We start from the raw sequence: 72,089 nt of genomic DNA, 5'->3' as shown, positions 1-72,089 counted from the left end.
AAGTATAGGAAACGTTGATCCAATTGACTTGTTTATAATAATTTAGGAAAGTAGAATATTTGATGTTTCGGCAGGAAAAGCTAACATGTGATAAAAAGAATATTACATTGATGACTATCCACATTGAGTTTATTAAACTCGTTGAATAAAATTGATAAAATGTTCGGCAGTGCCTCGCATTTTATCAGTTTATTCAACTCATTTAATAAATTCAATATTAAAAGACACTCATGTTATATACTCTATATGTTTGATTTTGCAAATAAATGTTCTTTCTCCTAATAGTTTAAATTGAAAATTGGTCTAAATCTGTCGCAAGAGATGCAGCCTCCGATACACTTCTTACATTTTTGTAAGGTGATTAATCAAAATCACCTTCTCTATGTAACCGCGCAGACTTTAATCAGGAATAGACCTTCTCACAACTGTTTCGTATCTATCCGCTGTGCAATGTAGTTCAATGCGGAATAATTTATTACCTCTGACGTCATTATCGTCACAGACTGGAAAATTTGGCCTACTCTATCACCACCTTTGAGGCAGCCTTGGACTTAGTCACAAACTTACAAGTAGTCATGCCCAGTAAAGAATAGTTCAGTATACTTTCAATATATACCAATGACGCAGTAATTTACTACGAACAACTATCGGGTGCATGCCTTTACTTAACATCTTTACTGGGGGTTCGAATGCATAACTGTATATATCAACAAATCGTAGTATCATATTGATGATATGGTTAGCCGAATCAAATCCTATATGCATTGGGTTTCTAACTATCAAAGCGCTGTTAGCGCTTGTGCCATTTTTTTTGGAATGGATTCTTTTCATAGACGTACTAACATAAATTACCTCCCATCAGTACTGTACTATCAGTACTTTGATTTTATCTGTTTGTACAAATTTGATTGTTATATTTTCTGGTCCTTTGGGATCATAGAGTCCATTCAATATCTGTGTTATAGAGTTCCTCATAAGTCGGTGCTAGGGGACGTGAGAGGTGATGCACTCCCCATTACCTCTCATGAACAGATTCAGTCAAACCGGGTCTGCTAATATTCTGCTTGGCTGCATTCTATGCTTCCAAAGGATCTTCTTACAGATTTTGTTATCTCCAAAGTAAAAAGTTAATTTGCAGAAATATTAAAACAAAAGGTTTTAAAAATCATACTTAGTCAGGAACGTATGGATATCTTTTTCACCGTTTTCATCCAGAAATGAGTGAATAAGCTGATATTAACGCCCATAATGCCCTCGTTCAAAATGTAGCGGCCACACTTTTTGTTCTGAGCATCACATATATCTATTTCTTATTAAATCCTATTTTCAATAATTGCTTTTTTTTCATATACATGTATTGCCAAAGGTTTCAATATCAATTAACATTGTAGAAAATATTACTGAATTCGTCATTTATGATTACCTACCTTTATGGCTCAAACTGCAATATTGAAATAGGTGCCACTTTGACCAAGTAATTATGCATAACATCTAAATGGACAGCTGCTTTTTAAATTATCTGTTTTTCACATAAAATTAAAAGCCTTATGACACTTTAAACTTTAAGAATGTGGAAAATGGTTGCACTCAAGTTGCTAAGTAAACACAAAACAGATCAAAACCACAAACTGAGTAACATCAAGTTTCATCCAATAACGACCGTCAATGTGTGTTTATAAAGCTATACAGGCAACAAATGAGCGATACAGTATACATGTATAAACGCTGAATACGCCACATTTCAAGTTAGGCGATCCCGCTGTGTCTCCAATCGCCGTTGTCAGAAAAATGTTCACATTATTTAGTAAAACTTATTTAGTAAATAATTTTTTGATATGTTTAAAAAGTTCAAAGAAATGCACAAAAAAAATGAACCTAAGTGGCCGAGTGGTTAAGGTCATTGACTTCGGAATAGTTATGGATCAGAAATCTTGCTTGGGGTGTAGACTTTTTTTCATATGAGGAAGCCATCCAGCTGACTTATGGAAGGACGATGGTTCTGCCCAGATGCCCGCCCGTGCCTGAAATAAAGGGATCTTCCTTAACCATTTAAAAACTCGTTTGCCAGCATATGACCTATATATGTGCCTATGTGACGTTACAAAAATAAAAAAGATACATTAATCAAGTGCTTATAGCTTGCATTTTCAATGATTTATACAAAATAAATGATTGTGTTCTTTAAAATTGCGTACAGGAAGACAAAACACTATTTGTTAACCGACTAATTGGAGTAATTTCAAATGTGACAGTGATACATTTTTCTAGTAAATCTATATTATATATTTCACTCACTACCTTTTATTTAGAAAGATGAATACATCTATATTTATGAGATTGAACACCTTCCCATCATTAAAAAAGTACATTTTCAATGATATTTGACAAGTAAACTTTCATAGATTAATTTCAAAGTTATTTTGTTTTCCTTTTGGGCCTCAAATGTTCTCTTGAATCGCAACAGATTTTGAAAATTATTTTCTTCTCCATTTCACATTTTTCATCTAAAAAAGTAATTCTGAACATAACTAGTGATTTTGTATAGATAAATATGGTCACGCCAAACGATTTTGTCTTCATTTCCATTAACGATTTAGTATGCATGTAGTCGTGAATATCTTTATCATACATTGCTGTTTTCCCCAAGTTCACGAAAGCTCATACAAATGAGGTTTGCAGTTGTAAAATGTTTAGAACGACGAGGCAGAAATCGCACGACGCACCGATTACGACACCGTTTCCGGTAAGTTGCACGGTTTCGGATAATCGGACAATCGGCGCGTTTATATTTAACGCTTGGTCAAAATTAATCGAAATGATAGGATGTACGTTTCGGACGGCATGATAACTTTTAACTATCATTGTCCCGTTACGTCAATGCTTATTCTGATTATTTCTGTAAGGAAATCCACAATGAAAACGTACGCAAGATAAAATTTTCACGAGGCAGAAATCGCACGGCTCACCGTTTCCGGTAAAGTTGCATGGTTTTGGATATTAGGACAATCTATCTATCTATTCCTATCTCTTTATACTGCCTCACACCTCTCACGAGTATTATGGGCAGGGCTGTGTGTCGGTAATTAGTACAGAATAAAAGAATAAAAACTGAAAGACAGTTCTTTCATCAATAGTAAGAATGTGAAAGTTACGGATGTTGTTAAAATGTTAAAAAGGATAGAGTAAAAGGATAAAAACAATTGCAGTTTACTTAGTATCTGAGCTGGGCCACTGCCTGCTTGAAGGACTCAAGGTCAGGCATGGTTGCAATATTTGGTGGTAACCCATTCCACAAGACTGCAGTGTGGGGGAAAAAGGAGTATTTCAAGTAATCTGAATTGACTTGGACCGGACGAAGACTCAAGGGATGCATGTGCCTAGTAAACCTGGTAGGGGCCTGTTAGTTATTGGGGAGGGAGATGGCTACAAGGCCATGGTATATCTTATAGAACATGACAAGCTTAGAGTCTAGACGTCTGTTCTCAAGCGTGCGCCAGTCAAGAGTATTTTGCATTTGTGTTACGCTGGAATAACGGGAATAATCATTCTTGACCCATCTGATTGTACGTCGCTGGACCATTTCCAGCTTGTGAATGTTGACCTGTGTATGTGGTGACCATGCACATGAGGCATATTCAAGCTGCGGTCTGACCAATGTTTTGTATGCTAGAGTTTTGATGCTTTCATGTTTTGTTTTGATGTTACGTTTGATGAAACCTAGTTTTCTGTTTGCATTTGTTGTGATTCTGGAGATATGTGTGTTCCAAGATCGTGACTGATGTCGACTCCAAGGTATTTGGCATCTTTAACTGTGGACAATGTTTGGCCATGAAGTTTATAGGACAATCGCTGTGTTTATTTTTATTGATTGATCAAATGACTCCAAATAATAGGATGTAAGTTTCGGGACAGCGTGATAACTTTTGACTGTCACAGTCCCTTCACGTCCAAGCTTATTGTGCGTATTTATGTAAGGAAACCCCCAATATTGTTTGAAACGATTTCTGGTACATGTACATATGAATGTATTTGTAAAGATAACAGGTCTGATAATGAATTTATGTTGACATTAAAGCATAAAATTGTCTCGCTGGTATTTCTGAACGTATGTTTTGTGTTTTGTTTCTGTCATTTCAGTGTCATCGGCTGAAAACGGTGTCAAGGTAGATACCTCCTCGCACCTTTTTACATCATATTTCCAAAGATTTTAGTCTCTTATTTAAAATTATGCGTTACATTTAACCCATTTGACGTTTCTTTATGAATATTTATTTGTAATCTGTTGGAGTCTGACCAGTATTTTATGACTATTTTGGATTCTAATGGTTTTTATTTTTCGGCATGAAGATCACAAACAAGTATCATAAAGGGGTAATATTTCAAAATGAAAATGTGAAAAATCTAATTCGGTGACCATCCTTTTTCTTGTTATGTTTTAAAAGTAAACATTATATTCTGCTATTCTTGCAAGTTTAATCAAATTCCTTTATGCCGATTTGGAAATATTAACTGCTGAATGAAATATACAATATTTCATAATTATGATGCTTTTTTGACTTAGAAAACAACAACAACAACACACAAGTGTGATGAAACTATTTCTTAAATGCATTAAAATTTCTTTTTGTTTTGAAGGGAAATAATCATGTCTTATGAGATTTGACTATCAGTTATACTTAATGAATCATTTATTTGATTCCTTGATGTTATATGCAATGGCAGACACGCTCTAGATTTCAGGATACACTTGTACCCTGGTCATGCATTATAATATGAAATAAAATGAAAACGAAGTCGATGACCCCCATATTTCTTTTTATTTTTAAGTTACTTATAGAATGAACTAACAATATATGAAATATGAACATAATCTGTTACTGGGGAAAAATGGTGAAATTCTAGCATACGCCTTTACAAATACGCCAACGTTCCATTTTGTATCACTAAATGGTGCGATAACGTGCGTGTTTATTATTTTGGTAGGTATTTAAAACCACCAGAAAAGTGTGTAGGTAGTTGGTAGTTGATCTCTGCCAAGATAGATCTATACATAGTAATATCTTAGAGCAAATCAAGCGTTTTTTTTTTTCAAATTTGAATTAGCACGAACTGACAACCAGCTGTCCTGGTCGTTGCGGGGACAGATCTACACATTATAAAGGTCTTGAATATTGATGTTTTAAATTAAACATTTTATTGAATGCTGTTTAGTTGAATTGGTCGCTAAATTGAAACAGGAATTTTTTTTTTATCTAATAGCAGGCAGTTGGTTATTCAGCCGGTCTGGCAACTCGCTGTCCTGACCTGTATACATTTAAGGATGTAAAACAAATTATGCGTTAAATGGAATGATTTTATCCCTTTAAAAAGATACCTATTTTTCAAATTACGAATTACCGTAAGCAGTTGGATATTCGTGCAAAATGAAAACTGATAAACATATAGCTCCATATTGATATAAACGTTTCCAAGAGACTGAGTTTTATTTGGAGTTTGAATAGTAATCGAACTTGCACGGAGAACCGTTTAATAGAAATGTATATACATATAATAAGTATATTTTCCCCTTCATGACCGTGGTTCTTATAGAATACCTAGGGGTAGGGTATAACATGTACAGAGGCATTTTCTTTCTGGTCTGGCGCCAGTGGTCCTGACACATATAACGGATAAATATATAGATAACATCGTACTTATCACAGGAGAATGTCAATATGTTTATGATCAAAAGGAAGCAAAAAGTTTTAGTTGTGCATTATAAATAACATTATTATCCTCCTGTAGGAGGTGTGAATAAAATAAAGACTGGATATAAATTAGATAATAAGGAGTTTAGATTGTATGATACGCATGTGAAAGCACTGAATTCCTCTACACGCGCTGAAACAATTATTCAGTTAGAATCTAGAAAACAGGCGTTTTCACATGTAAAATATCGCCACAAAATATCACTAGTTCTCGCTTTTTAACCGACAATTTAAATGTTTTCAATACGAATGTTTCAAATAGATTGTCTTGGCAGCTAAGTCTTTGCTGTAAAACAAAGTCGTGTTTTGACGTTTTAAAAAATAAACTATCATAGCATAATATTGATATTGTCTCTGTAAAAAAGAATTGTTTAATCATTCAATTCGTTGCCCGACGGCACAAAATGAGATTTAATTAGATCAAGAAACAAAGCATTGCGTATAGCCGTTGTTTGGTAACAGCGTAAAAGATGTTTAAATTTCAAGTTTCGAATGAATAAAATATCTAGATCATTATACGGTCTAGAGTGAAGTTAATATCTGTCTTGAAACCTTTGTCGATCATGTTTCGTTCTGGCCATTAGGGAGTGATTTCGAGTAAGAAATACAGAGGGTTGACTTCACATGGCTAACTGACTAACATATGATAGTCTGTGTTTCATACTATGGCAAAATTATCAGTTATACTTACAAGTAAAAACGGAACTTCAAATGAAAGCATTTTCATTGTCGTTTGCATGTCTGAATCATACGGGGACAAACTACTCTAATTAATCTAATTCTCAATACAAATCAGCGCTATTTCTTTAATATATTTCTATTACGTAGTTGGTTATTCGAATGTTAAGCTATCAGCTACCATCTGCATACCAAGATTACTATCATTATTAAGACGGTCAAATATAAAAATAAACACATATATGTTTTTATAACATGAATTAAGAAACCCATAATCACAAAAGCACTTTTGTAAAGAATAACACATTCATTGAAATACAAAGTGAAAGTAGAATTCCTGAATACATTAAGCATACCCAGAGACACGCACAATAAATGGATTTTATTACAGTGTTTGTAATGGAACGTTTTTGGTTTTGTTTGGTAGATTTTAGTCTACACTGTGACTTTCTGCTTTTTATGGTAACAGAACATCCAAAGTGTCCTTCCGTGCTTTATTTTAGGCACGAGTGAACACTATGGTAGAACCACTGACCTTCCGGAAGTCAGTTTGATGGCTTCATCACATGAAAGAATTTTACACCCCAAACGAACACACAGCTGTCAAAGTGAAGGTATCTTAACTACTCGGCACGGAGAACCTTTTGATAGAAATGTATATATAACGGATGATTATATAGTAAACATCGTACTCTAATATCACAGAGAAATGTCAATATGTTTATGGTTAAGAGGAAGCAACAAGTTTAAGTTGTGCATTAAATAACATTATTTTCCTCTTGAAGAAGATGCGAATAAAATAAAGACTGGATATGAATTAGATATTTAGGATTTTACATTGTAAGATACGCATTTGGAACGCTGAAACAATTATTCAATTAGACTATAGAAAACATGCGTTGCATATCTTCACGAGTCGTGTAAAAATGTCGATTCACTTTTAATGGACAATTTGTTTTCAATACAAACTGTTTCAAATTGATTGACGGAGTAGCTAAGTCTTTTGCGGGAAACAAAGTCGTGATTTGACGATTTGCAAAAATAGACTAACATAGCATAATATTGATACTGTCTCTGTAAAAATGAATTGTTTTCTCATTTAATACGTTGCCTAACCTCACAAAATTAGATTTTGTTAGATCAAGAAACAAAGCATTGTGTAAAGCCGTTGTTTGGTAACAGCGTTTTCATGTTTCGAATAAATGAAAAATCTAGATCATTATAATTATGGTTTGGAATGAAGTTAATATTGGTCTTGAAACCTTTGTCGATCATTTTATTCTGACTATTAGGTAGTGATTTCGAGTAAGAAATACAGATGGATGACTTCACATGATTCACATATGATAGTCTGTATTTTCATTCTATGACAAAATTATGTAGTTGTTCTGAGAAGTTAAAAAAAGGAACTTCAAATTGTTATTGTCGTTTGCATGTCTGAATCGTACGGGGACAAACAATACTCTAATACTCATCTAATTCTAAGCACAGGTTGCTCTATTTCTTTAATATATTGCTATTATTACTATATAATATATTGCTATTATTAGTATATAATAATTTGATATTATTTCCGAAAGAACTCACGGTAGATGTTTCAATTTATTCCAGAGTCCAAGAGCACTCATCGGATTCTCCATCTACGTACCACAAATTAAGAGTAAAAAGCAAAACACAAACTGGAATGAAAAAACATAGGGTTATATTCAAGACTGCATTTTGTTAAAGGTTAAAATTAAAACCTTTTTTTCGAAGAATCATTGTATGATTCTTACTCAAGCTTCGGAAGATTTCAGATTTTATTCATCAAAACTGCTAATGTCACAACACTATTCATGTTTACCTTCTTTAAGAGTCGGCAATTCTTGAAATAACTATTTTTCATTTTGTCCACGAACTTGATGTGTTCACACATATTTTGCGTGGGAAAGTACAGAATTAATAGTATTAACTTTATAATTTCATTTACATGTTCATTCTGATTCTGACATGTAAACTGCACAGACATTGAGTTTCACTACGTTTTTAAAACCTCACTCAGAGTAGCCTGACTGAAATTTTTCACTTATTAATGAAACTCGCACTTAACGAAACTATGAAAAATATTGTAATGAAAGAACTGGCTTAATATTTTGTACCAGATAAGCGTACTGGTTACTAGTAGTTATTTGATACTTTTAATAAGTATTTACATTATCCTATTTTCAACGGTTTTATATACACTTTCAAAAATGAGGCAGGTTTCATATACAACTGTCGGAGTCATTTAAATGTAAAAGAACATTGGATACTTTAATACATCACTCGAACTGCTGGCATTATTTTTGTCACTGTAAAAGTCGAATGATGATTTATATTTTTATGAGGAAGGAGGGGTATATTGTTTTGCAGATGTCGGTCGGTCGGTCGATCTGTAGACCAATCCGTTTCCGGGTGATAACTCAAGAATGCTTTGGCCTAGGATCATGAAAGTTGATAGGGAGGTTGGTCTCAGCAGATGACCCCTATTGATTTTGGGATCAGTAAGTCAAAAGTCAAGGTCACAGTGACCCTGAACAGTAAAACGGTTTCCGGATGATAATTCAATAACTTTTAGGCCTAGGATCATCAAAGGTGATAGGAAAGTTTGACATGACCAGCAGATGACCCCTATTGATTTTGAGGTCAGTAGGTCAAAGGTCATGGTCACAGTGACCAGGAACAATTAAACGGTTTCCGGATGATAACTCAAGAATGCTTAGGCCTAAGTTGATAGAGAGGTTGGTCATAACCAGAAGATGACTCCTATTGATTTTGAGATCAGTAGGTCAAAGGTCAAGGTATCATTGACCCAGAACAGTTAAACGGTTTCTGGATAACAACACAAGAACGCTTGGGCCTAGGATCATGAAAGTTGATAGGGAGGTTGGTCATAATCAGCAGATGACCCCTATTCATTTTGAGGTCAGTAGGTCAAAGGTCAAGGAATAGTTAACTGTTTCCGGACGATAACTTGAGAACGCTTGGGTTTAGGATCATCAAACCTGTCAGGGAGGTTGATCATGATGAGCAGATGACCCCTATAGGTTTTGAGGTCAGTAGGTCAAGGTCACAGTGACCAGGAACAGTTAAACGGTTTCTGGATGATAACTCAAGAATGCTTGGGCCTAGGATCATGAAAGTTGATAGGGATATTAATCATGACAAGCAAATGACCCCTATTGATTTTGAGGTCAGTAGGTCAAAGGTCAAGGTCACATTGACCCAGAACAATAGAACTTTGTGTACAGTGACGAAATAAGTTTTGTTCCTTGTGCAATTACTGAATGCATCAAGGGGGCATTTCGTGTTCTACGAGCTCTTGTATCAAATTAATTTTATAACCAACACTACAACGTCAAGTATTATGAAAAACCTAATTTTAATCATATCTGAAAATTAAAAAGATATTACAAAGTAACAACGCGACATATGTATGTTTTCTAAGATGATAATGATGAAAATGATGCGGATAAAAATATCATAGATAGAATTTTTAAAAATCCCTCGAAACGTTTGAAACAAACATACACACCCAACAAAAATGTACACAGCATTTGAAAAACACACACACATGCATTCTTACTGAAAGAAAAAAGAGAACATACATAAAATAACTCATCTTGCATTTGGTTTATATTCATTACAAGCACGGGTCATTGTAACTCAAAATTTGCTATATCAAGTCATTTTTATACATAGGCATTTGAAAAGTAATATCTTAAATTCCTTTTTAAAAAAAGGTTACACAATTCAGCTTATCACATTTAAGTCATGTTTGAACAACAATAAATCATATCATGAAATAAAACCGTTGGATTTAGTATCTGTTGGTATTGTATGTAGCAATAAAACATGTTTTCCTAGTCCTTTCTTTGATGTTAACAAAGCAGGAAGAATACTGGCTTGTTGATCCTGTTTTATTTTTATATTTTTACATTATCTTTAATGTTTCAATTTGTTTTACTCTTTGTGTGTAGGCATGTTGTCACTGAAACAGTGGCATTGTCATATTTATCTAGCAAATTAATTGTGTTTGTATCTACAATGCCCTGATGTATCAATTTGTTTGTAATATATTTTATTTGTTATTGAATCGTTCAAAGGATAACGAATTATCATCTATTTATTGGAAGCAAGACGGCCCTGTCACTTATAAATAATGATTTAGAAACTAGGCATTTGCCTGCATTTGTTTCTTCCTATGACAAAATGAAATATACACATTTTTGCAACGGTCTGAAAACGGCGATGCAATATTTTCATTACATAACTAATTAATCATAATGCACATTCTAGATCGCCGAGACGAAAAAGTGGATATGAGCATACAGTATCCTAAAAATTTCAATTTACAAAAATGTAATGTATGTCTTACATTGAAAACGTACAATACATTGTGCTTAAATGCATGTATCAATTTTCTTAAATTAAAGAATGCTAATATATTGAAACATATAAAGCATCTGAATTCATTTATAATATGACGTTTTTATGACTTTCTAGTATTATTTATCTTAAGTTTTGTTAATTATTCCTTTTTCTTTTTAAATCTTTAGTGTTTTCTAAGATCTAAATCATAGAAAATTCAGATAGCTGAATTCAAAGATTTAGCAAAATGAATTTTTGACCTATACCTTATTTTTTTTATTTCTTTTTAGTTAAAATCCAAACCATCTGCTTTTGTGGAACAGGCCATGTGTTTAAAAAATATATGTTTACATACTCACCAGAATACCTCGCACCAGTGATTTCCGCCATTTTGTGTCTCGTGGGAGAACTTTGGCACCTCCATCTGTAGTTATCTCCCGTTATTCAAGTTGAAAAGAAAGAAATGACTCATGCAAACATGTCTGGAACATTTTGAAATTGGTATTCTACCATGATGCCAATAGTTTTCTTAAACATCGTATTGTCTTATTTCACTGGTTCTGTACTCGTGTGACGACCCTACTTTTCATGTCATTTCATATAAAAGACACATCATTAAAACACATTCCAGTTCCAATCAGTACACGAGTTTTATTTTACAGGTCTACCCTATTTCAGGTATTTGATCAAACTGTATTTAAAACTTTAATAAATAAGTATTTTTATTGAAATTTATGTAATATCCATTTCTTACTGAATTAAGAATTTTTCTCACATTTTGCGTTTCATAAAAAAGAAAGAAGTACACTTCTCACGCCTATTAGATTCCGAGAAGAGTGTGTGGAAACGAAAACAGCTGCCACCTCAGAACTCAGAGAAACAGAGTATGTACATGTAATTACACTGAATAGCTTAACATAAATCATCGTGAATACGAATAGGTAAACATCACCTCATGCATGTGTTGGAAATGTTGTTTTCTTGCAAGATTTTTTTAAAGCATTTAGATTTGTTACATATACTTAACAAATATGCGTATCAAGGAAAATATAATGTAAATTGAATGAAACTTCAGAACCAAATAAATAAAATGATACATTCTATATGCCACAAATAATCGAATTAGAATATTACGCAGATCGTGTTCCTCCTATATAAGCAAGGACGACAGCTTATAAAAAGTTCGTTCCTCTACCTCTATATGACCAACTGTCTTTGCTTGAAAAAATATCATTTTGTTTATTTGTGGATGCTAGAACACTTATATACAGTAAAACCCGTCTGTAAAGACCTCCCTTGGGAAATGAAAAGGGTGGTTTTCATCAACAGGTGGTAACTCAAGGCAGGTAAAGTAACTATTTTTTGGTTAAACGGGTAGAGGGAAAAGTGGCTTTTGTAAGCATGTGTTATGACTTTTATTAGGAGGTTGTCACAGCACAGGTTTGACTGTAATTGTAAATGAGAAGGAGCTACATATGTTCCATTCATGCCCGATGTCTCAACTATGTTTAAGGAGTGGGAGTTCGTTAAGGGGAGTTCATCACTTGTTAAGATGCAACTTATTTGATTGTATATACCATGTCCAGAATGGAATTACACGAGACTATTTCTAAAATACAGTATGTTCTTTTTGCCCAGTTTTCCTAGTGGAAACTACTAGGGCCCCTGCTTACTTGCGAAGCAATTAACCTTATCACAATAGCAGTAAAATTCCTTGCCCCTGTAGAGTTATGGGACCACAGGTCATCACATTAGTGATTTATTGTGGTGTATTTTTATCTAGATCATTTTGATCTGTACATGTATTGTTACAGCTTGAATCTATTACAAAAAGAAGTTGTTGTTTATAATTCAACATGGCGCAAATTTTTTTTCAAAAAGAAGTGGTTGTTTATAGTTCCAAAATTGTGGCAAATGAAAATTTCAAGTAAAATTATTATATATCTTATGCATTTTGTATTTTCTTATTAAGCATTTAGTTTGATATTCTATATCATCTGAAAATAATATTATAACAAACATTATCTTCATGAATTTCCATATTCTATTTCCTAATTAAACTGTATTACCAAGATCAAATGCATAGAGCATCGTGAGTTTTTTTTTTTAAAAATGCAAATAAACATTCATGTTATAAAAGCCATAATATGACAGAACCTTCGTTTTTAGCCAAAATCTTGAGCCGAGTCCCTTTGAGAAAGCAGTCTAGTGTTTCAGGTTCATTTATTGAAAAAGTATTAACAGAACTTGGCTAAAATGATCAATCTTAAAATTAAAGTTTGGTGATATTATGAACATTAGAACATGAGTTTTGGTTTTTAAACTAACTTAAAATGCCAATCAAGAAAAGAAAAAGAAAACAAGCCCGAGTCGGGAATCGAACCCGGGCAATAAATATTTTCTTGCAGTCTTGACCAATTTGATGCACTGGAATAGATACTTAATGGTTGTTAAATATAAAGTTTTATGACTAAGGCAGTTTACCTCCGATACCCAATTTCGCTTTATAACTTTGAATGGAAAAATCAGTGAAAACACCTAATTCTTATGTGTTTCCATAATTTATGATCTGAAAATAATTAAGTTTCAAAGCCGTCTGAAGAAATATATAGCAACTACAAAACTCTTATAAATTTTGTTGTCGTATGATTTGGAGGTCAGTGCTTTTAAAAACAATTCTTAGCTTATCCGAACCGAGGGGTCAGGTAGAGTTATTTGTATAGGTGGATTGCCCCGCATTCATGGTCTGTAGTCTATCGTCCAGAAGTTTCATAAACTTGGCTAGAATTACACTAAACTTGGTCTACAGCACTCTTGCAAGTCCTTTTTCAAGAGAATTCAAATGGGTCTACTTTACTCTTTTAGGGACAGTTACAGCTAAAAATAGGAAAACCTTTATACAACTTCTTCTAATGAACCTCTTCATTGATCTTTATCAAACTCTTTGAAATTTGTGCAAATTAGGGAACTCGGCGGCCTCTTGTGCATGCCGCTTGACCTAAAATAGAAATTCTTCTCAAAATTCACCAGATAGATCTGCATCAAGCTTGGTTTGAAGCATTGTTATAAGGTCTCCTGCAAAAATATTTCCAACGGTGGCACTCGCTTCAATTAAGGGGCTGCTAGAGCTAAAAATAGTATTATCTTTAAACTCCCTTATCGCTTGAACTGCTCGATGGATATTCATCAAACTTGCTATGTAGCGTCAATATAAGGTCTTCTCTGAAGTATTTTCAAAATAAGGATTTTGGTCCCTTTCAGTGGACACTAGAGTTAAAATTAGAAATACCTTGGATCAAATTCTCCTCAAGAACCACTGCGTGGAACTTCGTCAAACATGGGATGTGGCATTATTGTAAAGTTGGTAGGATCTTCTCCCAAATGGTGGCTCTTGGTCCCTTTTACGGGCCACTAGTAAATACTTTACACAAATGTTACCATTCATGATCTAACGTGTCATACACAATTAAGGTCAAACAGTAAAAGGCAGATGAGCGAATTCTGTTAAAATTAACTTGAATGAAATATCCTTATGATTCACATAATTTACGTGATTTACATGATTTTGAAGAAAAAAACAACATATATCTTTAACTTAGATGATGCTGTTTTGAAAGTTTTGATATTGAGATGTACCATTAAATATTTCTATATAAATCAATAATTGTTCAAGTGCTTCAACTTGCTCCGCCAAAGAGCAACATGATATACTGCATTTCTTACTAAGGAATTGACTGAGGAAAGTATGGAAATGCTATAAAATACAGTTTTATGCTTATTCAAAAACAATCACGTTAATTGTATACCATATAAAGATAGAGGTTTTATAAGGACCAAAGGTGGAGTGCAAGAGTATAACAGGCTATTCGATCATTCTGAGTTCGTGCAAATGAAGTTGAATGTACCATAAAACTTTATACCGTGCACTCAAAGTTTTTTTTTATCCATATAACCTTTTCTTTTTATCTTTTTACAGCTATAATTCCAGTTACTTAATGCTGACTTAAGATAAATTTATGATATTATGATTATTTTCAAAAACAGTGCTGTGTTCATAAAGAATAAAACAAAATCAAGAACTTCTAAATTCAAGTAATTTTCATGCATTTGGTTTAACATTCTGTACTCAGACAGACTGGAAAACAAATGTGTATCATTGTTGGAATCTTTCAACAAGTAATAATAAATTATAAAATCATGTATCTGGTCAGTCATATCCTATAGATAGGATAGCCATGCAGTGGTTTCTTAGATCATAGTTAGGTGAGGCATTGCCACTGATCATATCAATTTGCACCTTGTCTGAATAAACAGCTTTTGATTAACTAATGTCCATTAAATGGTTATAAAATTACATGCATGGATTAGGGGAAAGCAGTTAAATTCTCTGAGATCTGGGCAAAAAGTACAAACTGAATGTACATTCTATCATTTTTAAAACACAATTCTTATTTCAATGTGTAAGTGATATTAAGAGAAGCACAGACTATTTCCTGTTGTAATATAAAATGTTCATATACGGTTAAAAAAGAATTCATGGTAATATAAATTATCAAAATTTATAAGATAAGATAAGATACAATATGTTTATTTAATAAAATCTGGAAAGTAGACTATAATCTATTCACAGGTAGCTAAATATTTAAGAATTCCCTTTCATTTACATACTAACTTTTATAAGCATAAAAAAGTTTTAGTAAAATTTCATTAAAACTGTACAACCAAGTTAGTACACCATATATACATTTATACTTATTCAATGATATAAAAGATTTCTCCTACTTAAAATACTAAAACAGGTTTTGGCACAGGTTAAAGCTATCTCTGAATTTGTCAGCAAAAAGCTACTTTCTCCGTATCATGTAAAGGTGTGATTTATATTGATTCTGCAAGCTTCTAACAGTAAATCTGTATGAATAGTATTGTAACAAGGACAATGTAATAAAACATGAAGTTCATCCTCAACTGCAGTGGAACAACTAAAACAAACTCTGTCACTAACAGGAAGACCGTTGTATCTACCATTTTCTATATGTATTGGAGCAGTACCACTCCTAATCTTAGCAAGTGCACCTCGATATGATTTATTTAAAACAATCTCACAATACTGTTCTACTTAAAAATTATGTTTAAATGTACAATACAGTTTAAGCTTATTTCCACCAGCACCGTTACGAGCAGTATCACGATTTACATCACAATGCCATTGTTCTACAAATTCACTGAAAATGTTAGGTAAGATTACATTTAAAATATCACTTTTATTGGCAAAAGCATTAATGTCACAAAACCTATCACAGCTATGTTTTTTTCCATCTTTGACACACACTGAAGTTCCAATTTCTACATTTATTGCTACTTTTCTTATTTGACCAACTAAACACTTTTCTATTTAATCTTGTCTCATCCATATTTACTACTTTGCACCAATATAATATAATAGTTTTCCAACATAAACTTATTACTGGGTTCCACCCGATATCCTCACAGACCGCTGCATTTGGGGTATATCTACCAACATTTAAAAAATACTTGCCAGCTCTATTCTGAACTGCATTTATACATGTAAATGTTTCAGTACCCCATACAGATGATGCATACGTAATAACAGAACAAACAGTAGTTTTATATAGTTTGGTAAAAGCCTCATAAAGAGGTCCATCAAAAGCCTTTCTTTAGCAATCAGTAAGCCAAGAGCCCTTTTGTCTGATTGAGCAACTGTCTTTGCTGTAACTGAGTAATCTAAGAGCTCTGTAAGTACAGGACCAAGATATCTATATTGTGAAACAAAACCTATTGGTGTACCTCCAATTCTGAAGCAATATTTAGATATATTGATAATTGATAGATGGATTACGAAAGTGAACAATACTAGATTTCATAGGTTTAACAATCATAAAGTTGACTACACACCAACTATTCAACGCGTTCAGCATATTTTGCAGGTCATCCTCAGATGCAGCTATAAGAACAATATCATCTGCATACAAAAGAACAGATATATTTTCGCCATCTATATCAATCCCTCTATTAAGTGCATTAAGCTTTAAAGCTAGATCATTTACGTAAATATTGAAAAGAACGGGCGAAAGAGAACAGCCCTGTTTTAAGCCAGTGTTTACAGAGAACCAGTCAGTATTAAAGGAATTTAACTTAACAGAACACATAACATTTTGGTATAGCGATTTTACAGCCTTGACTAACTTAGTGTGAAATCCAAGTTTAGACAATTTTTTGAACAACAAGTCTCTATTAACAGTATCGTACGCTTTCTTAAAATCAATGAAGGCGCAACATGTGGACAATTTAATTTTTTTCCTAGTTTCAATTATATGTGTAAATGCATGTATCTGGTCTACAGTACTGCGACCTTTCCTGATACCATTTTGTCCTTCAAAAATAATATTGTTCACATCTGCCCAATCAGTAATTATTTTGTTTAACAAGGTACAACACACTTAATAAACAACAGGAGTTATTGAAATTCCTCTGTAGGATAACGGATTCTTTGGATCACTGGTAGAACACTTAGGAATTGGTTTTATTAACACTTTATTCCATATACTAGGTACAGTACCTGCTTGGAAACAAGTATTACACAACTTATGCAGAAAAGCCACAACTGCTTCATTTTTTAAAACCTCTCCCGGGATTTCGTCAATGCCAACTGATCTATTCTTTTTGACATCAAAAATGGCTTTTCTAACTTCACTTATGGAAAAATCTTGAGAAAAACTACTATCACCAGTATCATTTTGTATATTGGTGTTAACATCAATATCATCATTTTCAACTGATATTTGATTACGTGGCTGGTTTAACAATGAAATAAAATCTTGTTTCCATTTACTAAAAAACATAATCTTTATCAGTCGTAATATTCCCAGTTTCATCTTTAACCTCCATCGGAATTTCATTTTCTCTATTATCCCGTATTCCCACCCTCCCAATTGACTTCCAAAACTGTTGTGTATTACTTACATCACTGTCTAACAATTCATTTTGAATTTTTAACCAATAATTTCTTTTACATCTCTGGACAGAGGCTTTAAAATGTTTTCTTTTCCTGACAAAATCATGTTTAGAAATATGTTTATTTATAACTTCATATCTATAATTTAGATTTTAACTTGTGTTTAGACAAGAACCGTAATAATTGTCCCTAGCCGCGGGGCATGTCAGACAACCAGCCACTAATCCAATTACTTACCATAATATACAGAAATATGTCAGCATTCGGTCAAACGCGTTATTTGACTTTAATCTTGTACGACAATGTGACAGTGATTGAGATTTATCATGTACGGATATGAAATTGAGGTTTATCATGTACAGATATGAAATAATTACAATAATTGCAGCCGAATAATATGTTTTTATATTTGCACATTACTTTTAAGTGAAATATGTATTTACATATACAATATTTCAGTTTAACTATGAACATGTAGTAATATATGTTAATCAACTTTATGTTATGTTATGTTTTAATGCAATAAATAATTCTAGTACTTAGTGAAAATTAGTATTGAATGAATTAAAAAATTAAATATTTTTTATTTAAACGTGTAATTTAAAATAACATTTATATTTAATCTGACAAAGTAATGACATTAGACACGGAATTAGTTCGAAAACATGTCTATCTAATTCAGAGACTTGTACCAGGTTATCCGATGTCATCAGTACGGATCAGTACACGTGTACTATGAGGGGCAAAACTTTCCAAATTAGTAAAATCAGTGATATTCAAACGTTTAGGAAAGCAAGAAGACATACAATACCTTAAAAATAAACTAATTGAAAGAAAGATTAACTTTTCTAGTTTACTTCAATAACTTAATAAATGTTGTGAGAAGAGTATAAATATGAGAATGTATCATTCAAAAAGACAATGTAAATCTTAAAATCTGTCATTTCCTACAGAAATCAATGGGACTCGGGATCAAAATTAATTACTTAATTCAAACGCTTAGGGAAGCAAGAAGATCATAATTTATTTATTAAAAATTATATTGAAAGAAAATTTAAATATTGCAGATTACTTCAATAACTTAATAAATATTGTCAGGGAATGCTTTTGATGTCATTTGATGTGTTAAAGATTTTCCCCTTCTATATTTCAATAGGCGTAAATTGACCGATAATTGCTAATCGATAAACTCGATAAGCTGTTTTCAAGGGAGACAATTTCGCCAATAAGCCAGCAAAGTGGCTTAGATTTCTCGGTATGATAGTTAATTGCATTTTTGTTATACGGGAAAAAAAAGGACAAGGCAGCTAATTGGAATCCACCGAGTTCTTGTTGATCGGTATATGAAGATTTTAAAGATTTAGACATATGCGGGTAAGCAGTGAGGTGTAACAGAAGACAGAATTTGATTCTTAACAAAACATAAATTTACTTAAGGAGGTAGTATACCTTAACATTTTTAAGTGTGCATGCCAAATCTGAAGCTAACGCGATCATTTACGGCAACGTTCACGACAAACTAAATGTGTTTGTTGGAGAGGTCTATCGAGACCTCTCGATAGTGTTGGCTTTCAAACTAGGAGGATTTAGACTATTCTACTAATTTTACGTTAGATTTCACTTTCTATCGCAAATTACAGTGAGCCAGTCTAAAATGGCCAAATGCGCTTTCGCACAAGTAAGTTTTGAAATCCTCTAAGACGAAATTAATTGTTCATTTAAAATAAAGAAATACAGTGTAATACTATTGTTACAAATGTTGGGAACGGCTCAGTTATTAATTGCAAAATATAGAGATATATATTTACTATTCTATGTTCGTAGTATTCAAAGTTGCGAAAATGCAATTCGTTCAATTATTATAATAAATAAATTTATTGTTTAACTGGCGGTTCGTTTGCCCCGTTCGTTTGGACCACGGATGATCTGCCAGAATAAGAAGAGCTCTTCCGAGATGTTCGATTGTGCGTCTTCTGTTTTTAGAAGATCTTTTGTGTTTTCCATCAGATAGTCGGAAGAGGTTGCAGAGATGATAATCACGTGCCCAAAACAAGGCAGCAATTCGACATATAAAACTTATAAACTGAGTAATAAACTAGAACAAATAAAATGTTTAGAATTTCTTTTTCAAACAGCACATTAACAATACAAATCTCTGAAAAAAAAACATTTAAAAAAAGAATGATATATTTTTTTCACTTCCGGCAGACGTCCGTTCGATTGGGATTTTCACCGATTCTAAATTTTGTCGGCTCTTTTCCTTTTTTTTTTTTTAGCCAAAATGCATTTTTTTTCTATTTGCAGTTAAACATTACATCACTTATATTTCAAATTCTGCCGTAGTGATAGTGCATGTGTGAGAATTATTTGTTTGACACCAATAATATTTTGGCGATTTAATGTAAATAAACACTCACATAATACCTAACTATTATTAAAATCTCTGACTCTAATTATCCTTACCATGCTGGACACGATTGATTTTGCCTTTGCGACCAGTGTAGATCATGATTAACCTGCACATCCGTGCAGTCTGATCATGATCTGCACTGTTCGCTATTCGGTCAGTATCTTTTTGGTATACACCCCTTTTAATAGTTAATGGTACTATTCAAACTGAAAGAAAGTTCATTATAGAAGTTTAGCAGGGTAAGGGCAAAAATGTTCTGTTATAGCCTAAGTAAGACAGCTGCATAAAAGTTATTCACCAAGCCGTACATGTCAACACTTTGCATGCGTTTTAAGTGACGATATCATAAGAACAATGCAGATTAATTGATCAGGTATTGTTTGTTATAACAATTCAAGGTCTGATCGCGAAAGTATTGTATCTTTTTCTTATTTTACATACAGTTACACAGTTTCACGCTCAGCCCTCTGGTTACTGGTAAGTAAAGTTCTTGAGAGTTATTATGACTTCGTAAATGCAATACCAAAGCGTAGACTTCTGAAGTGTCAATTGATGCTAAGCTTTTAAGCTCTAGTATTGTATGTAAATTAAGAAAATGTCTAAAACATCTTTAAAGAGCACTGCTTCTGCTAAAATTCACAGAACCACAGAACACGCATGTTTTACATTTTTAAGATTTTGCTATCTTGGTTACATGTTACCATAAGAGTTACATTTTTCTGCCCGGTGCGCGTTTAACACTACCATAACAGCCGTCTTTCGACATCAATGTCATCAATATCCTGACAGTAACAGACCATATTTGAAAATTCATTGTTTTTCTTTAATTTGAAAAAGACAACCTTTTCATAGATATCATTTTAATCTATATATTAAGACTCTTACATCTCAAGAACATGATCATGAAATGAATGAAAAGCATAATTATCATTTATCATAAGCACAGTATATTCAAACGTGTCATTTTGTACTTTAATTTAGTCTCCTGATTTATAATCATATACAATTTCATTTTATAACAAATGTGATTTCATGGAAATCTTTGCCCTCTGTATATGAATATTAAAACGTAAGATATTATTATTCATTTATTTATATTCTTCTTACGAAAATGAATTTGAAAAGAAGTTGTGAAGTGAATAATTAGGGGCATTTAGAAATATTCAATTTGGCTGTCACTTTAAAATAAACACTAAAAGCAAAATACAAATGTTTGCACGTGACTGTACATAAATCATTAATATTAACCTGTTATCTTATAACGCAAATTCATATTTCATATCGATTACAAATAATCTTGGATCAACGAGGATTATTCGCACGATCCATTTAGAATGAAAATGTATGCAGACGGTGACAAGGCAATGTATGTTTATACTAGGAAAACGGCCTTAGTCGTTAATTTGTCTTTAGGTTGTCACTCCGAAAAGCCATCGCACGTAAGATAATGACTCGTACCTTCATTGTTTTTTTTTCTTCAAAGAAATATTCAAACGAAAGACAAAAATCTAGTCGTTCTTCCATTAAAACTAGAAGAGTACTATTAATCTTAGAGTTTTGTAAAATTTCTAAGTGTGTATGCAGTAAAAAATTGTTGTAAAACGTCACTTTGTAAGGAATGACCAGGTCCTGTATAAAATGTTAAAAAATAAGGAAAAATAGGTGATTTTGTCATTTTTTCATTCTGATCAAACGTGTTCATGTTCTGATTTTTTTTCTAGTTTAAGCTATGATTTAATGTTTTATGTAATAGAACTAGCATTTAAACTCGAGTGTAAACGATTTGTACGAGGGGGCGTAGCCCCCAAGTATAAATCGTTTACCCGAGTGCTTTAATGTTTTTTCTGTTTTGTATCATAGCCATCCATATATAGTAGTTGTAGGCGTTCCACATTGCCATATACAGCAGTTCAGTGAGTACTTAAAATCCTTGCTTTACAAATGTGTAAAGCCCAGGTAAAATAAACCAATGCTAGAGCAGAAAATCAATAAAATACACTTCGCTGTCTACTGTTCCAGACACGCTGGCATACTTTCCTATCCAACAGTGCGGTAACTAGCGTGCGGGTATTAAATACCTGCACACTTTTAGTTACCACACCCTGTACTCTGTGTATACGAATTACCTGCACCAAATTTGTTAAGAAAAAACACCGAGCTATGATACAATTGAAATTTTGGCTTCAATTTTGGAAGAATTTTCGAACGACCTCATTTTGTTATATTTTTTTTGTGAATGACGTCAGGTTGCGCGTGCAATCTCTCGGAATGGAGCGTCTTTGACATTATTACACCGATATTCTTTCTACGAAAATAAACGCCTGTTTTCATACAAAATGTATGGGAAATGTAAATATTAACAAATAAAGAAAATAGTTGAACGTTTTTTCAGTCATTAACTTATGCTTTTTGTTTATGTAAAAACGACCTGTATATCGCATTTTTTATGCTTTAATGACGGTGGTGGTGATGTGATGATATTGAATCCATTTATCATTACATGTTCACATGTGACTGTTTTCATTAAATGAATGATATTAACTAAAGTTTTGCATTTATTAATTTTACTACTGTTCGCAAGCAATACAGCAGGAGGGTCTTTCAAATTCAAAACTAATTTTAGTTTCTGCTAAGGAATATGTGAAACACACTCAACTCAATTGATAATGGTCAGTATTAAATTAATACCGAATGCATTAATAGCTTTTCATTCAATTACGTTTAAAGGCATGTGTTGCGAGTATAGATCTGTAAATATCCACCATGACTAAAGAGAAACATCAACTTAATAAACTTCAGGAATAAAAACAGGATTAACATAACGCCTTTTATATACAATCAGTTTGAAGTTGTTTATCGATATGCGTAGTATTCAATGAAGTTGTCTGCATTTGATAGAATGTTGAGTTGAATACTAATTTAAATTTTAGCAATAGTGCAATAAATAAATAACAGTTTTGCCAAAATAGGTAAATAGCTAACCGGATGTACCGTTTGCATTTGATAATATTTAGTAGTGATTTCAATATCAAGGACAGAAGGATATAAGATTTTTATTTATTTTAGTAATTTATTTAAAAAAAGAATGAAGTATAGCTATATTTCCACATGGATTATTCTGCTATATCTAGATCGGAGTTATTCACAGTTGAATCGTAAGTTGACCATAAATTAGGTAGAAAGTTGCTTCCTATTATTTAAAGCTGTATGAATATCATTAATCTATATAATATATTTACAAATCCAGGAGCAGTGCTTTTAGTAGAATCTTTAAAGTTTCTTTGAATTTTAGACCTCATTGAAGAGATATACATAAGCTTTAGTTAAATTTGTTTTAGTTTGGAAGATATTTTATGGCATCTCAATTATATGGTATGCAATGTAATTTTCAAGATACATAATCAAGACACTTTCCTTTCTGTTCTATAAGTCTACGTAATTTAAGAAAGTGCCTTCCCGTTTTATTATTTAAACAAAGAGTATATTTGCTTCAAGACTGCTGACCTTACTGATGTTCTTATGTTCTGTGCTCTGCAATAACATTGAGTATATCCGTGTATGTTTCGCAAGGTTGTCATATGATAATTATTTTCACGAGACCATTTTTGTGTTTTTAATAATAATTGCGTGTGTTAGGGTTGCACCTGTCGGGCTTCTTTTATCAATACCGCATGGCTTCTTTGATTTGATATGGATGGTATCCCGTGCGCAAGACAGCATGCTACTATATACTTAAATTCACTTCCCTTATTAATATTCAGTAGATGTTACGTTAGTTATTTAAGTTTTGTTTTGTTATTTAAGCCCCTTCCCCGCCGGTTAGCACAATGCATCATAAGGCTGAAGATCCGATGCAGTGGTGTACGTTCTCACTGACCATTCAGCTAGACACTAGAATGTACATGTATAGTCTACATTTCTCTAGGAAATTAAAAAAAATAGAAGAAGTGGAAACTCCTCTGATCGCTCAACACGACAAAAATGAAAATGTTGCAGGCTCGGTTTGATTGAGCCTGTTCATGGACGGTAGTGGAAATGCATGCTACCGTCCACGCCCTCTAGCCCCGGGTTGAGCAGATCATGCTACAAGTACAAATCAATTTAGAAACATCCGCAGATCTATTCATACGGCGGTGCACATGGAATCTTCAGTGAATTCCATGAAAAGCGGCGTATGGTCCCCAAGTAAAATTATAAGCTGCACCATTTTCAGTAACTATTTCTATGCAGAAATTTACAGTTTTTTATGGTGGCTGATTTCTGTCATTTAGTGTTGGCGTGTCGGCGGGGCAAAAACACGAAAACAAGACACATTTTACGCGTAAACACGACGGTTAGAGGGCGCCGACACGACAAATTTATCTGTCGAGTTTTCGTGTTGGTGGGTATGAATTTGTCGTGTTGGCGCCCTTTATTTGTCGTGATTTCGTGTTTTCGAAAGCACGATAAATACTTTATCTGTCGAGTTTTCGTATTTTCTCCCCGCCAACACGACAAATACACTACTTGTCGAGTTTTCGTGTTTTCGCCCCGCCGACACGAAAACCTGAAAACTCGAAAATTTAGGTATTTGTCGAGTTTTCGTGTTTTCATGTTGTCGTGTATTTGCCCCGCCGACACGACAACACGAAAACAAGACAAATACTTATCAGACATCTCTTATAAAACGCAGAGTTATTCTGAAACAAGTGGCAAAGGGTTTTAGAAGCGTTATTCTTTATTTTCGAACGAATGTATTCATATTCACTAAAACTGCATTAGGAGATCTGAGATTATAAAACAATACAATAATATGTCGGATGTCAGTTATAGTTTTAAGAATACAAAGTATATGTATAACTGTCCCGGTTCCAGAAATATTTCATTGGGGTGCGGTGAGCGGCAATAGTTAAAAAATGAAGGCGGCATCGGCGAGCCGAGTGGGGTTAGGTACGGAAGGGGGTAACCCCTCATGTTAGGTAGGCCAGGGCGTGTCCGCCTGGAAATGTTTGAAATATATGAATAAAATGGTGGCCCCTGCAGCATTTTCTGAGTCCAATCTTTGAGGTACGGGGGTTAACCCCCTACTGACAGTGGAATCACAGGGTCTTTCCCTTGTCATTTCTGAAATACAGGTATGAAATGGTGGTCCCTGCTGCATTTTTGCCCAATATTTGAGTTACGTGATGGGGTCATGCCCTCCTATTTAGGGAGTCAGATGGTATTCTCACGGACAGTTTTGAAAAATAGGAATGCGATGGTGGCCTCAGGTGCATTTTTGGGTCTAAATTGTGAGAAATATTATTTTTATATTCGACTTTTTCGGCGAACGCCGTCTAAATTCGTTTTTGTTACCTAGCCACGTGACTTCAGTTTGCAAATCAAACTACTTGATAACGCATTATAGATAATTTATCAAAATGGAAGATTTATGCAACACTCTGTCTGATTGGAGGAGAGTGTCAATTTCTTTCACTCTGTTGATTGTGCTACGCTGAGTGAAATGTAGACAAAGCGTTTATCCTAAACGACGCTGTTCACAGTTTTAAAGCTAACTTTGGCTCAGTATATTTAGCAAGAATATATATTTATATCTCAAAATGATAAGTAAGTTTAATAAATATGATAAAAACCTGTTCAAATACCAACATATATCAAATTAAAGAAAGAGCTGAATACGGTCTGCGTATCACATGAATAAGGGTGGTGTGATAAGAGTCTTTTATGTAGAGAAGTGCTTTTTAAAAGATTTTCCTTGTTACAATTGTCGTCTGTATATGAAAAGGTTTCTTGCTTTTGTGACTTATTCAGATTGCATATTAAAATGAGTACTTGTTTGCTTTGATATATTTGTTATTAATTATTTAACTGATTTATTATATATGAATATTTTTCTTTAGTATGGTATGCAAATATTGAACTCAGTTGAAATCTGTTTTATTATATATATGCTATATAATGACTGAATCTCATTACACTGAAATGAAGGTACGCTGCATACAGTTTATCTATGTGATATGACTACGGTCAAACTTTGCTTATGAAACAGAAATAATGAAATAATTACAATTGTATGTTTTGCTTGACCTTCACTTTTTTTTATATGTGTGACGTCATTGTCCAAAGATTCATGAATAGCGAATATGCATTTGTTAAAGCGGGATCAGTTGGCCTATTTTAGAAATAAATAAAAATAATAAATAAAAAATCCTTTAATTGATTTTTTCTCATGTATTCTAATCAAACTTGATTTGTAGCATCTTTATTAGGCCCGCAGCCAACTTTGTTCAGCTGGGACATTTGACCCCTTTTAGGGGCTGCTAGAGCTAAAACTAGAAATGCCTTTATACAGCGTCTCATGAACAGCTTGGTGGATCTTTGTCATACTTGGTCTGGAGCATCATTATAAGGTCCTCTTCCAAATTTATTTATATAGGAACTTGGGTCCTATTAGGGACCACTATAGCTAAAAGTAGATATGCCTTTCTTCGCATTAACCAATAAAATGTAATGGATTTTTATCAAACTCGATGTGTAACAATATCGTAAGGTCTCCTGCTATTTTGTTACAAATGGGAATAGGGACCAATTTAGCTAAATATATAAACACGTTTAATGACCTCTTCTCATGAACCGCTTCATGAATCTTCATCAAACTACTGCTGTAATTATTCGTCTAAGGATAAACGAAACAAAATTGCAACCCTACGAAACCTTTGCGAAAAATTAAAAGAGAACCATTTAAATTGATAAAGTGCGGTGTTTAGTTTTGCAATTTGAAAAATGTTAGATGAAAGATGAATGTTAGATGAAAAATTCATAAACTTCTTTCCTTACTACAATTCGCCGACCATCATTTTTAAAGATATTTCTTGTTTCGATATCTTTTTATGTAACAAAATGGTATTGGGTCGAAATAAACATAGAACATAGGTCTATTTTTATTCTTCAACTTGTATTTTCTAGCATGCAGTTATGTTATGTTCAGTTCAATAGTTTTTGTACGCTTGTCTAATGGAAGATAAGATATTTGTCGTGTCTTCGAGTTTTCGTGTTTTCGTGCCAACGAAAATCATTCTGATAGATAATAACATAGTTTAGAGATAGACCCTAAAATTTTCAATGATAGAAATACATAAAATAAAGTTTAGAAACTCATTTTCAAGTCCTTGATATAATCAAAATTTTTTTACAAATGTGTAAATTTTGATAGTTTTGTTAATATAATATGATAACAGCTGTTTTAATATCTAATTTAAAGTGATCCGCAAAGAATGACAACTCTTGTCTTAGGCCAGTACTTATAGTAGAGATATCTATTAGTTATCTTCCCTCGCAATAAAACAATTGAGTGGAAAACGAAAACGGTTTAAGACACAATATCATACCTCTTTTGCACAACAAAAACATTTTTGATTTATTCATGTGTTTGATTTATTTAATCACCCCTTTTTATACGCCCGTTTGAAAAACGGGACGTATTATGGGACCGCCCATGGCGGGCGGGCGGATGGGCGGCAGCCACAGACTTTGTCCGGAGCATATCTTCTTCATGCATGGAGGGATTTTGATGAAACTTGGCACAGTTGTTCACCATCATGAGACGGAGTGTCATGCGCATAAACCAGGTCCCTAAGTCTAAGGTCAAGGTCACACTTAGAGGTCAAAGGTCAAATTCAAGAATGACTTTGTCCGGAGCATATATTTTTCATGCATGGAGGGATTTTGATGAAACCTGGCACAATTTTTCACCATCATAAGCCAGAGTGTCATGCGCAAGAACCAGGTCCCTAGGTCTAAGGTCAAGGTCACACTTAGCGATCTAAGGTCAAATTCAAGAATGACTTTACCGGAGCATATCTTCTTTAAGCATGAAGGGAATATCATGTAACTTGGCACAATTGTTCACCATCATGAGACGGAGTGTCATACGCAAGAACCAGGTCCTTAGGTCTAAGGTCAAGGTCACACTTAGAGGTCAAAAGATACAAGAATGAAAACTTTGTCCGGAGCATTTCTTCTTCATGCATGGAGGGATTTTTATGTAACTTGGCACAATTGTACATCATCATGAGACGAAGTGTCATGCGCAGGTCCCTTCTTTAGAATTACTTACCTTTGTTTTACTATAAATAAATAGCTTATATTGTAACTTTTTCATTACTAGTCGTAGGGAAAAATTGAGACCACTTTTCTGTAGTACAACATGCATGTTACATCCAATTTTGAGGAGTATTTTGACCTATCTCTACATGGTAAGGATTTTTGTGTGGACTTACAACTTTTTTTTTGATTTTGTTTTTTAAGATTAACTTCCCTTAGTTGTTACTATAAATAACTTATATTGTAACATTTTTATAATTGACCGTAGGGACAAACCAAGACCTTTTTTATGTGGTACAACAAAGATGTTACTTTCAAATTTTAGGTGTATTTTAAGGTATCTCTACCTGGTAAGGAGTTTTTATGTGGATTTAGAAAAACAAAAGAATTACAATAATTACTAAACAACCGCAAAATTAAAATTCCATTTGAAAATAAAGGTGCTAGTGTAAAGAATTTTGCTGTGACGGGCGTATATTGTGACATTCTGGCTCTCTTGTTCAGTATATTTTAAACACAGCTTATCTATTATGTAGCTAAAAAGTCTTTTACTCTGTAGAAATAAAGTCTGATCTCAACATAAGTTTATTAACTCAATAAAATGTTTAGAAAGTAAACATTTTGCCTTTGCCACCTTATATGTCACTGTCAGTTTTTAAGTAGATCCATGTATTTCCCTATTTACGACATAAATTGTGTATAATTATCATAACGGAAACACAATATAATAAAGTTATTTTGTGATGGGTCTTTTACCTTCAGCCTACTGGCGGCAAGTGATTTTGCCTTTGCGACCAGTTCTGTTCGTTCTTCTGTCAGTAAGCTTTCAGTGCACATCCCTTTGAGTAATAAGTGGTACTGTCCAAATTGAATGATAGACCAGTCCATTTCAGAAATTTAGCAGGGTAAACGTTTTATTTTGTATTTCTGGTTTTGTATTATTTTTGTATGCATATGCACACGAACACAGTAATAGCATAACCATCTGAGGACACTACGATCTATGGAAGTTATTTCTTCTTATGGTTTTGTAATATTAATTCATTTGTTTGTTTTTTCAGCTTGTTCTGGACAGATCGTTGGCGAGAGTAACCCCCAAGGCGGATCGCTGGGTCTTACTAGTATGTTAGATAAGTGTGTTATTACATATCTTACTACAAATAGTAACAAAACTGCATAGGAGAGAATCATGCCACCCATGTCAAATAACAGGAAGGGGGCATTATAACCGGAAGCAAGCATTATGTATGATATATACATGGAAGAGATGTAACCTTGAGCGCTAATTGCCTTGGCAAGGTGTTAATAGCCCGAGATTTACCTATTTATTACGTGTTTACCTATTATACGGTATGAAAAACTTTTAAAAGTTCAGTGTGCAATTTAAACGTGATCACGTTTATAAGCAAGTAGATTAGAGTTATAGTTATGCCCCCGATAGGAGGCATATAGTTTTTGAACCGTCTGTCGGTCTGTCAGTCTGTCTGTCCGCAATTTTCGTGTCCGGTCCATATCTTTGTCATCGATGGATGGATTTTCAAATAACTTGGCATGAATGTGTACCACAGTAAGACGACGTGTCGCGCGCAAGACTCAGGTCCGTAGCTCAAAGGTCAAGGTCACACTTAGACGTTAAAGGATAGTGCATTGATGGGCGTGTCCGGTCCATATCTTTGTCATCGATGGATATATTTTCAAATCACTTGGCATGAATGTGTACCACAGTAAGACGACGTGTCGCGCGCAAGACCCAGGTCCGTAGCTCAAAGGTCAAGGTCACATTTAGACGTTAAAGGATAGTGCATTGATGGGCGTGTCCGGTCCATATCTTTGTCATCGATGGATATATTTTCAAATCACTTGGCATGAATGTGTACCACAGTAAGACGACGTGTCGCGCGCAAGACCCAGGTCCGTAGCTCAAAGGTCAAGGTCACACTTAGACGTTAAAGGATAGTGCATTGATGGGCGAGTCCGGTCTAAATCTTTGTCATCCATGGATGGATTTTCAAATAACTTGGCATGAATGTGTACGACAGTAAGACGACGTGTCGCGCGCAAGGCCCAGGTCCGTAGCTCAAAGGTCAAGGTCACACTTAGACGTTAAAGGTCATTTTTCATGATAGTGCATTGATGGGCGTGTCCGGTCCATATCTTTGTCATCCATGCATGGATTTTAAAATAACTACGCATGAATGTGTGGCATAGTAAGACGATGTGTCGCGCGCAAGACCCAGCTCCGTAGGTCAAAGGTCCTAAACTCTAACATCGGCCATAACTATTCAATCAAAGTGCCATCGGGGGCATGTGTCATCCTATGGAGACAGCTCTTGTTTTCATTTTGCTTTTTTTAACTTTGTTGGTTACAGTAAAGCTTGGGCCTGAATATATGAAAATAAGTTTTATTGATGAAAACTACATGACGTTACGCTTCACAAGTTAAAATTAAAATTGAAATATTCATTGTTTTGCCTGTATGAAACGTCAAAATGAAATTTCTGTTTATGGACGTTAATTTCCAACGCTAACATCAGGGCCGTTATCAATAATGACCCCGGGGCCAATTATGTTAATGTCATAATGCATGGAGCCATACGATAATAGGAGAGTTTTCAACACAGAATTGTTATAGTTATAGGTACTCCTGAAATAAAACCGGTATTTTTGGCCAGGTCATGAATGACGTCATTTGTTAAGGATGTACGAGGGGTGTTCAATAAATAGACGGAAAAGTATACAGATTCATTATTTCTAGTCTCATTTAGCTAAAATTTAAAAATATGACGGATATGAACCTAATAAATGTAAATATCTAAATTACAAATTTGAGAACATGCACAACATCTTTTGTCGTCTCCTTGGCAACGTCACTACTTCCAAAGCGGCCGAACGTCATTATGACACTGTCATTACATACAATTAGTCAATACAGCTCAAGATTACCACTGGTTCAATGTTTATCGCCATTAAAGACATTTTCATACCTTCCTACAATTAAACATATACTGTTCATATGATATTACTGTCGTATTGCAAAATTTGGACACTGAACTGTGATGCCGTATCAAGGAGGTCTTTAATTCATATAAGGTGACAGAACCTTATTTTTATCATGTCTGTACCACGAGTCGTCAGCAATATTCTCTTGACCACCTTTAAACGTCCCATCCCATTAATAACTTGTTGTTTTCTTTAGGGCATTGTCCTTTAAACCTATTGCAGCAGAGAATTTTGTCCCTTTCCTTAATTTTCGATTCAATCTCATGTCTCTGTTCATCACTGATTTTCAAGCAATGACCAACACAATATGCCTGCCAAACATTTCAATGATGTCACATTTATAATTTGACGTTAATGGCGTAATGCTTACACTTCATTTCAATATTTACCCAATTTAAGAAAAGGTAGCTTGGAACATAGATAGATAAGTGACAAGTAAGTATTTATATGCAAAATAGAAAAAGGAGTAAATTGGGTCAGATGAAGTCACATGACGTTGCCATGGGGCCTAGCATTTCCTTATTATTTATCCAAAGACAATATAATTTTGACATATCAACAAAGTTTTCTCTAGTTTAAATTATATAGCAGTGTGTCATTTATTTTTGATGTTACATGAAGAATTGAGAGTACTTTTCTGGGTATTTATTGAATGTTGATATAACTATCCTCGACCTTCATACAAGTACTCATACCTTGGTACAGATATGCAGATATCATTGTAATATTCCAACCTCATTAGGACTCTGACCCGCGACCTTCGGATGAAGCGCTCTACCTCTACACCAGTTCTCTCCTGTCCCCGTGACACATTTTTCTAATGAGGACGATCAAAAACCTGCTGTTTTAACTGGATTTTAACTAATAGAGCAAATACATACCTTTCTATTTAAGAAATAAGCAAAATTATAAAATCATATTATATATCATATCACACTATATTGTACCATATTTAATGTATATAGGCCAAATTTTACATGATAAACACGTTCAGAGTCGCTTTACGTACAAAGGTAATCACCCAGGGCGCTAAATTCCTTCTACCAGTACAGACACAGGGCGAAAAGGGACAGAGCAAGAGAAAGCCCCAAGAACAAATAGAAAAAAAATCCTTTAGATACAGATATGTTTGGCTAACATAGCCTAGCTTTTTGCGAATAGGCAATCTTGTTTAATGATGTGTCTTGTGCATAGCACCGGTACACGCGAAGCCGTATTTCTCCTGGGAAGAACAGGTACTTGCCTCTTAGTTAGTTAGCCTCAAGAGTATCTCAGAAAAGTCCAGTGCCTGGACCGGGATTCGAATCCCGGACATCTAGATAGACAGTCAAACGTGTTACTACTAGACCACCAAGCCCCTAATTTTGCGGCTTGTGATCGTTTTTTGACAGAGAATCGAATGAAAACGATTGATGCAAACATAAAACTATTTTCTTTCAGATAGATATTTCCTCGTATGTGATGCGAGTTATGCGTTCGATTGTTGTGGTTTGATAAACAGGTGGCTTTATAAAGCGGAAGTTGCAGCAGCGGTTGAGTTACAGGTATGGCGACCTACTACGACCGGAAACTATCGACTTATCGGCTCGACTGCACATACTGCCACATCAGGTAAAATTCGTGATATGGACTTCAGACGGTTGAAACCGTATTTACCAACTTCTGGTTTGAAGTCGGAAATTAAATCTCATAGTTCTTAGATATACAATTTACAATATGTCGTTTATAATTTAGCAAGCCCTGTTAGCATAATAATAAATAGTATTGAATGGTATTGAAATAAAAATCAATGAGCTTTACAAACCAAAATATATTGTATAACAAATCGACAATTTTTTGTACGAAGTGTATTTTTATTTATTCTATATCCATTTTATTTATCCAGTCGCGAACGTTTATTTGCAACACGTGACCGTACAATATATTACCGTACTGGACGCATGGGCATACATAATAACCTATATTTTTTGACATTTTTGGACGGGTCAACAGTCCAATGTTAGATATACGATAAAGCCCGAAACGCGTCCGAATGTAAATCGGATGAAGTAATCACTCTATGTAGAGAGTTTGACTGTGCGTCTTGAAATCAGGAATTATATATATAAAATGGCAGAAATACAATATTCAGTGAATCATTCTTTAATTCTAACTAAAATAAAATAGATACAGAATTTAAAGATTATTTAACATTGTACTGTATAATACGAGATATATTTTAACCTTGTACCTAGCTTGGAAACCCATATTAGACTCGCCTAGCGGCTGTCCAATATGGTTTTCTCAGCTAGGTACTAGTCCAAATATATCTCCGTATTGTACAAATCAACATTAAATAGCCTAAATATCAGAAACAAATATATCATGGTAATATGTGCACTAAATGATAGCCATATGTAATTATCGTTATTTATCACATATTTATCTTGTTGAAACGAAACACAAGATCAACATGTTACTCAAAAATTAAAGATAAAAACACAACATATAGATTTACATGCCGAAAGAGGTAGTTCACAATAAAGCATATAGACTTAAAATGCAAATAACATAAATGATGATTGATATACATAAGCAGAATGAGAAAAACATAGTTTATTACGCGGTTTGACAGTGTTGCATTTTCCATTACTGCTCAAGAACAGGCTCAATCAAACCGAGTCTGCAATTTTCACTGTTTGCCTTGTTCTCAGTGCTTCCGAGGGATCTAATTTTCATATTTTATTCGTCAGCCAAATTCTATCAAATTGACCACTGACAATACATTTCAATTTATCCCTAATGGATGACAGTGTCGTTATTGATAATTCTTAATCTTGTAACAAATGTATAATTTCATTACAGTTCAATTTATTTTATCCCTCGCCAGCAAGTCCTTTACATTTAAAATTTAAAAAAATCTTCTGAATTTTGAGTTTCACACTTTATGTCTCCTTGTTTCTTCCTTTTTTGTATTTATTGTTCCTCTTTGTTATTTCACTTGCTGTCTCTTGCAGGAAAGATGAATTCTAATTTTAAGGGGTTTACAGCAGGACCTCATATCCTTGGATTATAAAACTTGGATGTTCAGCTTTTGACTTTACATTACAGCAAATGAAGATGTGGATTTTACTGTTACAACTCAATACCTTGTGAAGCCAGATGATTGCATAGGGTGGTAAGTAGATTCGTTCCTTTGATGACGCCGTGGGATTGTCCAAACTGGTAAATCGGTTCGTTCCTTCGGCTTATACCTGACGAGGCACGGAGATTCCTTCAGTTTATACCTATTGACACCGGGAGATTGTAAAAGGGGCATAAGTTTATATATCAGATATATGCTTCCTTTTAAGTTTATAACATATTATATGAGCAGCACTATGAAAAAACCGACATAGTGCATTTGCGACCAGCATGGATTCAGACCAGCATGCGCATCCGCGCAGACTGGTCAGGATCCATGCAGTTCACTTTCAAAGCATATTGCTATTAGAGAAACCGTTAGCGAACAGCATGGATCCTGACCAGACTGCGCGGATGTGCAGGCTGGTCTGGATCCATGCTGGTCGCAAATGCACTGTTGGTTTTCCCATGGTGCGGCTCATATCGTTTTACTTTATCATTGAAAATTTCAGGTTAGTTAGAAACAGTACCTTATATTCGAATACCGTTGAAAATGCATTTAATGCAGTTACTTAAATCGGGAAATATTAAGAAACTATGGAACCTATCAACATACGTACAGGGGAATATACAAACGCTGTACCATAAACCCTTAAAATATCACTTGTATTTTACACGTTTATTGATTAGGTTTGAGTTTATAAATTTTGTTTAAAGGTATATTAGATCCAAATTGCAAACTTTAAAACATGAACAATTGCTTCATACAGTTTATATAAACATAAAATCAACAAACTTATGTGTATTATCAGTATAGTAGCTGCAACTTGACCGCGATTATTTCATTGTAGAAATAAGGGGGTGCTTAGGGTAGCCGTATATATTTATATGGAATTAGTTTGTATACAGTGCAATATCAAAGTATGTATACTTACATTTGATCAGTTAAAACTTTCCAATACACTAATTCTTATTTACACAAATTTATATTTCCATTTTCTCGTGCAGCTCGTGTTTATTTAATGCAAAGAGATGAAGCGTTTGCCGTACACTCCTTTTCACTAATAGGTTGTGCCTCATTATGTATTATAATACAAAGGTCAACCATCGGGGTCAAGTTGCGTCTACTATACTATGCATTTAATAGGTCTGAGTACACACTGTATACATTTATAAATAAACAATGCATAACTGTGTACTTCTATACCACTAAAACACTAGCTGTTTTTAACAATTAGCTGTTACTGCATGACATTTAATTTTGAATTTAGTTCTAGATGCAAACTTAAAAAATATATTTAGTGAAGTTAATTACATCCATTGAGGATTTTATACATTTGACGTAAATATCTAAAGATAAAATATTTTAGTGAAAAATTGCCATTGGATACCTTTAACATTCATTTGGCAATGGCAACAGGGGATATATATACATAATTCTGCTATCCATGTAGATCTTAAAGCGTAAAAGATACACTTTTATTGAACTTGAAACAGTTAACACAACCGGCCAACAAGTCCGTTTTCCTTCATGAGCACAGAGCATTCATTTCAGGTATGCTGCTGGGCCTGAAGTAGTTGGCAATAGAAATACTGGAACTATAGTTCCTGGCAAGCATCAAGCTGCAGGCTCCGTCAATACTGCTACGGATGTAGACTGGTCTGGTGCGTCTACTGCATCCAGGGAATGGGGAATAGGGGCACACGTTGTAAGATGTAAGTTAAACGAAAAACATATTGACTGGGATATATATTACATAGAATAAAAGGCATAATATATATATAAAACATATAAATGAAAAAAATAATAGAGATGAAAAAAGACCTGTGAAATGCGAATGTAATGTATAAGGGAAAATATGTATGTGATTATCAGAGCGTCTGATTTGGTAAATAACAAGCAAACTTTTTATTGACAATGTGTTTTCAGATTAAGCCGTATTAAAATTTAAAAAGATGGCGAATTATTTGAGAACAAAATAGTTCACCCCCTTTGGACATAAGACTTCATTTTATTAGATGCGAGACTGAACACTTTTTGTAATAAACCGTTTGGCCATTTTCATTGTAAGTCACAAATTTGTGAAAGAGACTAAAATAAATGGAAAGTTGGAGAGGGTGTCATAAAATAAAGAGAAAATATTGTAGTGAGTTTTATTTATTATTCTTTATAGAGATTGCATAAAATGTAGAAAAGCAGGATGTTTCGAGTTGTAAAGATCTGTAACAATGCAGAGAGAAGAAAGTAGAAATTTGTAATAATGAACACTACATGTTTTCTGTATATTGAAAATCTTACAAGTGATATGTGTATAAAGAATTACCACAAAAATGATGAATTGGTGTAATTTAGTTTGCAGCAAGTTAAAATTGTTTATCATTCTCTACTGCATTGCCGATTTTATCGATGCCAACACCAAAGTATTTCGTTCACATTGACATACCTTATGTATCTAAATCTAATCGAATATAATATTATATAAGAAACAATGCTTTATAAAAAGATATGTTATGGACATAAGTTAAATTACAAACTATAACCCATATCTGCTTAGACAATCTTACAATTGTAGATACTTTACAAAATTATTTCGTTATTCTATTTATTCGGAAGGTATCTAAATTTTGCTATATATAATATCCCATACATTTGAATATCCCATACATTTGATTTCGAGCCCCATATGATTCTGGGACGATCTGTGTATGAAAAGAATTTGAACCACTGCCTTACCCTTGCATGATCGTAAGAGGCGACTAATAGGGTCTTAACACTTGGTTTTGCAGTAACTCTGTGATTCCAGCAGGTATGCAAATTTTGATTCCATACCTCATATTTTTACTGTGTTGGTGTGCCGTAAAACCCAAATAAATAAATAAATAAATAAATGAATTTGATTTCAAAAGTTGTTTATTTAAATAACAAATAATAAATAATAAAATCATTTTAGAGTATTATGAATTATTTACGCTGATTGTCTCTTTTACAATGATATAAACCCGTATAATTGCATAAAATTTAACATTTATCATTCAGCCACGAATCCAACATTCTCCGGGCCAGCTGTCGGAACTATATTAAATACGGCCGCAGTAAATGATCCCGTTGAAACAGTAACATTTATTGACGTCGATAATGCGGACGAGCTTGTATTGACGATGACAGACACGTATTTTTATCTATCTGACAACGGCGATGGAACGGGTAAGGATCTATAATATTTGAAATTAAGTAATTAAACTTGAATTATCATCACGGTAAATTATTTTTTTGTTTATCAATATAGCACCATAAGTTGAATTAAAAGCACATAAATATTCATTATTAGGCCAAATTAGGAGTAAATATAGTAAATGATTTTGAGTTCCAATACGATCTGCATTAAAGGGGAACATTCAACGTTTGACAATGTATATAACAAAAAAAAAAAAGAAATTTAATTTATACTATAAACTTGCAAAAATTTGAAAGTGGGTCAACAAACAAAAAACATGTCAATTTAAATATTATCAATTAATAAAATGGCAGCCATTTTGGGCACTGTGACGTCATCGTCCTTTCCTTATATAGGCATACCACATATTGTAGTTGTGGCAAAATTATATTAAATACAATAAATTATGGAGGTTAAATGTAAGATATACACTTTTACACACATGTTAAGGTTCATACTATATCATGACCCATAAAATATATTTGTCTTAATTGTTTTTCACTAATTTTCCATATATGGTTTTGCCGATATAAGAAAAGTATGATAATGTCACAGTGCTCAAAATGGCTACCGTTTGAATACATAGATAATATTCAGAAAGCTACATCATTTTCTTTGTAGTCCAATTTTGAGTGTTAATATTTCACCTAGTTCTTTCTAATTCTGTCTAGCAGAAATATTGACAAATGACAAAATAAACATATAGCAAGCAGCCCTGTAATTAAATCTTCGATGAGATATGATTGGATGATATATTTTATCGCAAACGGCTGTTAATATGAGATTATACTTATTTTCGATCTTAAACGAATGATTACAGAGCCAAACAGTAGTAAACAACATTCCAAGACTAATGTGCGGAGGCATAACACATTTTCATCTCTACTTGCTAATTAGCTCGCGTTGATTCAGCAGTGACATATTTAAAGTACATGAATGACATAAAGTATGATGTCATAATTTCAATACATCATACATAAGGCATGAACTCAACTGGCCGTATTTGTTTCGCTTGCGTTCGTGTTTTTACATGCGCGATACGTTTTACGCGTAGAACTACGTTCATAAATGTTGCAATATACCCAAAATTGTCACACTTTTATGTAGGATAACTTTTCAGTCTTCTGATACATCTACATCAAACTAAAATAGACTACCTTCGTATTTGTTCATCGATAATATCAGTCAAGTAGACTTTGCAATGATTCTTTTAAAGGCCAAGGCGTTTTTTTCTCATTTATTCTGCATATTCATTTTCGTAGTTTAATCAAATAAATGAGAACTCGGTAAAAAGTAAGTAAGACTGTGAGTTTTGTAAAACTTTCAACTCCACAGTGTTGTGGCGCCATGTTCTTGTTCACTCCAAAAATAGATTCAGGCAAAATTTGCTACACTCGTGTTTTGTACTCTGTGTTTGTTTCGCTATTACACAAATTTAGTGTTTACAAAATAAATAGGCTCACTGGTGTCAATTTATGAAATATGGTCAGTAGTTTGGATGCATGATACTTAAATAAAGAGTGCGTACAACTTAGCATCCGAACTCCTATACATACTTTTTTTGCTGATATAATCATTGGAACAAATCTAATATTTCGATTCTAACCATGCAAAGTCTTCGCATATTACAGCACAACATTTTAGCTTTATGCGTCTTTCGGCGTGCCGTATACTATTTTAAACACATCCACACATCTGGAATGGTGTGACATTACGGAATTTGCCGATATTAAGTACTTTTTTTAGTATAAAGTAGTGATAACTGTGAAAATGTTATTTTCAATAACTTCTAAAGTTTGACATAACAGAAATCAGAAGTAAATACTTTATTTATGAAGTGTGCAGTTTTTAGAGTATATTATACGTCACTTATGCTGACACTCAAACAAACATTGAAGTATACATCAGTTCATTGTGACATTTAAACTATGTAAACACTGGAGTTTCGAGTGAGCATGGAGTGTAAGTTGTTATCTGTAATGGAAGTTGGCATTTATAATGCCTGCATTAACTATACAGTGCACGGCCAAACAGATGACTCTAATATTGAATGGCAACTTGTCACTACGGTAGACAGCAAACATTTCCCAGGGTGAAAAATTGCTTTCAAAGTTTCTAATAAATAGATAAATAATCTATCAGTTAAGAGCTATTTGTCTCGAAAAAAGTGTTTAATAAAATCACCATTTAGCACTAGAAAAATGAGTACATAAACGTCAAGAAATAGAAGCAGAGTAGAGTACCTCATGTTATTATCGTATGGTGAAATGGAACAAGTAAATTTTATCGAAAATTCATGTATACTTATGTTACTTGCTAAACGTTTATATAGCAATTTCTGCAGATCGTGTTAGAATTAAACATCCCAACTCCTGTCCATTTCTTATTAACTAATGAAATAAAGAACCATATTTATTATTCGTTAATCTAATCCGAACACACATAAAACCAACTAGCGACTCAATATGCAGAACCGCCCAGAAAAATGAAACACAATTGCATGATTGCTAATTATAAAACAATTGATACGTATTTATTTTTATGTAAATGTCCGCGTGTAGTTGTTCCGTTTGTATTAGAGAAGAATACATTTTTAGTAACATTAATTTTGTTCATGTTATTATATGTGTTTAAGCATCAATTTTTGTGAAGACTTCGCTGACTGGTCAGGATGGGACTAGAACTTTGAGTATTACCGCTACAGATCTCTGTGAGCAAACTGTGACGGGTACCGTTGTGATTACTATTACAAATATAGTAAGTAGAAAAAGTATTTAATAAACAGACTTAACAATTTATCAGTTTGCCATTTATCATTCTAAGGGTTATTCACTGAAACTTTACTGACTAAAAAGCAAACAGTATAGACCATGATCAACCCGCACAGATGTGAAGCGTTGGTCGCAGGGGCAGAATAACTTGCTGCCAGCAGCCTAATGGATAACAAGGAACTTTATGGATCCCGGTCATAGAATCTTTGTATTGATGTGTGTGTTATAAACGACGGTGTCTACTTGTAGCAGTGAGCACAATGCCCAACATTATAGTGCTGCCTCACTGGCATATCACGCCGTACACACGTGACATGATACCTCACCCAGTCACATAACACTAACACCGGGCTGACCAGTCCTAGCACTACTCTCTTAATGCTGGGCGCCAAGCGAGGAAGCTACTAGTACCATTTTTATGTCTTTGGTATGACGCGGCCGAGGATCGAACCCACGTATTGATACCACACAATTAATTTATTCAAATATATAGCAAGATATCAAAGATCGCCCCGAAACTTTCATAGTCATAATATATCTAACTTTAAGTTAGAATAGTTAAGAAGCTAATGATAATTATCAAGTTATCAGTCACGCAACTTATAGTTAAAACAATATCTTCTGAAGTGAGTAGCGAAATGATTGTGGTTTTACAGAATAAAACGAGTGGACTTCGAAGGAAAGAGAATGGTCGTGTATTTACCCACCTCCCGCATTACAAACGAGCAATATTAAAACGCATTTGACCAGAATATCCGTCTCTCTGTTCAGAGCCAGTTAAACAGTTAAAGGAGAGTTAATCTGGCACAATAATATATTGCAACGATAAAAAGTGCACAGTGAAAAAATAATTTTTTAATGATTAGAGAATGATTCTCTTTTTGTGCTTTGCATTTCGGACTTGTAATATTTACGATGATAGTTGAATATCCTACTTTATGTGGGATGAACCACCTTTAGTGATAGAAATATGGTGCTAAAGATTTATTGACTTCAACTAGATATTCATATTCAAGGACTGTTGTTCATAAAGCTTCCGGTCCATATACATGTTCATTACATACTCGTTTCTATTCCCCGTTAAGTTACACTGGTACCGGAAACGTCAAATTTTTCCATACACTGACGCCTGAATTTCATATCGGGTGCATGACCTAATTCAGTATGTGTTGTTGCACTATTTGTTTCTTTTTAGGTCAGTATTGTCAGTCCTATTCAGGCTATTGAACATATTTATGATATTTACATAATATTTAGACGTGTAGATGCGTATGTAATAAAAAGATTATTATCTTTGCATCGGGAAATATGCACTCATTCTTCAGCGGAATAATATTGCGTTCCTAAAGTCGCGCAATATTTCCGCTGAAGAACCCGTGCATATTTCCCGATACAAAGCTAATAACCTATAAATAACATTCATGTGAAATACAAAGCTAAATCCGAGCTCAATTCCGTTTTTTTAATAAACAAACCTTTGAACTGCTATTGTTAAGATAAAACCTTTGTGATATACAGTGGTTGTGACAGTATAATCATCATTAGACTGTCTAGTGAAAAAATATCATCGTGTCTTCTTTATTTCAACAGCCGCCACAACTCAGCGGTCTTTCAAGTTCTACCTCTATACCCGAATGCATCACTTCGGAAGTTATCCTTTCAACATTCACATGTAGCGACACTTCTGGAATTGCTGACGTGTCAATATCAGTTTCTCCTGCAAACAACTCATCATTTTTCTTCACAAACCTTACTGGCGCAGCTACCGATGGTTAGTTATTTGTTTTTGCGTTTGTAAATCAAAGAAAAAACTATTTTCCCCTTAGTTTAAGCTTATGTATCCTTCTGTTAGCCCATTATTCATTTATGTAACGACGAACAGTTAAAAAATGAATGTTCCTGGATCTTGCACCAATAGTTTAGTATTCTCTGTAAGTAACTAGCAATTTCTTTACATGAATCAGAAACATTAAAAGTCACGTCTACGGATTCGTCAACCGGTTAATGTAAAAAGTCGTTTAAAGCGTTTGACTAGGCCCAAAATGGCGCTAGAGATATATTTTCCAATGTATATCGGAATGGACCAAACTATAAAAAAGCGCCACAGAATAATCAGTGGTGGTAATAGAGACCACAATGATTATGCTCCGGGTATTGAAAACTTTGAAAATCTCCCTGTGAGTGAAAAATGTCCAACATGTATTCTGAAATGCACTATATTGAGAAAAAAAGTTGACCAATGCCTTATATTAGAAAACAAAGTATTTTACATTTATGAACAAGTGAATGTACAAGAAGATCGTTTGACACTGTAAGAATAAGAGTCTATTGATTTGGACGTACGCAGAAGGAGAAACAATCTAATATTCGGGGATACAAGAATCTAAAGTTGAACATTGTGAAATAACTATTTGCAAATTCCTCAAGAAGGTTTTAATTCTTGCCCACCCATCCCTAGAGCGCATAGACTGGGCAGATTTGAAAGAGGCTCTAGGCCTTTTTTGCTTACTTTCTAGCCTTAAGGGATACAAAATATGTTACTTCAAAAGCCAATAGACTGAGGGGTACAAATTACAATACCAATTGTGACTACCCCCCAGAAATTGTACAAGCTAGGAAAGTCTTATGGCCTAAATACAAGAAACTTAGAGCAGACTATCCTGAAAGTAACGTGAGCATCTATTTTTCCTGCCAAAATCATTTTTGATGGCAAAACTGTAGCCGATATGCTCCCCAAATGGAACCTCATAATGCAAGGCAATCGCGTTGATATTTGGAAAACAGTGATTACTATTATCCCTCCCATGCAATCTCGCAATTATAGATTCACAATCAATGAACAACCGGCCATTAAGCAACCGCCATGTACCTCGGCGACTACAGTCGCAATCTGCTCGTCATCGTTGACCGCGTAATCACGCTCCAGTTCGCAAGGAACGCACGAATAAGAAGGACGCTGAACCTGAACCCGTCATTAACAGGTCCTGGGATATACCACCTGCTGCGACGAAGACTGGCGATCAAACGCACTAGGATAGCAGTAGGGTTGATTGTGGCATGAACACTCAGACAAATTATATTAAATCTGGGTGTCTCAATGTTAATGGAGTTAAAAAGCGTCTCAATTACCCTGATTCTTGTAAATTTATACATACGTATGACATATTTTGTTTCAGAGACACATCTCGACAAAACTGATATTGTTGATATAAATGATTATGTATTTTTCTCAAAACATACAAGTCAAATGTATAAGTGCAAATATTGAGGTATTGTGATCATTGACGTTAACAATTAGCACCCTTTGTTACAATACTTGAGAGTATTTCCGAATACATTTCATGGATATCTATAGACCGGGTTTTATATTAAAACAAATGAAAATATTATTCTCGGATCCATTTATCTTCCGCCAGAAAACTCGCGTTTCTTTATCGATGATGATTTAACTGATTTCGAAAATGAAATAACGCAAATGGGCAGCGATTATGAACTTAAAATGAAATTAAAAGTTTTTGTCCCGACGGATCCTTTTTTAAATTAACTGTTCGACATAGATAAAGACACGCAGACTGATCTAAATAAATATACATTGCTCGAAAATCTATCAGTACCGTAAGAAAGATTGATAATAAAACAAGCACTCATGGGTTCCGTTTAATTGAAATGTGCAGAAATAATAATCTTTTTATCTTAAACGGAAGGATGTTCAATGATAAAAATATAGGTAATTTCACATTCAGAGGACGCTCCGTTATAGATTATTTTATCGCTACAGCCGAATGTTTTAAATACATAAAACATTTTGAAGATATTAAGACAGGCGCACTATTTTCGGATTGCCACACTGCGCTTGAATGGGAATAAAATATAGAGGGTAACTCAATCCCGGAACAAAACCTAACTGAACACGTTAAACACAATAAAGCGCCATGGAATGGTAATCTACAGAAGGAATTTATCGAAAATACCAATCCTGAAAATTAAGAAATACTACAAAATTACAGAATTATTCTCATTCTCACGAGGTGTCGAAAACATAACGACAGAGCTCCAGCAGAGATTTCAAAACGCGGCGAATGAAACCTTTCCAGTTAAATCAATTTCATACGATCACAAGGAATAATAATAATAATAATAATAATAATAATAATAATAGAATAATAACAATAAATCGTGGTTCAGTCCAAAAGGCAATAGACCTAGGAATAAGTATTATGATGCCAAAAGAAGTTATCGCTTAAACCCTACTGATATTAATAAAACACGGCTGCGCGATGCTAATAAGCTTTACAAAAGAACAAAGGATTTCTATATTCAGAAAGATAAACAAAGTAAGTTGCGAACTTTGAGCGAAAAAATTTAAAGAAATATTGGAGGTTCCTTAACAGCCTAAAACCTAAAATAGCAACAAATAACCCACCGGATATTACTGAATTGTATGGCCATTTTAAGAATGTAAAATTTAAACGCGATTCTTGACCAAAATACTTTTGAGTCTGAGGAAAATATGTATCCTTTAAACTCTAATATTCAATTAAATTCCCAAATTACCGGAACAGAAATACTCAAATATACAAAGTCTTAATAACGGTAAAGCACCAAGCCCCTCCGACAATATAAGAAACGAACATATTAAGAGTACCAAGAAGAGTTAGCTGCCTATTTATGTAAAACTGGCTCGAAGATACAATTATTCCCATTTTTTAAAAAGAAAGGCCCACAAACAACCCAAACAATAACCACCCTATTACAATTAGAGCTGTTTAGGAAAAATATTCACTTCAGTTTTAAACAATAGGCTAACGAGATAACTCGAGGACAATAATATTCTAAATGAAATTCAGGCAGGTTTCAGGAATATCATATTCCTTAAACGACCTTCAAAAATGTTTACAGAAAAGTGGCAGTGTTGGAGAATAATTTTCGATGCACAAAATTTAACACTATAGCTTAACCAATGACCTTCAAAATTCCTTGAATGCTTTTAATGATTTAAGGATTATTGCACCAACTGGCATTTAAAAGTTAACTTAAAAAAAAAAAAAAAAAAAAATGTTATTTTGGAGCTTGACAAGTAGAAAATTTCAGTTGTCATTTAGGTAAAGAGAATATCGAGATAACAGATAATTACCACTATCTAGGAGTTACATTCTCTAGCTCTGGTTCCTTCCTTAAAACCAGGAAGCATGTAGTACAACAAGCAACTAAAACAATGTATCTATTCCTTACTAAGTCAAATAATTCAGATTTACCCATACACCTGATTATCAAACTATTTGACCATAACGTTTTACCAATTTTAACGTAAGGGTCAGAAATATTCGGATATAGAAAATACAATATCTTAGAGCCTAACTATGAATTCAAGTGGATAACTAAAATAAAAGATGGATCACTAAAATAAAAGAACTTTTAAATTCTGTCAGGCGGCCGGATCTTGGCAGAATCAATCACAAATTAGTTCCGTTTTATCAATAAACAGATAAAACAAACATTAATTGACTAGTATAAACAGATAAGGAATGCGCAGCTTTGTCAGTCGAACAAAGGTCTCAGTTACCAAAGTTTTAAGGAAGATTCTAAATTTGAAGAATACTTTCGAATTCTACATAACCAAAAATCACTTACACTGTCCCAATTCAGAACGGCAAATCACAAAGTCCCTACAGAAGTTGGGCGCTACGACGGTACCCATTTTCATGAAAGGAAATGCACACTGTGCCCTGCTGACCAAGTTGGTACTGAACAACACTATCTATTACACTGTATTGTTTTCCAGCAAAAAGGGAACAGTTTCTGCAAAGTTTACCGTTAAATCATACACGCGACATTACGCTTAAATCACTACTCTGATCTAATAACGTTCTTGAATAGAGAAATCTTGTTAAATTGTTGATGTTATCATGAAACATTTTAAAAGATAATCCCAATGCCTCCACTTTGAACATATGTCAATTATTCCTACGTAGCAAATTATACACTAAATAGCTTCTTCAAAAAAACACTATTTAAACATAACTCCAACACATGAATACTGCAACTGACATATGTAAATTGTCTCACCTATCAAGGAATTAATCCATATTACTGTTACTTTTTTCAGATATTCTCGGAAATATCCTTGGTATCGCATCTGCCAACATAAATTTAGTTTATGAATGACAATCCTTCGCTATTTACGCGCTAAATGATCAATTCTCCATACACAGTTTATTTATGATTCAAACTCTAAAGTACTCCAAATGTACTTAAATTAACTATGTTAGTGATTGCTAAATATCAATTGTTTATTTGCCTGTATATCTCTAGAGTTCTAAGTGTATAAACGATCGAATTACTACAAAAGTGCATAATTACTACAGTACCTATTGGTCATGTTTGCTATTTATAACACTGCCTAAATTAATGAATGACATTCCTTTGAGTTGTATAACTGTCTACGCACACTTCAAATTCTGAAAAATGTCCTCACACTCTTTTGTTCAGTCAAACTTTTTACTTTCTTCGTCAATTCAATCAGTGGTTTCATCATCTATGAGTAGTTTTTGATACGGCGTCTGTATCAGGACCCCATGCCGAGCAGATGTAATGTCAAAAGTAGAAAATAATTTTGCTCCGGCTACGGCAATCTCTAGTCTTTGGGATTGGATAACTGCTTTAGTCACTTTATTAAAAGCGCGATAATCTATATATGGTCTTACGCTTCCGTCCTTCCTTAACACAAAATATAATAGGTAAGGTTAAATTTCTCGGAAGCACTGAGCACTACAAACACAGCCACGCATTTGCAAAATAGGCCCACAACAAAAGCAAGCTGTAACGGAAAAATTTACATACGGGTTTCTTCAAAAATCTAACAAGTGCATATAAATTTATGCCAAATAAAGATAGAGGGGGAGGAAGTAGTAAGGGATAGAAAGGTGATGGGGAGGAGGGTGAAGGGGAAAGTAGAGCAAGACTGAATATACAAAGGGAGTGTCATAATCCTTGATCACATAAACACTACAGCGTAAACAACAAAAGCGCAGGCATATACGTACCAAAGATAACACACAACATAATCCAACTAACTAATATAGAAAAACAGGCATGCAAGATACAAGAACTCTGTAGGGCACCGCTTTTGACACACAAGCCAACAGATACACACCTACAAGCAGGAAAAAGAACAATCGTGAACCGTCCCAGTACCTCGGCAGCCAAAATAAAGGGGGTGGGGGCACGAAAGCCAACTCGTAGTAAAGGGAGAAGGGACGCTAAAATACGTGGGAGCGCAAATGCAAGGGGAAATGAGGGGGCGCCAGGGGGAGCAATGAGAATGAAGAAGAAAAAAGAACAGAAAAAACGCTAACTACAAACAAGACAACAAACGCAACAGAAAATACAAGACAGACAGAAAACCAGTTGACAACAGGGGCACTGCCTTGGAGCGTTCAGTTACGTATAAAAAGGAAACTGGGGGAGGGGGGGGGGGGGGGGGTTAAACGTACTTAGGGCATGCCAACCTCGCACTTATCTTATTTTCAACAAGTTAAACAACACAATATGAATAAAATCCCCGCAGAAAAAAGCTCTAACATAAACGAAAACATACCTGATTAATTAAAGCCCTGCTCCGCGGCTATTCAAATTCTATTGTGTGTATGCAATCCATGATTACAATAGGTAACAGTTAACGGCCACGCGCCACACTTTAGCACGCAAAACCACAGGTATTCTATATAGAATTTATATAAAATACTCTATTTTGACAGGCGTCACTGTTCATAGTCAGGATTTTCATGCTTTTTCAGTGACAATTTAGGTTAAAAGGTAGGACTGGAGCAGGTCTTTAAGTAAAACATAAATTTAATCTAAGGTAAAATTACACCAATGTACTCAACAACTTGTCTGGAGCCAGAGTATCAAGAACCTTGCTTTTAAGGGCACGACTAAGAAAGTTGCAAGACAAAATTCAACTCCCTCCGTCCGTTGAATGTAGGATATAGGAGAAAAGCATCATGGAGTCTTGCACTTAATTAGTCATTGCACCATCAAATAGGAAAGCGTAGCAATTAACTGTACAGGGATCAGTCACTAAACATGCACTGTGCATCCCGATTTTCGCCACGTATCCTCTTTTGATAAACTTTTATCACATTTAACACAAATATTTGACTTAAATAAGGACTTTGTTTGATTTTCCGAATTTTATGAACATCATCTCCATAGCATTACGGGTGTGTAAGTCCAGTTTTTAAAGTGTTTTTAGGTTAGTATTGTATTTTTCTTACATTTTGGACGATCTGTAGTAAAATTTACTGAAAGCTTTCCGTAGCTTATGATAACGGTAACCCTGATGTACTAATTTCTTGTTGATATTTAGATTTCAATTATTAAAATCCCCTATCGTTGAGCAAGCTCTTGCAAAACGAATAAGTTGTGAAACATAGACACCCTATTATGCTGATCGAGAGACATTTCCATCGAGGTGGGGGAAGTTGACAATTTTAAAAATTAAAATCTTCCCTTTTATTATATATTTTCGTTTCTAGATTATTATTCACAAATCGTTTTTCAATGAAGGAAAAGTCTTGCATAGCGAGAAATTCCTCCGATTACTGCCTTAATCTGACTCGGGGTGCCGATTATTATAAATCTATTACTTAAGCGGAATTTCGACGGCACTCAAAGTCGAAATTATACAGGTAGCACTATAATGATTTCCGGTATTTTATTGCCACTCCGTGTGACTCCGAGTCTGTAATAAACAAAAGGTCTGTCATTTCGAGTGACGCGAGATGATTTCACGAAACTCCGAGGCAGTTTTCCCTTACCTTGATGGATTTTCATATAAATAGCTTGTTCTTTTTACTGTTTATAAATTTTGTGAATTTTGATATTCAAATGTCTCTGATGATACGAATTAGATTACATTTATGTAAAATGGATTAAGTTATTAATCATATAAAATTAAATAAACTTTCAAATGACCACCGTTAAGAAAAATGATTTATAGAATTTTGAAACTGAAAATAATTTCTTACTTTGTGAAAGTATTAAGAAATACAGTTATGTAAAAAATGAACTAGATTAAGCATAATTTATAACTGGTAAAAATTTAAATAACAACCGCTAAGTTGTTAAGTATGATACTGAAATACCTTCTTACTATTCTGATTAAATAAGAAATGAATTATGTAAAATGGTCATAATTTAAAAATTATATAAAAGTAAACAAACTTTTAAATAAATGGCGTTAGAGAATTGTGATTTGTTAAATATCATATTGAAATAGTTTCGGACAGAGTAAAATCAGAAACAGTTTTATGTAAATTGAACTAAATAAAGAGCTATATAAAACTAGAAAGACTTTGAAATAATGGCCGTTAAAAATATGGATCTTTTGTTGAAAATTAAAAGGAGAAGTGTTTGATTTTTATAATGAAAATGGTCTTTTATTTATTCATTTGGAGGGAATATAATTGCTTCCGTATCCACTCAGAAAGTCATAAAATGTCATAAGTGAACGGAAAAAGGCTGATTTATTTTAATGTGAAAAAGAGAGATACTACTATAATTATTCATAAATTACTTTGTTGTTAATTCTTTGGCGTATCACTACAAAAGTATAACTATCTTGTTACATGTAATTTGAAATCTGTCCTCGAAGGCCTAATTTATTTTTTATAGATAATTATTTATTCGTCTCGGAGTCACTATAAGGAATTCCGTCAAGTGACTCGAAAAAAAAGTGAGTAGAATGGGTTCCGCGTATGCTGATCTGTAAACCCAAAATCCAAATCCAAGACACAGCGGATTGGCCCAAGGAATCTTAGAGCTATTCTATCCTTACTTATCATCTTTTCTGAATATTGCCCTTTTTCTCCATTTTCTCCAGGATCTTGCGCTCTTCATCAGCAAATGCATTGGAATTCTTCTATAAGGCACTCTGATGGGTATTTAAACCCTCCCCCACCGTATCAATTTTATGTTTTACCAAATCAGTGCGACCAAGGTCATTTTCATCTTTAGAAAAAGCCTTTTCATGACTTCCGTCTTGAACTTTGTTTTTAAATGATACATCATGACATTTTTTCTCATACCGAATCCACCGAATAGACCAAAGTTGCCTGAAGGACTCCCTTCAGGCATAATAGTCTTCAGATAAACATAACCCTTCGACGTACCATACCTCTGATTTGATTTGTAGACACTGCTTTCGCAAAAGTTTTCATTATACGTCCCTTCTGAGTACTTATTTATTCGTCTCGGATTCACTATAAGGAATTCCGTCAAGTGACTCGGGGGAAAAAAGAAACCAATACAGGTATGTATTCCGCTAATTGCATTTCATGTCAAGTCACACCTTGGAATTCCTTTGAGTGACTTCGCATAAATCCTTGATGTCAGACTTCGTACTCGTTTTCGCAATCCTCCGAGGATCGAGTAGAAAGGGGTTTCCGCGTAAGCTGATCTGTAAATCAAAATTTAAATCCAAGACACAGTAGATCGGCCCAAGGGCTCTTAGAGCTTTTATACCCTTACTTATTATCTTTTCTGAATAATGTCCTTTTTCTCTATTTTCTCTAGGATCTTGCGCTCTTCATTAGCAAATGCAATTGGAATTTTTCTATAAGTCACTCTGATAGGTATTTAACCCCCCTCCCCACTGTATCAATTTCATGTTTTACCAAATCAGTGCGACCAATGTCATTTTCATCTTTAGAAAAAGCCTTTTCATTATTTAAGAGCAAGTCTATTGTTCTTGCTTATCAGCTGGTGATCATTTTCTGCCAGTATCATCAAAAAAACTTTTCAAATGGTAGGTAGAGCCTTTCTGTCTTGAATTTTGATTTTAAATGATACATCATGACATTTTTTCTCATACTGAATCCACCGAATATCACCAAAGTTGTCTGAAGGACTCCCTTTAGTCATAATAGTCTTCAGATAAACATAACCCTTCGACGTACCATACCTCTGTTTTGATTTGTAGACACTGCTTTCGCAAAAGGATTCATTATACGTCCTTTCTGAGTACTTATTTATTCGTCTCGGAGTCACTCTAAGGAATTCCGTCAAGTGACTCGGGAAAAAAAAGAAACCAACACAGGTGTGTATTCCGCTAATTTGATTTCATGTCGAGTCACACCTTGGATTTCTTTCAAGTGACTTCGCATAAATCCTTGGTGTCAGACTTCGTACTCGTTTTGGCCATCCTCTGAGGATCACATAGAATGGGTTTTCCGCGTGAGCTGATCTGTAAATCCAAAATTTAAATCCAAGACACAGCGGACTGGCCCAATGGCTCTTAGAGCTCTTATACCCTTACTTATCATCTTTTCTGAACAAAGCCCTTTTTCTCCATTTTCTCTAGGATCTTGCGCTCTTCATCAGCAAATGCAATTTGAATTCTTCTATAAGGCACTCTGATAGGTATTCAAACTCTCCTCCACCGTATCAATTCCATGCTTTACCAAATCAGTGCGACCAAGGTCATTTTCATCTTTAGAAATTGCCTTTTCATGACTTAAGAGCAAGTTTATTATTTTGCTTTCACAGCTGGTGATCATTTTCTGTCAGCATCATAAAAGAGACTTTTCAAATAATAGGTAGAGCCTTTCCGTCTTGAGCATTGTTTTTTAAGTGATACATCATGACAATTTTTCTCATACTGAATCCACCGAATATCACCGAAGTTGTCTGAAGGACTCTCTTCAGGCATAATAGTCTTCAGATAAACATAACCCTTCGACGTATAATACCTCTGTCTTGAATTATAGACACTGCTTTTGAAACAGTTTTCATTATACGTCTCTCCTGAGTAGTACTGCTGTTTATGTCGACAATAGTACTTACCATAACAAGAAAATACCTTTGAGTAAAGCCTGGAATCTGGTTCGATTAGTACATTCTTTGCACTGTCTTCTTCAGGTAACATCTCTACAAAAATATCCTTCACTTGCTCAATTTTACTACATAATAATAAGCAGCTGTCACCTTTCTTACCCTGTTATATTTGCTTATTTGCAAAATTGGTATTTCATTTCCATTAATATAATCTGGAAAGTAGATTCATCGGAAGCCCCAAGAACAATGCAAACAGTGAAAATTGCAGACTCAGTTTGACTAAGTCTGTTCATGAGCAGTAATGAAAAATGCAACACTGCCCAAGCCCCCATAAAACTTCAAAATTCCCTTGCATAAAGTAAGTTGCTAGGACCATTTACATACACATCTGCTTCAAGTAGGTCTTCATCATCAGTTTCAGCAACAATGATGTCTCTTATAATCCCCAGAGGCCTTAGCTTAATTTCAAATAAAGCTTTGCCATATTCTTTTAGTATATTACTACATGCATCTGATAAAGTTGAAGGTTTTCTCAGAAAAGATCTTACCTGTTTTGGAATTTTATCATATATCTTCTTGCTAAGAACTGTCTTTGAAGCACCTGTATGAACAGTAAAATATAAGTTTATATATTGTGCAGTAGATTCTATGTAGGCACTAACACTGCGCGGAAGCTTCTTTTTCCCTTTAATATTTCTTGACTTTTACCTTCATAATGGACAACAGAGCCGACCTCTAAAAGTTTAACGAATGTGCTTGCGTAGGAGTTCTCTGACTATTATCCATAGGTCTGAAATGTGCCATTTCTCTTGTGCATTTCTTCATTCAGCTGTTGGTCTTCATTTAATGTTTGGCTGGGCATTCCCATTTATCATGCTCAACAATGGTAGCATCTAGTGCCCTTTTTCCAGTAAGAGTTTTCCATGTTAATTTCGTAAATCTTTATAAGTCTCTCACACAAAGTCTCTCTCTCCTTCGTTCTCTCAAGTGAATTCTGAGTGTCGCCCTTATTTGGCTGCCCACTGATCTTCAATTTTTCTTTTCTTTAATGTTTCTTTTGACCCAAGTGTTTTTGCTGCATTGACCTGTTTTGTACTCACCTTACAAGATTATCTTCGGCATCTGACACAGCCACTCGCTTCTGTAATACATCTTACTTGTCTAGCAAATCTCTTTATGTCCCTATCGACATTTGAATTTACCATAAATGACTTTTTATAGTTTCTTGGAATGCGACAACCTGAAAAACTGCTTCATAAGTATCTGTGGGCTCCTTGACAAATTCTACCTTAAATCTAGCTGTATCATCATACAACCCATCAAGAAATCGTCGAAGTAGATCTTCACACCGTGTTGTTGGATCTCTGTCGGAATAAGCACTGTCGTACAATCTTTTAAGATCTAAAGCATATTCCTCTACTGTCTAATGTTTCTGTTGATTAGACTAAACTGTTCACCAAAAGTCTTCGCTGTACGAAATACTCTGAAACGCTTGTTAAGCTGGTTGCAATTGTCCAAATAAAAAATCACCTGCACTGCGTAGTAACCTAGACAGCAGTTCATCAACCTATCGTCGTCTGTCCACTCGAATCTGTGTGCAACCTTAGGAAATCTGTTAAACCAAACTTACTCAAATATGAAGCATCGTTAACTCCAACATTTCCAGCAACTGCACCTGCAAATTCTACGAGTAGTTATGAATATGTATCAGTCTGAGAGAGACACCTAGAGTTAAAAAAGACAATATGTTCATTTATCAGTACGTCGTACACCAAAGCCCGCCCGCTTAGCTCAGTAGGGAGAGCGTAGGTCTACGGATCGCGGGGTCGCGAGTTCGATTCCCGGGCTGGACGTATGTTCTCCGTGACGATTTGATAAAAGACATTGTGTCTGAAATCATTCGTCCTCCACCTCTGATAATTCATGTGGAGAAGTTGGCAGTTACTTGCGGACAACAGGTTTATACTAGTACAGAATCCAGGAACACTTGTCAGATTAATTGCCCGCCATTATATGGCTGACATACTGTTGAAAACGGCGTTAAACCCAAAACAAACAAACAAACGTCGTGCATCAGGTTATTTATACAGAAACATCGTGTTAACATTGCTAGTTGAAAATAAGCTGCTAATAACATTTCAAGTATCATTAAATCGGATAAGCCTTAAGGCCGGTTTCGAACCGTAACATACTATTTATTATTCTTGCTTTGTCCACCAACAGCGACGGTCACCTTGGCTACACTCTATATCATTAAATTATTCCATTTATCTTGCAACATTATCGACTCTCTCTGAAGTAAATTTTATTTATGACATAAAAATCGATAGAGTGGATTTACCGGAAGTACTGAGCACAGCAAACGCAGCCGCATCATACATCACAAAGTCGTCTCGCCGAGCAGAAAATGTAGTGGAAAGATATAGCAGACTGTTTTGCGCATTATTTTGCGCTGGCAGGATCATTCCAAATCGATGTTTTCATTTTTGTGCCCCTCCCGCCGATATTCTATTTTTTGAGTGTGTGTGGATCGGGAAGGCGAGTGACTTCGATTTGCACCTGTACACTTTTCAAGCCGTGCGTCCGAATGTGTGTTTTGGGGCTTTAAGTGGAATTTAACCCGTTCTCTCCCCACAACCCCACGCGCCCCCTAAAAATCTCAGTCCTTTTTATTTTTTTCTTGCTTTTCTTTTTTATTTTTTTTTGTAGTATCTAACCCCCCCCCCCCCCCCCCCGATGACTCATTCTTCCAACCCAAGGTAATAAAAAAGGTAATGAAAAAGTTTACCTAATCGTGTGTTGTCAACATGTAGCATATGACGTACAGTGACATGATGTTTGGAACTGTTTGCTTTGGATATATATCTAGAATTTGGTTCTGACCAAAAGGTGTGTACATATCAAAAATTCAACTTTTGAACACAGTATACAGCAATACGTGTACATTGGTAGCAGTCAGGCTGGATGCAGTAGCACTCTCTTTTGAATTTTATAACATTAGATAAAGTGGAAACCCACAGGTCGCCAAACACGACATAAAAAGATATGTTGCAGGCTCGGGTTTACTGAGGCTGTTCATCGGCAAGCTAGCGTTCCCGCTCTCTAGCTCCGGGTTAAACAGAACTCAATATTTACACATGTAACAAGTATCGGGATAAAAATATAGAGGCACCCTCAAGTTCTTTTATACGGTGGGGTACTTGGAACCTTCAATTATACACAAAGTACATTTCCATTAAAAGCAGCGTATGTATTCAAGTTAAGTTAATGGGTTCTCCATAAAGGAGAATACAGTGAGCAGAACTTTAGAATCTGAGGTTACGAAACCCGCATACTAAAGAAGCTGCCAAAAGTAAAAGTTGGAAAGCTGGCAATATAACCTATTGGTGATGAAAAAAAACAACACCTATAGCTATTAAAGCCGGACTACTGGAACCTCCAAAGCCGAGATGTTCAAGCTGAAAAAGTAAACAGTTCATAACACAAATTAAATGTCGTGCTGAACAATCTAAAGAGATCGAAATATACCTAAAATTCAATGCAATTTCCATTTCAGAATATGGGCTATATGCACGGTCGCAGGTCAGTGCCTCGCTGGGACAATTCAATTATTTTAGTCAACGAGATTATACAATAACAGTTGTCTGTGATGATAGACTGGACAGTGTCAGTGAGAATATAACAGTTAATCTCATACCGAACGCGCCTCCAGTAATCAATAATCTACCAGGTGATGTATAATGTATATCTATCAGCGGCTTGCATTCAAATAAGTAACCCGTAATCTTCTCAGAGATTTGCCACTGGCAGTTGAGCCTGTGTGGTACATTTGTACTTTTTATAATTCAAGTATTCTTTCCGTTGTATATATGTATGTACTGTCTGTAAGCGAGTATAGTTTATTATGTCTCCCACATGATTGTTTTAGTGCCATCCATCCGTCTTTCTGATACAAAGTTTGTCCAAGCACCTCCTCCAAAAACACTAGATAGATTTAGACCAAACATGACACAAATGATTATTGCTCCGGTTTGCTGGGTTAAGGCTTGATTCATTATGATGTTTTGGCCACTTCTCTTACATCATTTTGTGGCTTTCCACTAAAAACTTCAGGGTTAATCAGCGCCAGACTTCAAGCATATTGTTTTAGTTAAGTGATTTTTACTTGAGTTATGCCATTTGATTTCTTGTATTTTACCTTTCCCGGGCATTTGCTTCGATACTTAAGAGGAATGATACCAAGCTCACAAAAGTGACCATAGCCAAGCCTAGTTTTGCGTATTATGGGCATATTTCGTTTCGGTGTAGCGGAGCTATGGACCTTATTTCATTAAATTTTATGAAGTTTCAGTCACTTCGCTTATATAATAGGGAGTATTTATACAAATACTTCCGAAAATAATCACTACAAAGTTTTATTATGCATATCATTGGCATCCTCATTTAGGTTTCTTTTTTAGATTTAGTAGAGTTATGACCTCTGATTGTAAAACTGTGTGATATTTTGGCAATTTCTCTTACACAATTGGACAGATTTATACCAAAAAAATGCAGGTGTTAGTGCCAAACCTAGTTACATACATCACCGATATGCTCAATTACAGTGAGGTTTGGCCCTTGATTTGTCGTATTGTACGGTGTTTATACTATTTTCTGTATATATATAGGCTGAATTTCACAAAACCTCTGGAATGATATAAAACGTATTTGGGCATATTTTCCTCATGTTCTGAATAAACTATTTTCAACGATGTCATGACCCTTTATTTGTCAAAATCCTTGATCTGTGCTACTTCTCTGATACCACTGGTTGGAATTCCCCAGGAATATCCACTGCCTAAACTAGTGGTATTTGTAGTTGAAATGTTATAGTTAACATGTAAATCATTTTTCCTAGTGTTATGGTGACATTTTACAGTTCCTACATGGTTAGTGATGAGGGACATAAGTTTTTTTAATGTAAATAATTTACAGTTAATACTGACATATAAAGATTGTAGCGAATATCAAGTGCTATATAAATGAAAGTTGCGAATATTTTTACAATTTTGTAATAACAGATATTTTGAAAATAGAGGATGATTCTAATAAGTACAGCTGTGTAAACCTATTTCGTTATGTTTAAATAACAATATTTTTACAGTTTCCTACGGAGAATGAATGCCTTTAGATAAAAGTCAATATTTTACCATTTTGCCTTTCAAAACCAGATAGATATTAAATCAAACATTGAATATTCTAAACAAAAATTGAAAGCATTAAATGCAGCTAAAGTCCTTATAATTTCTGATTTTAATTGTGGGACTCACGCTTTAGAAAATGTTGCAGCATGCATTCAGTTTATCTACAATAAGGGCTTTTTGAATATTGTCTGAATGTACTAATTTGACTTTACTCTTTGTCCAGAGAATGCGATATAAATGATTTTATGCATTTATTTTTATTTCATATGCAACTCCTCATTAAACCTTCTTTTTCAGGAATATATAAATAAACCAGATGAATCAATTTAACACAGTGTATTTTAACTGAATAATTATATAAGTTTCGCTGTAAGAAGATGTTTAAAAAAGGCGTAGTAATTCTATGCTTGCATGGAAAGAAACTTCGGCAAGAAATTCAAACAATAACATTTATTTTGATTAACAAACGAAAGATGACAAATGAATGCAGAAACGAAAAGTCGTAAATCATTTCATGCCCACACACTTGTTTAATAACTTTACTTTTCTCAATCTAAGCTAAATACTGAGATAAAAATCCAAGATGCAAATTGAATGATTTGTTGTTGCAAGAGCTCTTAATATAGTGTTATTAAGTGGCACATTTTCTTATACAGTTTTACATTTATGAAAGTTAAAACGTTTACATAAACAATAGATTTTTTTTCAGAAACCTATAAAAAGTAGATCTGAGAAGTGTTTTTCTTATATACAATACCAGTAAATAAAGACATTCCTCTTATATGTATATATCAACAATAACATAATCATTCAAAATATTCCAGAAGGTTCTGAAACGGTGTTTATTACAGTATATCAAATGTTCTAAAAAATTCGCTAAATGTCAAGCTAGTTATGTAATATTTAAAACAATAACATTCTTGGTAAACTGAATATACAACTATACGTCAACACTTGGCAGCATATTATTTTGCAATGAGATTTTGTTAATCACGAATATGTATGACCACATATTACCAGGGACAGGGACATTACTCACTGTAAATACGTCTACCACGCCTGGCACCATAGTTTTTACAGTTGATTATACCGATTCCGAGGACAATACGGTCAACGTTACCTTTACCGCAGATCCTTCAGATTGTCCATTTGCAGTATTAAACTGTAAGTAATAGCGATTATCTGCTTTATTGCAATTTATTACCTAGAGACTAAAACATGATCAATATCAAATGTAGAAACAAATAACCATATCTTTAATATCATTTCCTAGAGGATTATTAAATAGGTTTACCAAATGAATTTTAGTAAATTATTTATTAAATTTCTCTGACGAATTAAATTATGTGTAAAATTAAGCATGCTTTTTTCGCTTTTTATATTATTTCATGTCTCTCACATGACTGCGGAGGTTATGATAAGTGATATATGTTTGTTTTATTTATTGCCTGTCAACAAACTGCTTAATATAGCAACTGTAATAAGAGCAGGTACTTGCAAGTTATTTTCAAGATTATTGCTGTATACTAGACTTTTACTAGGAAGGATCTTATTTTTGCATGCTTTTACAGTATACTCGTGCATAAGGTTTTTAAACATAAATATATATAAACAACCACATATGAAACGTTTTACATTGCTGCGATATTTTTAAGTTTTGATTTTGAATTTCAGATGCCAATATATATATATATGCTTAGTTCTTTTTCATCGAAATGTCATATCCGTATTTTAGTGCATCAAATGAATTATGATATCCAGGAAATATAATCATATAAATATCTTTTAAAATAATCATTTTAGAATTTGACTTGAAACTAGACTTTATACTAACCCTTCCACCGTAGAAACATCGATATATTCTTGTGAGTTTATCATTCTGACCGTCCCCAGTGTGTACAGTCTATCTATAAAACTTTACACAAGCGTTTTGAGCCATACTAACATAGTGTGTACAATATACTTACGTATGTAACCTTTATAATATATATTTTTTACCTTTCAGCGGGCGATGTGATTGTACTTGATACAATAACTACGTTCAGCTCCTCTGCATGTAACATCCTTGTTGGCGTGGCCGACAAAAGAAACTCCGGCATTAGCAGGACCCTGAGTATCATTTTGAACGTGGTTACAGAGGCAACCACATCATCTGCTTCCGACAGGTAAAGTTTTTAGTCCGATTGGTATAGCCTTCATTACGATACTTTAATTCCAATAGGATTTTGTTTTACGATTTTTATTTATTCCGTTCCGAAAGGAATAGTTTCTATTTGAAACTTTTAATTCCGATAGGTATACTTTCTGTTACGATGTTTTTTATTCCTCTGGGATTTGTATTACAATACTTTTTTTATTTCGACAGGTTTGCTTTTTATAACGATACCGTTTTAAAGCAAAAATCGTATTACGATACTTTTTATTCTGATATGTGTAATTTTATTACAATATTTTCATTAAGTTATGTATTTTTATAACGATACTTTTTATCCCGACTGGGTATAGGCTAGCGACTGCGTTCTTTACATAAAGAATGTTTTTCCTGAATGATATTTGTAAAGTCAATGACAACAAACGCTGTAGTCTGTGTTATTTACAATCTGACTAAAGTACTTGATCTTCTAAACGAAGATCTGAGAACGACCCATTCACATTCGTCTTCTGTATATTTTGGATTTCCAATATTGCTATTTTTATTTTCGCAAATCTATTTTTATTTGAACCAATCAGACAATTTGTTCGAATGTCAAAGAGTAAGAAAAATTTGCAGTCAATCCAGGGCTCGAACTCGGGACCTCTCGCTTACAGAGCAAGTGCCCTATCGACTGAGCTAACCGGCTATCTCACATCTTTCGACATAAAAATTGTAGAAATCAAAAACCAAGGCTTTTTAAAGCTTGCAGAATGTTGTAAGTTAGCTTTTGATTGGCTAGCGGAAGGGTTGTCAGAACGAGGCTATCAATAGCTCGTTGTCAGATCCTATGCGTAGCGTAATAGGAGATGTACTTTAGTCAGATTGTGTTATTTACATTCGCCATTTTTGTATGTTTTGCTCACACGTCTTCATTGTTTCCTGAACGGCATGGCAACAAAACAAATGCAAAACTAAACACTGAATTTGCTTTTTGATTCTGTATTATAAAGAATGATACTAATATAAATCATAGCTTCGAAGACCCATATCATTAACAGTTCATGTCTAAAAAGGCTAATTCCCGTTATCTTTGTCTGACTTGTATATAAGGGTGCATTAAAAAACATGAAAATGGATGTCGAGTTAACGCACAAATTTCCGATGCAAGGCAAAATATGTTTTTTCCTAAACAACCAACTGTTCAAGTTTACTTGTATCCATAGCAAAGTTATGAGCGTTTCAGAACATAATAACCAGCTAGGCCAGGGTGTAGCCAGATGCCGGGGACGTCAATCATAAGTTTTCGAAAGAAACGTCGTTCAAAATGGAAGTAGATCAAATTTGTTGTTTTAAACAAAACCAGAAAACTAAATGAAAGGGGAATTCTGAAACTTTTAAGACTAAAGCGCTTTTGTAGAAACGATCATAGGAACAAGCACGATTTTTTCATGGACATTTTAGGGTATTCTATAGCCATATACAATATGCATTGAACATTTCAACACAACTGGTTTTGCTGTAGATGAGTGATGTACAGACATTTTAACACAATCGTGTACGTTAGCTTTTTTATCGCAAACTTAGTGATCTAAGAAGACAGTTAGCAATTAACATCTACATAAAGATGCGTTATTATGTGAATGTATAAGCCAATCAGATTCAGCAAGAATTTAAAACCGTGCCCAAATACGTCAGCATCCTATTGTTATATTGCTGCTGTTAGCCATTGTAACGGAAGACTCGACATTTACGTTTCTCAGTTAACTGCATCAGTGAGCATTTTATCAGGAATTGTTTATGAAAACACTTACCATGAGCATAGCTTAAGTAGCTTTATTCGATGAGATGGTTGTCTGTTTGTTAAGATTAATAGTTAATATGTCAAATTATACGATAAATCGGATTGCAATTTTTATTATAGAAAAAAAGATTTTTGTGGAAAAAAAAGAACAAAGAAAAAAGAACAAAAAAGCAAGACGTAGATATATAAATTTTCGACACTAGCATGACAGTTGTAAGATAAAATAGAAACTTAACAGCACATGAATTACCTTGTTTATATTTGTTCACGTTTATTCATGGCCAGATCCAGTAAAAGAAAGTAGGGTCTGTGGTAGGAAAAGAAAAGATTGAAATGTTCTTTTTTCAAGTATTCAAAACATTTCAACGGAGTTATTTCACAAACCATCACATGACTTATTTGTTTTTCTTTTGAATGATATTTTTCAGATACAAAACATTTTTTGATGACACACGGAATATTATTTGGTTCGTGCTACTAATGGTACTTCTCGCAATTACGGCTGTTGTGACACTGTTTGTCTGTTGTAACTACGTTTGTATGCCATCCTGCTGCAAATGCCCATGTGTAGGCGGAAAGAGAAGGTATGTCTTATATACGCAATTGTATGTTTGCTACTTATCCAAGTTTAACCCTTACCCTGCTATATTTCTAAAATGGACTGTTTCATCATTCAATTTGGGCAGTACCAATAATGATTTGAAGGGATATTCACTGAAAAATTACTGATTGAATAGCGAACAGCGCTGACCATGATCAGCCTGCACATCTTGGTCAACACTGGTCGCAAAGGCAAAATCACTTGTCGCCAGCAGGCTATAGGCATAGTATTAAGCGTGAAATCGACATGTCTGCTTAAATATTCTAAAAGTTCTTACTATAATCTATAGATAAATAAATTATATGAAGGCGGGTGTTATCACAATATTATCTTAGGAGATTTTGATATTTTAGGATAGTGTTGCACATGCCTGATATTGTCTAGGGTACCACATAGGTACTTTAACTAACCATCTTTAAATTGACAAATGGGCTTGTTTTAGCAATATTCTAAGGCTTCTGGCTAGTTTTGGATTTTTAATTCTAAAAAGCAATAGGAAGTTTAATATAAATTTGTTAACTTGTATACGTATACGTAATATTTAAGGTTTGGCTCGAAACCGCGTCATATTCAAAGGGATTACACAACACCTCCAACGAAGCCTAAGAGACCAAATGATTCACAAATGATGTCCGGTAAGTTAAGACTAGCAGGCGGTACTCTTTTCTAATTTGAAAGTAATTTCGACATCAAAGAGGTTTTTGACAGTCATGTCTTTAAAGATGTTTGTTTGAAATTATTTGTAGATACGGGCACGAATTTTGTCATATAAGTTAATGTTAGTGAATGAAATTATATCAATTAAATGTAATTGTTTAAGGAAGATGTAAATTTATAACGAATAAAGAACATGCGTATCCTTATATTTCTCTTAATATAGAGAGAATATATTTTACCATATTGTTTCAAAAAGTAGTGTCTGAATCATTGGCATTAATATGCGCATGACTATCAAATTCCATTGTAATACTTAAAAGTATATATGATTTTCACTTTTGAAAAAATAAATTTGCTCTATTTTATTTGGACAGTTCGCCCGCCTCCTCCAAAAGGTTTGTACTTATTAATATTTGAAAGATATTCTTGTTGCTTTGCACTCTGCAAAAGCATTGCGCACGTGCATACTTTTACAGTATAAAAGCAATCAACTACTGTAAAAGTTATATTGACAAAAAAAGTATTTAAGTCAAAATGTTCCATAAGGTCGATGGATCAGTTTAACACAAGTTCAATAAATAAGTATTAGATTCACAAGTTCCTTAAAATGAATATACATTTATTGCAAGTCTTTGTCAGTCTTTAGACGAGCTTTAGCCTAAATCTACCAGAACACAAACTTTTCAAAAATCATCAAATTAGTATTCATTGATGAAGAATATATAGTTTTCTAATGACTTAAAAAAAAACATTTATAGAAATATTTTTAACAGATATGAATTAAAGTTCCTTATTTGGGCCAGACACTATTACTCCTAATGTAATATCAATTAGAACTTTAAGGATTTAGATTTTATTTTCATGAAAAAAATAGTTGAATCTTCATCAATTTTGTCAAAGTTTTCTGAACTAAACAGTTTACTCGATACTTTAGGATCGGTTTCGACGTTTACACATATGCAAAATGCATTACTTGTGTATATGTATTTAAAAGCACATTGAACCTCCTCTAAAAGAATCTAATACTTTTCTATGTAAACAATACGCAGTTATGAAAATACCATAAGATGCTCTAGCACTGGCATATGTAGTAAAATTACAAAGAGATGCTGTAGCTTTGGCATTATTGTAAAGTACAATAAGACGCTGTAGCTTTGGCATTATTGTAAAGTACCATAAGATGCTGTAGCACGGCATATGTAGTAAAAATACAAAGAGATTATGTAGCTTTGGCATTATTGTAAAATACAGTAAGATACTGTAGCTTTGGCATTATTGTAAAGTACCATAAGATGCTGTAGCTTTGGCATTATTGTAAAGTACAATAAGACGCTGTAGCTTTGGCATTATTGTAAAGTACCATAAGATGCTGTAGCACGGCATATGTAGTAAAAATACAAAGAGATTATGTAGCTTTGGCATTATTGTAAAGTACAATAAGATACTGTAGCTTTGGCATTATTGTAAAGTACAATAAGACGCTGTAGCTTTGGCATTATTGTAAAGTACAATAAGACGCTGTAGCTTTGGCATTATTGTAAAGTACAATAAGACGCTGTAGCTTTGGCATTATTGTAAAGTACCATAAGATGCTGTAGCACGGCATATGTAGTAAAAATACAAAGAGATTATGTAGCTTTGGCATTATTGTAAAGTACAATAAGATACTGTAGCTTTGGCATTATAGTAAAAATACCATAAGCTGATGTAGCCTTGTAGCTTTTTATTACAGCAGACATAACATAAGGTGCTATAAGCTTTGGCATTATCGTAAAATACCACAAAATACTGTCGAGATTGTATTAGCTGCTTCACTTACTATAACAGTGAATAAGGCAAGAGTTAATTTTTATTTTCTATTACATATAAGTATAAAATATGAATACAAGCTTTGCATAGAGTAATTCGTTTAGTATTTATATAGTTTTTTTTATAGTTAAGTTTTGCGCAATTTTAAAATAAACGACAGCTGAAAGATATGACCATTTCAAATGTCATTCAAGACAAATTATTTATTTGTCAATTGTATGTGTCGTTGTAGACTCTTGATTTTTTTTATTTCCTTCCGTTTCAATGTTTTATAAATATTTGTATCTGAATACATCAGAAGTGTGGCAAAGAATTTTGCTTATAAAATGTGTTTATCCAAAATACATACAACGCATCTGCATGTGCATATCATGTTAAAGGCGTCCAAAGGTGCGTGAAAAAATAGCATTATTTTAAATTTCAAGAAATTTCCTTGTGTAAAAGTGTGCGATATGGAAGTTTTGAAAATGTATTTCTGTTTTCAGGTACCAAGTTTAAAATTACATCAACTGCATGTTGCTTTTTTTTTAGAATACAACATAATTGTTTAATTTCATAATTACGGTACTAGTAATCAAGATAGATATAAAAATACCTATTACTATTTTACTAACTTTTACGATTTAGCTTAATGTTTATTCTTTCAGTAGGTGTTAAAAGGTGAGATTCAATATTTTTGAAAGTGTTGTTCTATTTTTCAGTACATGTCTGGGAAAAAGATGTGGACAGATATTAAATTTCTAACGAGAGCGAGTGAAACTGTAACCCTTTCTATACATTTATTTGCTATAAGAATTAATTGCATCCAGTTTGTTTTATGTTTGCATGTTTGAGTGTTATTCATACACACTGCAATGAAAGTAATTTAATTTATTTAGAGGTAACTGTAACATTACAATAAGTATGAGCATCGGTGAATTGACATTATCAACATAAATTCCTTAAAATTACATTATATGTGACAGATTTGTTTTACGGTTATTTATCAACATCCACTATATAGATGTATAATTATTTCTGTTAAGTGTGTAGGCCGAAGAATTTTGTTACATGTATCGTTCATGGCACATCTATTCCGATTACAATTTCAGAAATTCCGATTCATTTTTAGTATTTTCAATTTCATTTTCACTAATTTCGATTATAGTTTCAGTAATCATTCATATCATTCATATAACAATTGTTTTTGATCATGTTTATTTCATGTGCAAAACATATTCAGAGTAGCATGAATGAATAGCTATCTGAGGTGAGAACTTTCTTAAAAATTTGAGAAGCATTTAAGAAACCAAGTTTATTTTGTTGTTTCAGCACAATACACAATGCATTTTATGAAGAAATATATTTTCCGACACTTTCTTATATATGCAGAGAATAAAAAGAAGATAATGATTTTATTGCATGCAGTTTTGTATCAGTAAATGATTTTTTTTTCAATATTTTTTCCAGTAACTTTTGAAAATCTATAGCATTAAAAAACTAAAAATATAACAAGTTAGATCTGATTCAAACTATTAAGAAACAACAGAAACAAAAAATGGTTTGTAAGGAAAACCTTTTATTAAATTAAATATATTAAAAATGTTATTCCTGAGGCAAAGATCAGCAATTAAAAGAACATGAGAAGAACTAACACTATTGAGTAGCTAATAGAAAAGTTGGAAACTATACCCTCAACGGTAATGATAATTGTGAACAAATACATTATCAAATGTTGATAAAGCTACAAGCCTTAATGATTGTTTCGTACCACGAACATTGACGTTAGTAATAATAAACTTACAGAATATGAAAAGAAGATTCAATAACCAATACCATTATTACAGAAAAATAATATGAGCCGCACCATGAGAATACCAACGTAGTGCATTTGCGACCAGCTGGATCCAGACCAGCCCGCGCATCCGCGCAGTCTGGTTAGGATCCATGCTGTTCGCTAACGGTTTCTCTAATTGCAAAAGGCTTTGAAAGCGAACAGCGTGGATCCTGACCAGACTGCGCGGATGCATGCTGGTCGCAAATGCACTATATTGGTTTTCTCATGGTGCGGCTCAAATTATTGATACAGTATCTTGACGTCTATAAAGGAATTATAGTTTAGATTTATTTAGTCATAAAGTAATTACCCTGTCGTGGATCCTTATTTGGTCGAAACCAGTAGACAATAAATTTAGTTAAACTTACTCAGGCGTTTGACGCAGAGTTCCTCTATTCCTCCATTCAAGTGCAGTAATAAAGTTTTGAACACCAAATATTCTGTATCTTAACATTTATGCTCAGTCTTAAATAGATACTTATATGAAAAGCAAAGACAAATATCAAACAGGGAATGCCACGTACCAAAATCGCGGCCTCCCCAAAACGAAATCTACAGCACGCAGACGTGCACACCACAAACACACACACACATATACACGCGCGCACACACAAAGCCAACACACGAGGACAAAACGAACAAACAAAGGAACACAGTGGGGCACCGCCTTGGAACGGTCAGTGGCAAAAACACCACTGGGGAGCTTAAAGTTTAATTTCTATCAAAATCTCATTGCTAATGAACAGGAAACTATTCTTCAAATAAAAAAAAGATAAAACAACAACAACAACAACAACAACAATAAAAGAAACAATGGAAAAGAAACCTCTCGCGCAATGCTGAATATAGACGAACCATTTCTGGTTTCTTTAAACTCAAAGTCTAATCAACAAATCACGATCGTATTCTAATTCGTAAAATTTCGATAACATTGTGTATTGACTGTCAGTAATAATTGTCTAACTGAGATATTAACAACAGTAAGCTTCTTTGAGTGAATGCATTAAATAAAATACTTACTTCATGTAAAACCTGACAAAGTCCACATTTATGTACCCGACAAAGGTGATATTCATCTCATCATCAATAGCTGTAATTATATGAGCCGCACCATAAGAAAATCAACATAGTGCAATTGTGACCAGCATGGATCCAGACCAGCCTGCGCATCCGCGCAGTCTGGCACCATGCTGTTCGCTTTCAAATCCTACTGCAATTAGAGAAACAGCAAACAGCGTGGATCCTGACCAGACTGCGTGGATCCATGCTGGTTGCAAATGCACTATGTTGGTTTTATCATGACATGGCGCATATAGAGAAACTATGGTAATGACACGTTTTAAGACCTATCTCTCTTTTAAGTTGTGTTGATAAATTGATTGAAAGAATAAAATAAAAATACTTACATGTAAAATACAACCATCTTCACGACAGTCTATTGTAGATTTTAATCCGAGTAAAATAGAGGCAATTATATTTTCAAACGTATACAAACGCGTACTACTTAGTACAATATATCAAATAAATTTGTTAGTGATCACAAGCATTTTCGTCTGACCTTTAGCAACGGAGAACGAAAAAGGCACACTTAAAATGTTTTATTTTAAAGATAGTACAACTGTAAGCTAATATATAGCTTTCTGTCCAATTCCCCAACAATTATTTTTTTAATGAATGAAGAATTGCTGAATCAAAAATATACCCAGTTTCCTTTATATAGGTTACTGACCGTTCCAAGGCGGTGCCCTCATTTTCAACTTTCTGTCTGTCTTGTTTTTTGTGTTGCGTATGTTGTCTTGTTTGTTGTCAGCATTTCTTTCCTCTTTCTCCTCACTCACTCTATCGCCCCATCCTTTCCCCTTACATTTGCGTTCCCTTGCTTCGGCATCCCCTCTCAAGTTATGGTGCCCACCATAATTTTGGCTGCCGGAATCCTAAGGCGGTTCCCGTTTGTTGTTTTTTCCTGCTTATGTGTTGGCGTTTGTGTGCTTGTGTGTCTTTGGCGGTGCCCTACAAAGTTGTATTATATTATCTATCTGTTTATCTATGTAAGTCAGTCGCGTGTGTGCGTGCGTGTGTGTCTTTTGTACATGAGCGTCTGCGCTGCTATAGGGTAACGTAGCATTCCCGTTTGAATATTCATCCTTGTTCCTCTTCCGCCTTCAACCCCGCTCTCTTTTCTATCCCCTTCCTCCCCCTTTTTCTATATTTTGTATAAAAATTAAAATGTTGTTGGATTTTTGAAGCAACCCGTCTATGATATTTTTCCGTTTCAGCTTCTTTCTATTGTGGGCCAATTCTAGAATCAAGCTCAAAAGTACTGGATATTTAGTACTTTGGCGATAGTATTTTCAATTTATCATTCTCAACTAAGAAATAAAGGTAATAGTTTGAATTTTGTTCTTTTCATAAATTATTTAGTCACTGATTTTATAATATTAGCTATGGTCGTAATACAGGAGAATAGGCTTTTTTTTTTGATGTCCATTGTTTCAAATAAAAGAATAGATAAGTTCCAGTCCTCAATGACTTTCACCCTTTAAACAGAGATTTTTTACATTTTGTGAACTCTTCGTTATCAGTCAGTATCAATATGATATTTTCAGCAGCGTTCAAAAGCTTTCCAAACAAAGCGCCCTGAAAATTTAAATTATTAAAATGCGTTTTGTTTTCGGAATTAGCTAGAATTAGTTTTTGGGCAAAACACCTAAAATTTATTACAAAATGTAAACAAAGCAATAATATCCAAAGTACCAGTACTATAAGAAATGGGTTATTGTTATTTAGTCGTGGGTTTTCCTTGAGTCGTGGGCAACAACATGAAGCTCAGTGGTTAGAAATAAATAATTGCTATTCATTTGTTTCTGTTAGAAAGTGGTAGTTACAATAAATATCATTAAAGCAAAAATGAATTGAATTGTTAAATCGTTTATAGACAGTAATCGACTCGTGACATTTCTTTAGTTACGGGCACCTGCTTTGGAAAAGTAAAAATGCCATGAGTATTCAACTAAACATAAAGGAGAAAATATATGTCACTGTAATACCAAATAAATAGTATTTTCTGTAGTATGTTTTGCTTTTTGAAATTCCTGGATGCAAACAGATTTAAATAGATTCTAAGTCAAGACAGGAAGTGCTTAAAATTTTGAAATATGGCAGAGCAATTATGGATTTTTTTTCCTAATTTAGTGCATTTATTGTTTTTAAAGATAACAAGTTATAATTAACGTTAACTGGAAATATCTATAATGAAATATTCTCTTCTGTTGCTAAACCTAACTTACCAATCAGAACCATCATAAGTCAGTATGGTCGTCTGACAGCCATAATGAAAACGTTTACTCTTAAGTTTACAATGATGAAACAATGATTTTGCCACTTAAGCTCAATGTAGCAATTGCAAATTTAGTAAATTAGACAATATTTGTATTAACGCTTTCTTTTTTCAGCAATTTCTAATTTACCGATAAAGCATATTCGTTGTTATCATGAGATTTTAGCTAACTTTTGCTTTTTTCTCTACATTTCCATTTTTTTCTTTTTGATATTATGTTATGAATCAAATTATAAACAACAGTACATTTTACGAAACTTTGTGAACAACTATGTTTTTAGCCACATCTCATGTAAGTGAATATTGTTAAGTGGATCGTCTTTAATGATGATGTGAAAACTTGTTCCTTAACCCTTTTTCGTTTTTTATGTTTGATTCTACGTTATTGATATGTATGTACATATGATGTACATGTGTGAAACAATAAGATATACGTAAACCAAAAACTTTTGTCTAACTTATAGTTAAGAATAGAATCAATGTTTAGAGTTCAGATGCGAAGGAATTATGTATTGTAATACACATCTGAAAGACTATCAATGATTTCATTTAAAATCATTGTTTGAATTACATTATTTCGATTCTTACACAATATTAAGGATTATTATCTACGTCCTTTACGACATTCACCTACATTTATTTGTTTATTTGCATGTTTTTTTTTCAAAAATTTCAATGATTATAACACCAAAAGTGTTATGTTTGACCTAGTAACATATTTATGGATCTATCCAGTACTCATTATAAATCTACACAGAAGGGCGTGCAAATAATTTGACCAGTCAAAAACCTAGCTACTAAGGGAGGTAATTAAACTTTCTAATTATAGACTAGGTTACGATGCACTAAAGTCAGATTCAAATACGGGAGCTTTGATACTAAATTTGATATGTCAAAGTAATGATAAGTAATGAACTATTGTATTTAGATTCTGAATAAAAGTAACATAAAATTATGAATATAAAGTCCTAAGACGAAACTTACAAGCCGATTCCTTCATTCACTTTTTTGAATAAGAGTTGTCCTCTACTGATCATGTGTCTTCACTGGCGCCGGCCGGTGTCTCTAATGGAGTTGGGAATTGTTTTGCTAAAGGGAGGAGCGGTCATTTTACATATGCTGGTTGTCGAGCCTATTTCGTTAATAGGTACTAATAAAAGCTCATTCGAAAGGCTGTTTAAAAAATGTTCATTTGGTATCTATTATATTTCCGGTGCTTCAGTTCTGATGATGTTATGTAATATTTAGAAACAATAAACGACTTCTCACTTCGGAGGGAATAGTCTATATCTCAAGAGAAGGTAGTATCTTGGACGAATGTTTATTATATTAATAATAATCAAGGATGTCAGCATAAATATTTTCATTTCCACCATATTGAATGATTACAACGTACCATCAGATCATATTTTGTCATTACTTCGTAAAAAGTAAGCAAAACTGCTAAACTGTCCGGTATTGCGTTGTAAAAAGAGTATTACCTGTTTTCGTTAAATCGACTAATCTGTCGCTAAAAATAACTGCGTACACTTCACTAATCTATTTTTTGCGCATAGCGTTATTATTATTTTACAGTCTGCTTTTAACTGTCTTTCATTAAAGATTGCGTTTTCATTTTAATGTGTAGTTTGTACAGCATGCTTTTGGAGAGTCTCTCTATTTCATGTTGAATTGATACATGATAATGTTTCAAGGAAGATACTGTTCATTTTATTAATTTATTAAGTCTTTCAAATAAATATTCATTTATATATAAGTGTATATATTTTTCAGTTGTTTACGTTAAAGGTAAAACTTTCTTTTCACTTTCACCTTCAATTCTCTTTCATAGCAACATTTTTCTTAGACATTGAAAATTAAAAAACAAGTAATTCTTTAACACTGCATAATATTACATTTCTTTATAATGGTTTTCTCTGGTTTTTTTTCAGTATTGATTGCGTTGATTTAATACATATTTTGTGAATTTCTTACTGTTGTTATTAAAAGATGAAACTTAACTTGTTTCTCCTTTAATTACATCACGCCCTTTGATGTTTACATCAGTGCTTTTATTGTTATTATTTGAATGTGATCTTAAGTTTATGTTATATACATACTGAGGACTTAATGATATAAACTTTGAAACTTGGTTTTGTGTAGTTTTCTTTTTCAGTCCTCCGCTTTTTTTTTTGACACTATGACATAATAATTTCGACGTACGAAGTGTATGTGATTTTGTTGCATAATAACACACAGTTTAAGTCCTCTTAGTTTAATAGGAAATGAATTTGGTCGTATTAAAATTAGCATTAACACACAGTTTGACAATGAGAAATTACAAAATGTGAAAAGCCTCTATTAGATATTTCAGTACAGCTTAAAGTCTCACGCTGTAACATGAATATTTTGTTCATCATGTTAAAAGCAAAACTCATTTCGAAGCACACATTTTTAAATGAACAGAGATACTTCGTTGAAATTGAAATGTCAGTGATATTTACTTTTACAAAATGCAACCTAACTGACTTTAATGTCGCAAAGTTTATAAACGATATTTTCATAGCAAA

General features: G+C 33.8%; 1 protein-coding gene across 1 annotated transcript; it reads left to right on the top strand.

Annotated features, from left to right (window-relative positions):
• The first annotated feature begins 23,154 nt into the window (after window positions 1-23,154).
• On the top strand, window positions 23,155-71,640 carry LOC128555313 (uncharacterized). Its single transcript, XM_053537378.1, has 15 exons — window positions 23,155-23,352; window positions 29,341-29,400; window positions 32,720-32,890; window positions 34,370-34,436; window positions 35,937-36,097; window positions 37,419-37,586; window positions 40,232-40,353; window positions 41,958-42,138; window positions 55,759-55,932; window positions 58,406-58,549; window positions 59,391-59,550; window positions 61,749-61,904; window positions 62,468-62,556; window positions 62,953-62,973; window positions 65,089-71,640. Exons 1-15 carry the CDS (start codon window positions 23,283-23,285, stop codon window positions 65,121-65,123), a joined length of 1,779 nt encoding a protein of 592 aa, XP_053393353.1. The 5' UTR covers window positions 23,155-23,282; the 3' UTR covers window positions 65,124-71,640.
• The last annotated feature ends 449 nt before the right edge of the window (window positions 71,641-72,089 follow it).

The sequence above is a fragment of the Mercenaria mercenaria genome, chromosome 2 (genome assembly GCF_021730395.1).
Source record: "Mercenaria mercenaria strain notata chromosome 2, MADL_Memer_1, whole genome shotgun sequence".
Lineage (NCBI taxonomy): Eukaryota > Metazoa > Mollusca > Bivalvia > Venerida > Veneridae > Mercenaria > Mercenaria mercenaria.
The sequence above is the reverse complement of the archived record's forward strand: the minus strand, read 5'-3'. Positions and strand labels throughout refer to the sequence as shown.

Excerpts from the sequence above, each read along its gene's own strand:
- LOC128555313 (XM_053537378.1), top strand. The coding sequence starts at position 23,283 with ATGAAGTATAGCTATATTTCCACATGGATTATTCTGCTATATCTAGAT. Across the intron at positions 32,891-34,369 it reads TGCACATACTGCCACATCAG|CAAATGAAGATGTGGATTTT; the intron begins GTAAAATTCGTG and ends TTTACATTACAG. Across the intron at positions 61,905-62,467 it reads TGTGTAGGCGGAAAGAGAAG|GTTTGGCTCGAAACCGCGTC; the intron begins GTATGTCTTATA and ends GTAATATTTAAG.